Here is a 72089-nt window from a genome sequence, read left to right on the forward strand (position 1 = left end):
TTTGAATCCCTTGGCCTAGCATACCTGTGCAGACCACCTGGATTCAGTTCTCCATAAATGAAGTGGGAATGGGAATAAAGGAAAAATTTTATTTCCTTCTCTTTCTCCCCTCCTTCCTATTTGATTTTCATTATTTTTATGCTCCCAATACTTCTCAGAACAAAGAAAGGTTTGAGGAGGGGAATTGAGTGAAAGGTTCTGTGACCTCTCAGAATCACCACTCCACTCAGGTACCTGAAGGATGCTTCTAGAAGCAGCCCATGGCTGGTTGGTTCTTGCTGAATCGGTGGGAGGTGGCCCCATTTTCAGGGATCCACAAAGATTTCCTACAACACATTTGCAGTGATAATCCCAGTTAAAGTGCATCAAAGAGTACAAGTACACGTAACTATCTGGCCAAGACGCCATGGACTGTTGAAGTAAGCTGGGCCAAGGTGCCACAAGCCCTGGTGTGTGACCTCATGATCCAAAGGCTGCAAGCCCTCTCCGACTTACAGCCGTGCAGATGTCAGCTCTTAGAAATGACATGGATGATCACCCTACCTGGAAGTTAAGTCTTTGCTATAATTTTCTCCATTTAAGTCACTTGGTGACATTTTTCCAAGTACTGCTTTGTTTACCATCATGCTTTAATGGTCCAAGCTGCAACAGTGACCCACGTGGACCCTCTCCAGTTGTGTCACAGCACAGTGGGAAAGGGTCCCTGCTATTGGAGACAGCGAATAAGGTCTTGAGTCACAGCCCCACATCTGAGTAAAGCTGTGTGAAGCTGAGCCTGCCAATAGGATGTGTGTGTGTGTGTGTGTGTGTGTGTGTGTGTGTGTGTTTGGCAATGTCCCTATGCTGGACACTAGTAGGAACAAGAGAGTAATGGCTCGGCTGACCCTCCACCATGGCATCTGAGATTGATTGTGCTCCCTGATTGTAACAGCAAGGCCTGTAGGTTGCATGTTATTTCAATGTGCATAGGACTGTGGGAGCCTTCATTGCCTTTCTAGTGTTTCTCCTAAAGGTGTACCACCGTTTCCTTTTGAGAAGGTAGTCACTATTTCATAAGTGGGACTATTACAAGGAGAACCAGGACAAGCTGTTGGGTGATCAGGGTCTCTCTGATGAGACCTTGCTGGAGTAAGAAGCACACTGCTCCCTGGGTATTTGGAGTCTCAGATGGTAGACATGATCCCTGCATTTCTCAAATAATACCATTGGACACCTGTTTAATTATTATCAGATGTGGAAGAAGGGTCATTTTTGATGGAAGGGATTAGAAGTGTTTTAGGTGTCACTATGGCCTATGTATCCAGCACTGTTCTCCCATGAGATTCAGTCCGAGTCTCAGCAGCACAGGGCAATGACCTTTCATGTGTCACAGAACCTCCATCTCAGGTGCCTCTTTCTTTATCATGTACCATTTCCAGATGTTTTATCTTCCTTCCTAAGTGGCACTCTGAAAGGAAATTATTGTATTTCTTTGACCTGAAAGTATGGGTTTGGGAATATGTATTAGTGTGTTTTAGTGTATTTGTTTAGGTCTATTGGTTATTAACTATTGTTGCAAGTGGTCCTTTGGCCTACTCTGGTGGCAGTCTTGCTTAGCATGTCTATGTCACGTGTTATCATGTGGGCACACGGGTAGAGGATTTTGTTAAATGAGAGTGGTTACTCTTGCAGCACTGGCTCTGCGTCCCTGTTGTCCTGACAGAACAAGGCGCAATGACCGAGGACAAAGTGGAACTCCATGAAGGTCAGGGGTCTGCTTCCTGCAGGAAGGATGAGGATAACTGGAATGTGCCCAGAGCTTCCCACGCTTTTCCTAGGAGATGAGGGGTCAGTCTACCTGGTCCAGAGGTCCAGCTGGAGGATTTCTGAAGAGGTCAGGGATTAGTACCATCTCACTGTTATCTCACACCAAAGACATTACTGTGGAAGCTGACTGAATGGAGGACATACATGTGTAGGCACCCACACTGAAACCGTGGTATCACACAGAAACTTGTCACTGCCTAACACATCCCATTTATCCCACTCCACTCCATCACAGATGTCAGTCCTCCCTTGGCCAGGGTGTCACCACCCTTTGCTCTTCAGAATGCCTGAGCTGTGGTATGAACAATGGTACACTTTGTGCCACAGCTTTGTGGGAGCAGTTTGACCATAGAACTTCCAGTCATCACCTGAGGACAGTGCCATGTCAATCTGGCAAGGACCACTCAGTTATGACTTGTCTGTTCTCCAAATCCAACTCTTTCCAGAAGAATACGCCAAGCCAAACATCTCTGTGCATGAGGCAGATTTTGCCCCCAGAAGTCACATGGCTCAGAGGTAAGGATTCTCAGTGGATCATGTAGGGGGCACAGCGAAGAACATTGTGTGTCCCAACTGACATCCTGCCACACTCTTAGGAGAAGACCTGCGGGAGGGCTCCTTGCCAAGTCACCTCCCAGAATCTCAAACTCAGGATCCCACTTCCTGTTTTCATCTCAGGGGCAGTCAATCCTACTGAGCTTTCTCTCCATCATGGGGTTGTGACCTTCAAAATTGTGGGAATTCATTCTGTCTTCCTTTGATCCCGTTTTTGTCAGCCATTTCTCCTCCTGCAATTGATTTTACTCAATGTCTAATGTCTCCCCAAGCAAGGCAATGAACTACCTCAGGAGCATTAACCCTCTGCCAAAACTACTTAGAAACAAGCAAAATGGTCCTAAGGGGAGGGTATGGTCCACCACCTGTGGCAGGTGACAGCCCATGCGAAAGGAGGCCGGATACACAGGTAACCGGGCTCAGATGCATGTAGGAGTTATTGAGGGGCCTGGTACTGAGCTCAATCGAACTTGAAAGAGGAAGAGAAGCAGACAGAGCAGAGTCTGCCACCTCCCTCTCAGCTGCCTTCTCTGATGCTCAGGTTGAATCATCTGAGGTTGCCAGGGTGCACCGCTGTCCAAATATGGGGAGGAAGCTTGATGTGGTTTACCTCTGACCTGTATGAAGTCCTCATTGGTGTTTACCACTATATTCTCTTGAGTCTGTGTCTGCCAGAGAGGGGTATGCCCTGTGTGTGCTGCGTCCCACCATTTCAACTTCCCAAAATTTCTACTTCTGGAAGTGGCAAAAAAGGGCCCTGAGCCTCAGACACTGTGCAGATTGGGACAAGGGGGACATGTGGACTCTTTGCAACTGAGAGTGTCAAGGAAAAGGCTGAGAAAGAATGAAAGAGTCCAGATTTGCCCTTGGTTCTTGTGTAACTGAGCGATTGGATATTTTGCCAGACAACCTCCATCACTGTCCTCACCTTCCTCCCAATGTCACATGAGGGAAGTCCTCAATTCCTCAGTCAAGAACCACGTTGATGCCCACAGGAGGTAGGACAGGGGCATCCAATGTTGGCTCCAGGTGCCAGGTCTCAGGGTGTCCTGAGTGAGAAGAAACATGTCAAACTATTCCTATTCCCATGTTGGCTCGCCAGATTGTGTTCTTGGTCTTTTCAGGGTCCCTCAGTGTCTGGCACACCTGGAAAGTAGGTCACCATCTGCGTGCTGGAAGCAGTGATGGCACTGGGTGTTACATTTATGTCTCCTTGTACTGTTTATGTCTCTGACATGGACACTAACCTCGTGATTTATGGGGTCAGCACTTGGCCCTCAGGAATCCCTGAGCACTTCTCTGGCCCCAAGTCTGGCAACACGGCCACGCTGACCATGCCTGGGCTGCAGTCGGAGAACAAGGCTGATCATTACTGTTGCTCACATACAAGGAGTGACACTCTTTATACCGTGGTGCCAGCTCCTGGGACAGTGGGAACTAAACTGACCCTGTGCTCACAGGCTCCCTTCCTGCTCTGAATATACTTCCACAGCCTTCATTCACAATGGGCTGGAGAAATATTGCAGGTGCCTCTCTCACCATAGCATGCAAACCGTCTCTCTAGCTTATTCTTTTGGGACAGTGACAGTTTCCTCTTTATTTGTGTGTCAGAGTCCCAGAATATGCAACTCTTTCCAACTCTTTAACTGCAGTCATGGGGAGAAGAGGGCCTGCATGCCTGGGGCCATTTTACAGTTCTCAGGAGAATCTGCACTTTAAGTGCTTTCATCTCTACACCAGAGCAGAGCGCCAGAGATGGATTGTCTTCTACTGTTGCCCTTTTCAGGTCTGTGTGCCCAGACTCTCTTGGCAGGATGGCCCCCCTCCGTGGGCGGTCCCTCTCTGGGCCTGTTGCTGAAATAAGAGCACTGAGAAATGGTGACTGTGGTCCTGAGGGACTGAGGAGAGTTAGGTGCTCTCAGTCTTTTGGGATACCTCATTTTGACAACATATCCAAGGAAGCTGAGCAGTCAAGTTTTGGAGTTGCAACTCTGTTTTACGGAGCATGTCCTCTCCCTTAGAGCAATGAACTCCTAATCTGGAGGTAGTTCTCACAATGCCTGTCTCCCATCACCTGGCCCAGGGGTCCGCCAACTAAGGCCCGCGGGCCTCATGCGGCCTGCCAAAAACATTTCTCGGGCCCTCCGGGTGTTTTTGGAGCTGCTGTGTGCATAGGAATTTGTTCATAATTTTTTTTTAAAGTATAGTCCGGCTCTCCAATGAACTAGGGACAGTGAACCGGCCCCCTGTTTAAAAAGATTGAGGACCCTGGATCCTGGCCTCTTTCCAAAATGGCTCCTTTTTCAGCAAAAGGAAATAGGTATCGGGTGGGTGTGTCCTCCTTGTTTTGAAGGACCCTCAAGGTGTTTGTGCTATGTCGATGAGCCAATCTCATTTCCACCTGGCACATATGTATTTCTGCTATGCATATGCAATGCCAAGAACTGTTTGGACATCTCAATCAGTAGGCGTAAGCACCAGAAAAACTGCACTGTGACCAACTCTTCCCATTTTTCCAGAATTTTCCTGGTTTTGGCACTAAAAGTGCCATATTGTTGCAAGGTCCTCCTTCTCTGAAGATTAATATTTTGATTAACTTGAGTGGGCTACCGAGTTCCCAGATTACACATTATTTCTGGATGTGTCTGTGAGGGTGTTTCTGGATGTGACCTGCATTTCACTGGCTGACTCAGTATAGCAGAAACATGGCCCTTCCAGAGAGATTGAGCTCAAACAATCCACTGAGGGCCTGAGAAGAACAAAAGGCCAGATAAGAAGGATCTGACCCCACTGTGTCTCATGGATTGAATGGGGACATCTCATCTCACCTTCGCCTGCCCTCAGACTGAAATTTACATCATCATCTCCCCTGGTTCTCAGGCTTTGTAATGAAATTGAATGGCAACACCAGCTTTACTCTCTCTCTAGCTTAGTGGGCAGCTCATGGGACTTTCCTGCCTCAGTAATCAATAACCATATGAGAGTCTATGATATATATCCAGGGAGGGGGAAAAGTAGCTTTCCAGTTGTTCATATGGAAAAGAATACAGTGATTAATAAATAATAATACAGGCATAAACTCTGTGTTTCACATACTCACAGCTGTAAACCTACCTGTTTCCCATCCCTGTGTTTCTGAGTCAGGACAGACAAAGCCCAATGACAGTGCAGAGGGAATCAAGCCCACCTTGGGGTGTTCTTACTTTCTGATTGCAGGAGTTACAGTGCTGATGGCAGAGGAATCCTCGGACATCCCCCCATTGCTGTGTGGGACAAAGGTAACAAGAATAACCCAGGATGGCTGGGGTTAGGGCGATACAATTACTGCCCTTCCCGGGGACCACAGGCAGATTGGTAATTCTCCCTCAGCCCCTTCTTGATCCTCCTCTGTTGGGAGATGCTTACTGGCACTTCCAGAAAAGGAATTATCCTGACCCAAGAAACATTGACATAGACAGTATACAGTCTTTGTGTCCCACCTAGGAAGGGCTCAGGATGCAGCTAATGAGACTTTAAACAGCAAAGGATAACAACATCAGTACCTCTCCCCACTCCAGGGCCTTGCTGACCCCTTGTGGCCTTAGATAGTGACTACTGAGCACCATGCTCTGCTCCTACTCCTGTCCTCCCTCCCCAGCTCAATACCGGATCCCCTGGCCCTTTTAATCCCATTCATGATGCTTTAACTTCCTCCAGAACGCCTTATGTTGGGCAAAGATGTGTGACCCATGCTAAAGCCTTTCCTCTTTGAAAGCAAGGATACAACTTCGGACAGACCCCGGTCCATTTTGAGAGGTGTGGACAGCACCCTCTCCTTAATGGTTTCCCCACCTTGGTAGGAACGTAATGGGACTTAGAGGGGAAGGAAGCCACCTGCGATGCCCAGAGAAGACCTCTGACAGAGCATGGAACCCTCGACTCCCCACAGGTCTCTGGGTAACGAGAATCCCGTGGAGCTTGGCCTAGAGGTTAGTTCATGCCGGCTGTCCACAAGCCAGTGAACCATGACGATCAGGGTTGCTAACTTCTGGGTCCATTTATGTGGGTTCTGGTTTAGGGTGATGGCAACTTGAAAACTTCACCTGTCTTCTGTGCTGACAAGGGTAGGTGTCTGAGAAAATTGCAATGTCAGTGACTACCCAAGTCAAAGGTATTGAGAACCTACGAATTGGGAGCTAACATCAGGCCCCTGTCCTCCTGAAGTGTACACAGCCCCTGTCCCCTGACAAAGTATAACATGTCCTTTTTCTTTCCATTATTTTCATGGCAGTTATTTTTTTTAAATCTTTACTGTTGAAAGTATTACATACGTCTGTTTCCTTCCCCCCATCGACCCTTCAGCAGGCCACCCCAGCTCCCTTCCCCAGGCCATGACCACCCCCATTGTCTGCTTCTGTGTGTAATGCATACATTCACACAAGGTCTTTGGTTGGTTATCTCTCAGCCATCATCCTTTCACCCTCCCCTACCTTCCCTGTGAGTTTCCACAGTCTGTCCATGCTTCCATGTCTCTGCCTCCATTTTTTAAAATCAATTTATTTTGTTCATGAGTTTCCAAATAAGAGTGAGATCATGTGATACTTGTGTAGCTCTGGCTGGCTTATTCCCTTAGCATAATGCTCTATAGGTTCACCCATGCTTATCAAATGAAAGAGCTCTTCCTTTTTTTCTGCTGAGTAGTATTCCATTGTGTAAATGTACAGCAGTTTGTTTTTCTTATGCACTCACCTGCTGATAGGCACTTAGGTGCTTTCCAAATCTTAGCAATTGTAAATCGTGCTGCTATGAATATAGGGGGACATAAATTCTTTCTGATGTGTGTTTTGGGTTTCCTCAAATAAATGGCTAGAAGTGAGATGGCAGGGTCATATGGGAGTTCCGTTTCCAATTTTTTTATGGACACCCCATTTTGTTTTTCATTATGGCTGCACCAGTCTGCTTTCCCATCATCAGTGTGCTAGGGTGCCCTTTCCTCCACAAGCTTGCCAGCACTTGTCATTAGTTGATGGTACCCATTCTGACAGGAGTGAGGTGATTCCTCATTGTCCTTTTAATTTCCTCAATGTCCTTTTGGTTTCTGGTATGTTGAAGGTGCTGTGTACATGTTGACCCTCATACTCTACCTTCATATTTAGGGTTTTGTAGTAGCTAATGATTAGATTTGGCTCATAATTTTTGTTGAGTTCAAAGGTCCATTTATTTGACTTATGAAGAATAATTGATGGCCATTCTCTTTTTTGCTACTTTCTAAGCACAACAAACTGTAGTTTGTGTAGACATTATTCCTCAATATCTTCTTTCAACAGATATTTACACATGTGCCTTCTCAGTGCTGATTAATGGTTCTGAATAAGACAATACCCCTATTTTATTGAGCAATGAGTGTGTGGTCAAGATAACACATACTCTAGGAAAAGAATGCAAGTACTATTATGCACAGGAATATTGAGAAGGAAAATAAGCGTGGTAATTTAGGCGGAATTAGTTGGGCACTAGAAAACACTTTTATTCATAAAAAGTCAAGGGAACCAAGGGGTATTAGCTAAATCTTAAATGTTGGGAATGAGGCAGAGGTGCATAGATCTCTAGGAAATATTTTAGACCCAGAAGATGTGAATGGCTCTTATGGCTGTCGCTCTGTGTCAGGGCCCCTGTGTGGCTGAAATCTTATTGGGATTTGTTTACAAAAGTAATACCAAATTTCCTTACTAAAGTTGTTTACGTGGATCAGTTACTATCCCATGAGTTACGTTTACACAGCCAATTTGACTTTGGGACATCAGGGAATTTAAGCACTTAATGACACTGAAAATACTATATTTTAAAATGTTATATTCATGGACCCATTTAAGTAAAAATAGCTGAGTGATGTAAACATATTATAGATTAGGTAAGGATTCTATTTCATAATAGAAAAGATGAAATCATTTAAAACTGTAAGCAAAGACATGCAATTCAAACTGCGAATTTTTACTTTTAACATTTTAACCGGAGATATAATAAAAATAATACAGACTATATGTAAAATAACCAATCACTCTGAACAGATGATTCAATATTTTATTTCCAAGCTAGAACACACTTGTAGACCACCTGGGCACACTTTAAAATAAATAAAAGCTGACAACACAAAAAATGAAGTAAGAAAAAGCAATGCATGTAATCTCTCATCATATGGGAGACATGTAAAACTTTGCTTATTTCAAAAGGGCATTTGAATAACTTTAATAATCAACATATTTGGCCCACACTTTTTCCTCCACCTTAGAGGTTTCCTGAGACCCCACCCCATCTAACTGGCAGCTCCAGAAAAGCTGTTTGTAGCAGCTTTTCCATATGCATGGCCTGGCCTGGCCTGGCTCAGGCTTCAGACTTCTCTAACACCTATCAAACAAGCAGCAGCTGGCATCAGAAAAAAACTGTTAAAAACAACCCAAGATCTAGCACTAGCAGCAATCTGCATTGCTACATGCTGGGTCTCTCCTGGGCATTTCCAAGCCCAATACAAATAGCAGCCATCTCCAGACAGCCCCCTAGCTCCTGCCGGGTGTCCCTAGGCAGTGGCTGACTTTGCCCCTCCTGGGAGGCCCCAGCGACAGTGCACCTTCTGGACAGCTTCAAAACCTACCAGGTTACAGCTCTACACACCCACAAGCGACACACTCCAGGGCCAGACTCAGTGAGCTTGAAAGCCCCACTGAAGCAAGCCCTGCTCTATAGGAGGGTCTCATGCACAGCACCTCTCCCGCTGTGGTTCAGCTGGTCCTCACAGCAAATTGGCTTGCAGGTCAGTTCCACCCAGGGATGCCAACAGCAATCAAGGCTCAACTACAGCAAGACTGAACACACAGGCCACACAGGTACACCTGGAAGTCCTAGCTCAGGTGACTGGGCAGGCTGAGCCACTAGGCCCTATAGAACAGCAATGACACAAGGACACTCTACCTAGTCAGGAGACACAGAAAATCGACCTAGTACATAGAAACAAACCAGGGAAGCACCCAAGATGCAGAGACAAAGGAATGATATGCCAGCAAGCCAACTACTGCATACAGAGTTCAAGACAATGGTTATAAGTTTGCTCATAGATCTTAATGAGCGCTTCAAGGACGTATTGAAACAATAGTCTTAGTGAGAACACCAAAGACTTTAAAGAACCAGAAAGAAGCTGGAAAGGTGTTGCTGCATTTGTGTTGTAGGTAGCAGGGAACTGTAATAGTATTGGGCAAAGACCTCACAAGAGGCTGTGGAAGCAGCATCTCCTGCATTTGAGCCTGCTTGGAAAGAGGCAGGGCTACAGAAGAAGAAACACCAGGCCTTAGAAGGCCTTGGGATGTTGTTCCCTTCTTTCAGGGTGTTTTTGGGAGGAGGAGGGAAGAATGACAGATTTCTGATGAGAAGTCTTATAATTTGGCCAGAAAATAGGGAACTTGTATACTACAGGAGTGCAGGGGCCTGACATGAGCTCTCAATTCCCTTGGCTTGGGTGCTCACTCACATAGACATGCCATGGTCAGTCAGAAGACAGCTGACCTCTTCAAGATGGAGGCACTGCTCAACAGAAGCCATGGCCCGGTCCTGTGAGTGTGAATGTTTACATATGTGTGTGGGGAGGAGGGCGGGGGTTCCCTCAGACCACCTACACCCTCTCCAATCCGGGACCACTTTCTCCTAATTGCTCACCTGCCTGCCTGTCTGGTCACCCCTAACTCCCCCCCACACCCTGTCAGCCTGTTCGACACTCACTGCCTCTGCGTGCTGGCCTAATCACTCCTAAATGCCCCACCTGCTGGCCTGGTCACCACTAACTGCCCCTCTGCTAAACTAGTCGCCCTTCACTGCAATCGCTGGCCTAATCACCCCCAAAACCTCCTGCCAGCCTGGTTGTCCCAACTGCACCCGTCCTTGCCACACTGGTCACTTCTAACTGTCCTGCTGCTGGACTGGTCGCCTCTTATTGCCCCAACCCCGGCTGGCCTGGTCGCCCCCAACTGCTCCTCTGCTGTGCTGGTTGGCCCCTACTGTCCCCCTTGTCTGCCTGGCCGTCCCACACCCTGCCTCCCACCAGCGTATTCTCCCACACAACTTGCTGTTCACTTGTTTGGTGGTCCCTCGCTAACCCCCTACCAGTCTGGTCATAGGCAGCCATCTGGAGATGATGTGAAGATTAATTTGCATATTAGCTCTTCATTATATAGGAGCATGACATTGTGATCTGAGAAGGTGCTTGATATGACTTCCACCTTGTTACATTTGAAGAGAGTTTGCTTGTGTCCCAAGTGGTCTATGTCTGAAAAGGTCCTGTGTACATTTAAGTAGAATGTATATACTGTAGCTTTGGGGTGACATGTTCTGAAGATGTCGATTAAGTCTGTCTGAACTAGTGAGGTGCTTAGGATTGTTGTCTCTTTCCTGATTTGTTTTTTTTTTGACGAGAGGATTTATCCAGTGTTGTCAATGAGGTATTAAGGTCCCCTACTATGATTTTATTGTTGTGGGTCTCTCCCTTGATATATTCCAGTTGTTTTTTGTTTTTTAAAAAAATATATTTTATTGATTTTTTACAGAGAGGACGGGAGAGAGACAGAGAGTAGAAACATCGATGAGAGAGAAACATCGATTAGCTGCCTCCTGCACACCCCCCACTGGGTTTGTGCCCGCAACCACTGCACATGCCCTTGACAGGAATCGAACCTGGGACTCTTCAGTCCACAGGCCGACGCTCTATCCACTGAGCCAAACCAGTTTCGGCTGTTTTTTGTTTTTAGTATTCAGTGCTTCTGCAATGGATGCATATGTTTACCAGAGTTTTATTCCCTTGTAATCTTGACCCCTTTAGTAATATGATGTGGCCTTCTTTTCTCTTTTGATGGCTTCCACTTTGAGGTTTATTTTTTCTGATATAAGTTTTGTTCGCCCAGGTTTTTTTTTTTCATTTTCCTGTTCCTAAAGACATTTTTTCCAGCTGTCCACTTTCAGTCTGTATGAGTCCCTTGTACTGAGGTGGGTCTCTTCTAGACAGCATATATATGGGTCATGTTTTCTTCTCATTTCAGGCACTGTATGTCTTTTGAATGGAGCATTCAGTCCATTTATGTTTAAGATAATTTTTGATAAGTACTTGTTTTAGCCATTTTTGTTCTTTCTCCTTATGGTCTTTCTTACCCTTCTATTTCTTCATTTTATGACAGACCCTTTAACATTTCTTGCGTTAAGCTCTTCTTATTAATAAACTCCCTCAGCCTTTTTGTTTGTTTGTTTGCTTTGTCTGTGAAGCTCCTGAAATCCCCTCCAATGTTAAATCATAGCCTGGCTGGATAGAGAAATCTTGGAGTCAGTTCCCTCTTTTGCACTAATTTGTATACTTCCTCCCGTTCACTTGTAGCTCCATGTGTTTCTGTTGAGAAATCATTTGATAATCTAATGGTGATCCTTTTCAGGTAACTCTCTGACTCTATCTTGCAGCCTTAAGATTCTTTTTGTGCTGTTACCATTTGCCATTGTAATTACAATGTGTATTCATCGTGTTTGAGAATCTCTGTGCTTATGTGAGTTTTGCTACCCCAGGTCAGGGAAGTTTTCTGTCATTGATTCTTCTAATAGGTTTCCTAATCCTTGTTCCTCTTCTTGTTCTCCTGACAAACCTATTCTACAAAAATTACTTTCATTCATGATGTAGCAAAGCTCCCTTAGGCTCTCCTCCTGGTTTCTAATTTTTCCCCAATTGCTATTCAGATTGTGTTGTTCCCTGGGTGTCTCTGCCCTATCTTCTAAAGCACCAATTTGGGAGACAGAGGGACTCCTGAGGGCAGCATGCTTCCTCTCAGTTCCACAAGGGGGCCTTCAACTGAAGGGCGCCTGAGGATTCACAATACTCCCCAGGGCCTTTGCACCAGGAAGGACAGGGCAGGAGGAATGGGCCAGGAGTCTTTAAGCTTCATCTCAGTGCAGGAAAGTGGTGATACCCAGGACACAAGGGCACAGGCGGTTCAGAGGGCAGCTTTGGGGCTGGAGCAGGAGGACTTCATGCAGGTCGGGGAGGCTGAGACCCTGGAGGTGAGGTTGGACACAGGCCAGGAAGTTTGGCTAGATCTTGAGTTGGGGGCAGGGGAGGACTGGGTGGCTGCAAGAGCAGTGTGTGCAGGGAGAGGAGACTGAGGTGAAGCAGGGAACCCAGAGTGAAGAGCAAGGGGAAGACAAGGAGGGCCTGGGTGAGGAATTGCAGGCATAGGCTCACTTTGTCCTGTGGACAGAGGGCCTTCTGGAGGTGGTGCCATAGCAGGCCACGTGGGCGGGGGAGGGGGTTTTCCCTGATCTGCAGGTGGGGAGGCAGGAGGAGGTGGTGAGTGAAGAGCTGAGGCTGGAGGCACAAGTGACTGGGGATCTGCAAGGAGTGACCACCAGCAGGAGGGGTGGATGGAGGAGCAATTAATTGCAGGGGAACAGTTTGTCCTGCAGTTGGAGGGGGTAGGCACCATGGAGGCAGTGGAACAGGTGAGAGAGTTGGAGCCTCAGTCAGAGGCCAAATCAAAGCCAAAAGAAGAGAAACCAGTGCAGCAGGAGCAGGCCCAGTCAGGGCCCAGGGCCAAGTTAACCAGCTCCCCTCTGGAGGTGCTCCAGGCCGTTCAATTGGAGATGGAGCTCATGAACGAGGAAGCCAGCAGGGCCTTCTCTCGGCTCAGGTGCAGGACTCGGCGGAGGCTCAAGCCCTATTTCGAACTGAGAAGCCTCAATATCCAGTGCATCCTTGGATTCTGGCTCACAGCTGTATCCTTGAGGATAGAAGAGCAGGATCACAAGGAGCATGGGACAGTGCAGGAGAACAGTGTAAGCGGGGTTGGTTCCCATAGAAAAGAACATAGAGGACAAGCTCAGGGCACTGTGCCCCAGTCTGGCCCAGGGTCCTGGAGACACCCTCTGTCTTATACAGGCCCCATAGAGCGGTAACTGGGGTCCAGGGGCAGAGCTCCAACGCAGAGGCACACATACATCAGGGGCTGATGCCAACAAACAGGGCTGTGTTGCCCGGGCCCTTCTGGGACTAACTAACACTGCCCTACAGGCCGTCTGTATGTCCAAGTCCTCAGTCAGAAGCAGGAATGTGTGATGTGTAGTCTGTCAAGCCCTCAGCACAAAACAATCTGGTGGGCATCAGGGTCTGTCAGGAAACAGAGTGGTGCTGTGCCCCTTTCTGCCTTTCATGGAGAATGAGTGGCCTTAAGGGAAGGAGAGGCCAGGTCAGGCTGTACTTTCTAGCTGGTCCATGCCTAGGTCCCAGCGTGCAGGCTCCTTGACCCAAAGAACTTTTTAAACCACCCAGAGTTGTCGGCCATGATCAGTGTCCAAGATGAAAACATGCTCGGCCACATGATCGATTTGAAGGTCAGGCCTCCTGCTCCACAGAGTGGTTGAGGGCAGGTGGAGAAATGGCCTGTCACTGAAAACAGCTACAGGCGGGAGCCCTGGGCTGCTGCAATTTCATCTCCCTGGGTTCACTTTCCTTCTGCAGGTGAGGGAAGTCAGGCATCCCTGGGGTTGCAACACCATGAGCCTGTACTTCCGCAGCAACACCTACTTCCACAACCATGTGATTGTGAAGGAGTATCTCATCACCCTCTCAGGTAAGAGGAGGCTCCCTGCATGGGCTGCAGCTGGTGGTGGGCAGGGTGGGAAGGCGCTGTGCCCAGCTTCACATACCCCTCTTCTGAAGGATACAGGCTGTCCCGTGCCACTCCCATTAAGTGGTACCAGCATTGTGAAGGAGAAGCCTACAGCCACGGGCACCAGGACAGCAGCCCCAGCTTCTTCTACTGGTCCTCTGACCACATGGTGGCAGAATCTGGAAGGATTGCTGAGGTGGGATGTCCCTGGCCATGCCAGAATACAGCCACCTATGTCCGCCTGCTGCTTGGGTTTCTATTCGGGTCCCTGTGCTCTCCTGACCCAGGTCTGTTTGCCCTACCAGATCATCAGCAAGGATCTGTGGCTCCATCCCCTGAAGTACTATGAGAGGACCATGGCCCCCAGTGAGCGGACAGGACAGGTGAGGAGGTGGTGCCTGGGCTCTCCCCCACGGTGCTGCCAGGTTCCTGGGCCATTCCTTTTCTCTCACAGGGACACCTGGATGCTGGGAGGGATAGAGCCTGTGACACCAGGTCCTCATGGTGTGGGCGTGAGACAGGAACCACCAGCACAACAAGGGCAGTGCAATTCCAGTTCAGGCAGAAGGGGTTTAGGTAGGGGGAGGGAGTGTGAATGTCCACTGTCACTCAGAATCAAAATAGATTCCTTGAGCCACTCCTCTGAACTCTCCCTCTAGGCCACCCAAGCACCTTCAGGCCTTGCCAACTGCCCCTCAACAGGGGCTGGCATGACATGTTCTTCCTATACTCCTTTCCACAGGTGTCTGCCAATCTTCCTCATGCTGAGGCATAGGCTGCTGTGCTGCCATGCCAAGTTGTTCTATAGCTGCCCACCTCATCTCCTATTTCCCTAAGGTCTCCTCTTTATCCTGGGGCCATTGGTATAGGCCTGCTCCTTATCAGTATCTTAGGGTGCAAAGTGTGGGCCACAGTGCTGGAGGAATCCTTTTTTTTCAGCCTTGTCAGAGGTTCTTCAATCCTTTTATCCATTTAGGTTTTCAAGGAGAATACCTAATTTGTTTCCCCTCCCTAACTGGAAAACAGGGCAGCATGCCATGACGAAGTAACACACTGCCTCATTTTGTATGCAGTTCACTTCATAGACTTTATGCACTTATGGTCATAGACACCCTGGCACTGCAGGATCCCGGGTTTCATTCCAGGTCAAGGGCATGTTCCTGGCTTGTAGTTAACCAATGGATGTTCCTTTTCTCTCTCTCTCTCTCTCTCTCTCTCTCTCTCTCTCTCTCTCTCTCTCTCTCTCCATCTCTCTCTCTCTCCCCGTCCCTCCCACCTCCTTCCTTCCCTCCCTTCATCCCTCCCTCCCACCTCCCCTTCCATGCTTTCTGTTGAAAATGGTCAACAGTGGGAAAAGGTCCTCTAAAGTGGATTAGCAACAACAAAACACACAGATACATCATGCCCCTTAAATATAATAAAACCAACATTGAGAATATTCTCCAGGTGCCTAAAAGTGACTGAAAATCCCAATGCACCAATGTCTAAGGGTAGAAGAGATTGAGAGGCTGCAGGGCCACAACACAGGTAAAGATTTTGTAGGGGGCTTGAAAGAGGCTGGTGACCCAGCTTCCTGCCTGAGGAGGTCCTGATGGTACAGAGCCCCAGTTTTAGTTTTCAGAGTGGTGGTGTTGACATTAGTAAGGGAGATCTGCTCACTGCTTGTGCTATAACACAGAGGCCCCCAGCTTTCCCCTACCCGTCTCCTATTCCTTTGCTCCTTGCCCATCCCTCCTGCAGGCATGATGGTCATGTTTCATATTCAACCTGCAAGGCCCTTCCCTGCCCCAGACTGAGGCCTTAGTTGGATAGCATTACCACTGCCATGGAGGCCGGAGAGGCTCCTTCCCCCACTGCTGTGCTCGCCAGGTGAGAGCTTGGTTTTTCACTGAGTGGTGCTCCCTCTGTGGGAGCACACTGACTACCAGGGGGAAGCTCCTGCATTGAGTGTCTGCCCTCTTGTGGTCATCGTGTTTCATAGTGACTGGTCATTCCACTGTCCTGTCAATTTGCATATTACCCTTTTATTATATAGGATTAAGAGTCTCTGTGAGAATTTTTCAAAACTTAGAGAAATTGAAATATCTCTAAGAGGTTAAATTTTATGTGACATGTGGCATGTAAAATTCTAAATTCCAGTACTCTTTATAAAGGAGGGCGCCAGAAACTAGTCCAGAGAGAATTCTGAAGATGTGACAGATGCTGCCAAAGAAATGAATGAAAAAGTAAGTCTTTTGCCCTAACCAGTTTGGTTCAGTGGGTAGAGCATCAGCCTGCAGACTGAAAGGTCCCTGGTTCAATTCTGGTCAAGGACTTGTACCTTGGTTGCAGGCACACCCGCAGTTGGGTGGTGGGCAGGAGGCAGCCGATCGATGTTTCTAACTAGCTATCACTCTCCCATCCTCTCTTTAAAAAAAAGAAAATCAATAAAATATATATTTTTAAAAAAGTAAGTCTTTTAATATAATTCTAGCACTGTGGTTCAAGTAATAGTATTTGCAGGTTTGCTTCTTCTTGTTTTTAAACTTTGATAATGCCATATGAGCCTTGTTTATTTAGCCATCATTATTATTATTATTTTTTTTTTTTTACAAAACTGCTGGACTATGGGGTTGCAAGGATGTTGAAATGTCCGTTTTTGTGTCGCAAAATAGTACATTAACCTAAGTTACTTTAGTATATGAATACAAATGGAATCGGGCTTAAAGCCTTCAAAGCACTTCCTAACTTAGAACAGCCTGCCCACCCCTGACATATAGTGAGAGCAGAAATCAGGTCACTGTTGGTAAGAAGCTAATGCAATTGATGCAAACATTTCCATAGCATAAAAAAAGGTCTTGAAAATATGGTATGCATAGTCCCTTTAGCCTCAAGTTGGTATACCTTTTCAAAAAAGTATTTGTATTGATTTCATAGAGCAAGGGAGAGGGAGAGAGAAACAAAAACATGAATGATGAGAGAGAATCATTGATCGGCTGCATCTCCCTGTCCCCCACTGGTGATTGAGCAAGTACTTGGGCTTGTTCTTTGACCAGGAATGGGACCGGGACCTCCAGGCTCACAACCGGATGGTCAACCACACAGAGTCACAGCAGGTGGGCTGTGTATTTAGTTCTTGAAGACAGGAACTGATGTGAGTTAGGAGATTGGGTGTGCCATAATTAATTGACCTTTCCTTCCCTAACTTTTCTCTGGTTAATTATTTTTGAATCGTGCAACAAGACTGATTTTTGTAAAATGTATATATCCTGATTTATATTAAAGTAGTGGATAAGAGTTCCTTTTATTGGGTCTTGAATGTACTAGTGAAGGAAATAGTCTTATTTCTCTGTAATCTTAAAGTCTAGCCAATGTAAGTGTGTCCCATATCCTTCAAAGGTGTCTGTGCTCGTTGCACAAGTATTCCTTAATATTACCGTGAAAGTCACACCATTCGGGCCTCTTTTGGGGTACATATTTTCTTTGGTTCTGTTATATTTTCATATATTTCCAATATCTCATACCATTATTTTAAGCCACGTTCTTTTGGATTTATTTAGAATCACTCTCCTGGGACAAGGTAACATATGCAGATTTCTACATCAATAACTAAGTTTGTGCTTTGTCTACACTTTTGATTTATGTTTAAGTTAATTTGTGTGTATACTCATGATGTCATATATTAAGTTGTTGATCTTCAATGACTTTTAGTACATAACTCACTTATGTCCCTGTCCTTTATTTGGAGAGCCTGTTTTATGGTACATTGATGGGGGTCAGTACATATTGACCCTTTTCCTTTACCCTTATCTTTTAGGGTTTGTGGACAGCCAAGAGTTGGATTAGTCTCATGATTTTTCTTGAGTTCAGAAGTCCATTTATTTGATTTATGAAGACTAGTTGATGTTGTTTCCCTAGTTTCTAACCAGAAGAAAATGTAGTTTCTGTAGATATTATTGCTAGGTGTCTTCTTTCAAGTAATGTTTTGTAGCCTACACCATGATTCTTATTGGGCACTTATTTTCTATGGTCAAAATAACAAGCATGCAAGGAAATGTAAATAAGTACAATCATGCACAAAAAAGATAAGAGGAAAAATATAGGAGGTAATTATTTTTAGAAGTTGTATTGGCAGGAGATAGTGTTTTTATTCATAAAATTAAGGGGATCAAGGGATGTTTGCTGAATCTCAGATGTGCGGAAGGAGGCCAGGGTGTGGAAAGTACATTAAAGACTCAATCTGTGGAAAACATTTTGGACTAGAAAGCTCAAGTGATTCCTTAAGGTGGCAACTGTGTCTAGTGGCTGTTTGGTTTGTGTCGCTGCCCATCAGTGCCAAACATCTTGGTGGAATGTGTGACTGCAGATTTGTTAAGAGAAATAGGTCCAGACATCCAAAGAGTTTTGTGTGGAGGAATTACAATGACCTGAGCTATGTTTACACATGCCATGTTGATTTAGCTAAAAGATCAACCATCATGAAGTTATTGGGAGATTGGGGAATTTAGGTATGTATGTTAATCAAATTACTATATTTAGAAGGTATAATTCTAGGAACACATTTTTTAAAAATACTTTATTGTTTAGAGGATTACATATAGTATTACATATGTCTCCTTTTCCCCATTGTGCACCTGCACCCCAGCACATGCCCTCCCCCTCCCCCCCAGTGTCTATGTCCATGGCTATGCTGATATGCCTGCATATAAATCCTTTGGTTGATCTCTTACCCCCTAGTCCTTCCTTCCCTCTGAGGTTTGACAGTCAATCCCATGCTTTTCTGTCTCTGGATCTATTTTTGTTGAATAGTTTATGTTGTTCAATGTGTTCCACAATTGAGTGAGATCATGTGGTATTTATCTTTCTCCAGCTGGTTTTGCTTAGCAAAATGCTCTACATGTCCTTCCATGCTTTTGGGAATGGTAAAAGTTCTTTATTTTTTACAGCCGTTTATTTTTCCTATGTGGGTATGTGCCACAGATTTTAATCCATTTATCTGCTGATGGTCACTTAGGTTTTTTCCAAATATTAGCTATTGTATATTGTGCTGCTGTAAATATGTGGGTGCACATGCCCTTTCCGATGGGTGTTTGTCATTTCTTGAGATATGTTCCTAGTAGTGGGATTACAGTTAAAATGGGAGCTACGTTTTTTAAAGTTTTTGAGGAAACTCCATAGTGTTCTGCATAGTTGCTATACCATAATGCATTCCCACCAGTCATGCAAGAGGCTTCCTTTGACACCCCATCCTCTCCAGCTCTTGTTGTTTGTTGAATTGTTGATAATAGCCATTCTGACCAGTGTGAGATGGTATCTCATTGTCCTTTTGATTTGCATGTCTGGGATGATTACTGGTTTTGAGCATGTTTTCATGTGTCTCTTGGCTTTCTGTATGTCCACTTTCAAAAAGTGTCTTAGTCCTATGCCCATTTTTTTTTATTGGAATGTTGATCTTCCTTTTGTTTAATTGGATGAGTTCAGTATAAATTTTGGAGAATAGGTCCTTAGCGGATATAACATAGGCACATATCTTCTCCCTGGCAGGGGACTTCCTTGTTTTGTTGTTGTTGTTATATCTGTTGGCTTCTTCTTCTCTGCAGAAGCTTTTTGATTTGACGTAGTACCATTTGTTTATTTTCTCCTCAGTTTTCATTGCCCTAGGAGCTGTTTCAGTAAAGATATTGCAGGGACATATGCCTGATATTTTGCTGCCTATGTATTCTCCTAAGATTTTCATGGTTACCCACTCACCGTTAAGTCCTTTATTCATTTCCAGTTTATATTTGTGTATGGTGTAAGTTGGTGGTCTAGATTAATTTTTTTGCATGTATCTGTGCTATTTATCCAACACCAATTATTATTATATGTTTATTTTGGCTTTGTAATATCTCTCATTAAGCAAACTAAAATTTCCTCCATGTTAAATCATTCATACTTTCTCTAAATCTGGCCTTTAAAAAATCCCGTGGGGTACAGTCCCATCCGTTCTTTGATTTTCCTTCCGCTGATCCCAAAGCTCCGCTGCAGTCTGCGTCCTTTCAAAGCACAAAAGCAGACCAGGACACCTCAGAGCCGCCCGCAGCAAGGTCCTGCCCGCAGGAGGTGCAGCTCCCATCGCCCTCTGGACCATGGCTGCCGGGTCAGTCAAAGCCTGAGAATCAACGTGGCAGCATGTCATCGCCTTCAGAGGCCCATCTCCAGCAGCACAAAACCAGTCCTCGCAGCCAGCGCTCTGGGGACCTGCCCTCACGGCGATGTGGTGGCGCCTTCTGCTGGCAGCCGAGCGTCCCAGGCATCTCTTTGGACAGGCCTGGGCCAGGGCCTTAGGGCATCTCTGTATCCATGGTATAAATCCCACTGATATCAGACACAATGTCATCAATGATTGGCTTGGACAGGTCGTCACTAAACACCTGCCACCAAGGCTTCTCGGCCTCGGCCTCGGCGGTCACCTCGACCCCATAGACCTGCAGGGGCAGGTGGAGCACCGCCAGCGCTATGTGCTGAGCCTGGAACCAGAGGCACAGCCCCCCGCGGTAGCTGTCCCGCAGCAGGGCCCAGGCAGTGACGGAGATGGGGGTCCGTTGCCAGCTGTAAGGAGTCAGCCAGTTCTTGAGAGAAATCAGGTAGTGGAGCAGGTACCTGTGTGGGTGCTCAAAGGAGACTTGGAAGCACAGTACCCGCAGCACAAGGAGCTCGCACTGCGCAATGCTGTCCCGGATCACCCAGAACCCGGAGTCCAGCTCCAAGGGCTCGCTGCCCGGGTGGAAGTACCTGTTGGACACGTTGATGATGTCACGGGTTCGCAGGGGCTGTTCTTCCACTTTGCCAGCCAAGTAAAGGGCAGACATGGCGACCAAGTAGGGGTCATAGGCGTCCACGTTGATCTCGCAGAAGAACTTGTGGTAAATGGCACAGGCGGTGGCGACGGGAATGGACTGCATCCCTAGCTTGACACCTGCCTCCATGATGAAGCTTGTCACACGGAAGTGCACCCTCGCCTGGGGTGCGGGCCACCCCTTGGCGCCGGGCGCCGTGTCCTCCTCTTTGCAGCTGTCCAGGGGAAGGTCCTCCATGGGGATCAGCCTGGAGGCCCCAGACCACAGTGGCCAGAAGGGCAGGAGTCCTCAGGGCGTGGCCGGCGCCAGCTGGGTCCTAGTGCGCTGTGCAGCAGCCCTGCCCTGCCCTGTCCCGCCCCACCCAGCCCAGCACCAACCCGCCCCACCTGCCTCGCCCAGCCTGGGCTTGACCACCGCCCTGGTTCCAACACCAATTATTGAAGAGACTGTATGACTCCATTCTATGCTTTTGCCTCCTTTGTCAAATATTAATTGGGCGTTATGGTTAGGGTCGACTTCTATGTTCTCTGTTCTGTCCCATTGGGCTATATGTCTGTTTTAGTGTCAGTAACAGGCAGTTTTGAGAATGGTCGCTTGGTAATATAGCTTGATATCTGATATTGTGATCCCTCCAACTTTGCTCTTCTTTGTCCAGATTGCTGGAACTATTTGGGGCTATTTTTTTTTTTTTTTCATTCCATAGGCATTTTTTGAATCTTTGTTCTAGGTTTTTGGCTATGCCATTGATATTTTAATGGGGAATACATTAACACTGTAGATTGCTTTGGGTGGTATGAACATTTTAATGATGTTGCTTATACCAATCCATGAATATGCTATGTTCTTCTATTTGCTTTAGTCTTCCTCTATCACTTTTTCAATTTCCTGTAGTTTCCCATGAACAGGTCTTTTACCTCCTTAGTTAAGTTTATTCCCAGGTATCTTAATTCTTTGTTGCACTGGTAAATGGGATTTTTTTTTTTTTTTACTTTTAGTTTCTCTTTCTGTGAGTTCATTATTGGTGTATCAAAAAGCCATAGAATTCTGGGTGTTAATTTTGTACCCTGCTACATTGCCAAATTCATTCATTAAATCTCCTAGTTTTTTTGATGGAGTCTTTAGGAGTTTTTGTGGACAGTACCATGCCATCTGCGAATAATGACAGTTTAACTTCTTCTTTTCCACTTAGCATGCCTTGTTTGACTTCTTCTTGTCTGATTGCATTGGCTAGCACTACCAGTACTCTGTCGAACAGAAGTGGTGAGAGTGGGCATCCCTGTCTTGTCCCTGTTCTTAGAGTAATAGTTTTTGCCCATTGAGTATGATGTTGTCTGTAGGTTTGTCATATAAGGCCTATATTATGTTGAGGTATGATCCCTCTATGCCCAGTTTGCTTAGAGTTTTTCTCAAAATTGGGTGTTGGATTTTGTCAAATGCTTTTCCTGCACCAATTGATATGAATATCTCTCAATTTGTTTATGTGATGCATCGCATTTATTGATTTCTGGATGTTGTCCCATCCTACTTCCCGAGAATATATCCGCTTTGTCATGGTGTATGCTCATGCCAATGTCATGTTGCATCCGATTTGTAAGAGTTTTGTTGAGGATTGTAACATCTATGTTCATCAGAGATATATTGGCCTACATTTTTCTTTCTTTGTCTTTTCTTTATCTGGTTTTGTGATTAGAGTAATGCTGGCTTCATAGAAAGCGTTTGGAAATGGTACTTCCTTTGAATTTTATGGAATAGTCTGAGAAGAAGGTTTTACTCCCTGTGAAACTATCTAGCCCAGGCTTTTGTTTGCTACAAGTTTTTTTGTGTGACTGCTTGAATTTCCTGAGTAGTTATTGGGCTAGTCCTATGTTTTATTCTTCCTAATTGACGTTAGGAAGATTGTATTTTTCTAGGAATATGTCCATTTCTTCATGGTTGATCAGTTTGTTGGAGTAGAGTTGTCCATAGTAATTATTTACAATCCCTTTTTATCTGTTGGGTCTTTTGCTATTTTGCCTAGTTCATTTATGATTTTGTTTATTTGGGTTCTGTTGGTGAGCCTAGCTAGAGTTTAATCAATCTGGTTTATCCTTTCAAAGAAATAGCTCATGTCTTTATTAATCTTTTGTGGGGTTGTTGGTCTCTATGTCATTTATTTCTGCTGTGATCTTCATTATTTCCTTCCTGCTGCTCAGTTTTGGCTTTGCTTGTTGCTCTCTCTAACTTTTTCAGTTGTGGGGCTTAGATAATTTGTTAACTGTTTTTCTTGTTCTTTGAGTTAGGCCTGTAATGCTATGAAGTTCCCTCTAAGGACTACTTTCAGTGTGTCCCATAGATTTTGGAGTTTTATTTTTAATTGTCATTTATTTCCACGATGAATTTAATTTCTTCTTTAATCTCTTTGGTAATCCAGTCATCTATCTTTGTACATAAAAGCCCTGTGACCAGAAAGGCAGAATGACCAGAATGGCTGGTGGCTATGACTTGCATTGCGGCAGCCAACCAGCCTTATCTGGGCCCCAATAGGCCATATCCCTGACCAGCCTGGCCTCCCATCTGCCCCCAACTCCCTATGGGGGGCGAGGCTGATAAGCAAACCACCCACGGCCTTCCCCCTTGTCAGCCACACCTCCGATATGCGCTAACACCCAGATTGGAGGCATGGCCTTCTGGTTAAGTGTTAATGGTCACTAATCCCTGCCAGCCTGGCCCCATGTGCCCCCATCTGGGGACGTCGACCGGACTGCTTCCCTGCAAAAATTCATACCCTGGGCCTGCATTTATTTAATAAAGGACTACTTACCCTCCAAGTATTTGGATTTTGTTATATTTTATTGTAGTTTATTTGTAATACTAGAGGCCCAGTGAATGAACTTTGTACACCTGGCAGAGTCCCTCATCCTCTGGCAGTCTGGGAGCCCTCAGGAGATGTCCGAATGATGGCTTAGGCTTAATCACGTTGCCAAACCTTCTGAGCGCTGCTGTGGAGGTTGGAGAGGTTCCTGCCACTGCTGCTCCACTTGCCAGTCGTCAGCCCAGTCCGGCTGAGTGGCGCTCCCCTTGTGGGAACTCACTGACCACCAAGGGCAGCTCTTGCATTGCGAGTCTACCCCCTGGGTGTCAGAGCACTTCATAGCAATTGGTCTTATCTCTTTTTTATGACATTTACTTTGAGATTTATTTTTTCTTTTATTTTTAAGTTGTTTTATTGTTTAAAGTATTACAAAGAGTATTACACATGTCTCCTTTTTTTCCCGCCCTAGACAATCCCCTGGCCTCCCCTACCCCCCAGTGTCTTATGTGCATTGGTCATGCTTATATGCATGCATACAAGTCTTTGGTTCATTTCTTAACCCTCCCCTCCTAACCCCCAACCCTTACTGGCCTTCCCCCTATAGTTTGACAGTCTGTTCCAGGCTGCTCTGCCTCTGTATCTATTTGTGTTCATAAATTGATAATGGTCCTTGTTATCCATAAATGAGTGAGATCATGTGGCATTTTTCCTTCATTGACTGGCTTATTTCATTAGCATAATGCTCTCCAGTCCCATCCATGCTGTTGCAAATGGCAAGAATTCCTTATTTTTTACAGCAGCATAGTATTCCATCATGTAGATGTACCACAGTTTTCTAATCCACTCATCTACTGATGGGCACTTAGGCTGTTTCCAGATCTTAGCTATGGTGAATTGTGCTGCTATGAACATAGGGGTGCATATATCCTTTATAATTGGTGTTTCTGTTTTCTTGGGATATATTAGAAGTTGGATCACGGGGTCAAATGGGAGTTCCATTTTTATTTTTTGAGGAAACTCCATACTGTCTTCCTTAGTGTCTGCACCAGTCTGCTGTCCCACCATCAGTGCAGAAGGGTTCCTTTTTCTCCATATCCTATCCAACACTTGTCATTTGTGTATTTGTTGATGATAGCCATTCTGACAGGTGTGAGATGGTACCTCATTGATGTTTTGATTTGCATCTCTCGGATGATTACTGACTCTGAGCATGTTTTCATATGTCTCTTGGCTTTCTGAATGTCCTCTTTTGAAAAGTATCTATTTAGGTCCGTTGCCCATTTCTTTATTGGATTGTTCATCTTCCTTTTGTTAAGTTGTATGAGTTCCCTATGAATTTTGGACATTAAACCCTTACCGATGATACCATTGGCAAATATGTTTTCCCATGCAGTGGGCTTTCTTGTTGTTGTGTTGATGGTTTCTTTTGCTGTGCAGTAGCTTTTAATTTTGATGGTGTCCCATTTGTTTATTTTCTCTTTAGTTTCAAATGCCCTAGGAGGTGTATTGGTGAAGAAATTGCTTTGGCATATGTCTGAGATTTTGTTGCCTTTGGATTCGTCTAGTATTTTTATGGTTTCCTGTCATGCATTTAAGCCCTTTCTCCATTTTGAGTTTATTTTTGTGTATGGTGTAAGTTGGTGGTCTAGTTTTATTTTTTGCATGTATCTGTCCAATTTTCCCAACACCGTTTTTTGAAGAGACTATCTTGACTCCATTGTATGTTCTTGCCTCCTTTGTCAAATATTAATTGAGCAAATTGGTTTGGGCCGATTTCTGGGCTCTCTATTCTATTCCATTGATGTACATGTCTGTTCTTGTGCCAGTACCAGGCAGTTTTGAGTACAGTGGCTTTGTAATACAGCATGATATCTGGTATTGAGATCCCGCCTACTTTGTTCTTTCTCAGGACCGCTGCAGGTATCCGGGGTCTTTTTTTATTCCAGATGAATTTTTGGAGAGTTCATTCTAGGTCTGTGAAATATGCCGTTGGTATTTTAATGGGAAGTGCATCGAATTTATAGATTGCTTTGAGTAGTATGGACATTTTTATGATGTTGATTCTACCAATCCAGGAACACGGTATGTTCTTCCACCTGTTTATGTCTTCCTCTATCTCATTTTTCAACGTCCTGTAGTTTTCTGAGTAGGTCTTTTACCTCCTTAGTTAAGTTTATTCCTAGGTATTAATTTTTTTGTGTGATGGTAAATGGGATTGTTTTTTTAGTCTCCCTTTCTGTAAGTTCACTATTGGTGCTTAGAGATGCCATAGATTTCTTGGCATTAATTTAGTATCCTGCTACATTGCCAAATTCATTTATTAAGTCTTATAGTTTTTTGATGGAAACTTTAGGGTTTTTTATGTATAATATCATGTCTTCTGCGAATAAGGACAGTTTTACTTCTTCTTTTCCAATTTTGATGCCTTTTATTTCATCTTCTTCTCTAATTGCAATGACTAATACTTCCAGTCCTATGTGGAACAGGAGTGGTGAGAGTGGGCATCCCTGTCTTGTTCCTGTTCTTAGGGGAAATGCTGTTAGTTTTTGTTGATTGAGTATGATATTGTCTGTGGGTTCGTCATATATGGTTTTTATTATGTTGAGGTATGATCCTTCTATTCCCACCTTGCTGAGAGTTTTTATCAAGAATGCGTGTTGGCTTTTGTCAAATGCTTTTTCTGCATCAATTGATATGACTATGTGTTTTTTTTCTTTCAATTTGTTTATGGGATGTATCACATTTATTGATTTGCGAATATTGTACCATCCTTGCATCCCTGAGATAAATCCTACTTGGTCATGCTGTATAATCTTTCTGATGTACTGCTGGATCTGATATTTTGCTAACATTTTGTTGAGGATTTTGGCATCTATATTCATGAGGGATATTGGCCTGTAATTCTCTTTCATTGTGTTGTCTTTACCTGGTTTTATATTAGGGTGATGCTGGCTTCATAGAATGAGTTTGGAAGTGTTCCTAAATCTTGAATTTTTTTGAATAGTCTGAGCAGGGTAGGTTTTAGTTCTTCCTTGAATGTTTGGTAAAACTCCCCTGTGAAGCTGTCTGGTCCTGGGCTTTTGTGTTCTGGAAGCTTTTTGATGACTGCTTCAATTTCTTCCATAGTTATTGGCCTTTTGAGATGTTTAGATTCTTCCTGATTGAGTTTTGTAATGCTGTATTTTTCTAGGAACGTGTCCATTCCCTCCAGGTTGTCTAGTTTGTTGGAGTAGAGTTCTCTATATATTTTTTAACATTCATTTGCATTTCTGTGGTGTCTGTTGTCATTTTGCCCCTATCATTTCTGATTTTCTTTATTTGGGTCCTCTCACTTTGGTTCTTGGTGAGCCTGGCAAGAGGTTCATCAATCTTGTTTATCCTTTCAAAGAACCAGCTCTTGGTTTCATTGATTTTATGTATTGTTTTTTGGTCTCTATGTCATTTATTTCTGCTCTACTCTTTATTATCTCCTTCCTTCTGCTCACTCTGGCCTTTTCTTGTTGCTCTCTTTCTAGTCCTTTGAGATGTAGAGTTACATGATTTACTACCATTTTTTCTTGTTTTTTGAGATAGGACTGTAGAACTATAAACTTCCCTCTTGGAACTGCTTCCATTGTGTCCCATAGGTTTTTGATTGTTGTGTTTTCATTGTCCTTAATTCCCAGGATATTTTTAATTTCTTCTTTGATCTCATTGGTAAACCAATCAATATTTAATAATGTGCTATTCAGCTTCCAGGTGTTTGAGAATTTTGGGTTGTTTTTATTGTAGTTTATTTCTAACATTATGCCATCGTGGTCTGAGAAGATGCTTGGTATGATTTCAATCTTCTTGAATTTGGGGAGACTTTGTTTGTGACCCAATATGTGCTCTATATTTGAAAATGTCAAATGAACACTTGAGAAGAACGTATATTCCTTGGCTTTGGGGTGAAATGTTCTGAAGATGTCACCTAAGTCCACCTGATCTAGTGAGTCATTTAGGATTGCTGTTTCTTTGCCAATTTTTTGTCTAGAGGATTTATCCAGTGATGTCAGTGGCATATTAAAGTCCCCTACTATGATTTTATTGTTGTCGATCTTTCCCTTGATATCTTGCAGGAGATTTTTTTTTTAAGTATTTGGGTGCTCCTGCATTGGGTGCATTTATGTTTATCAGGGTTATATCCTCTTGTATTGATCCCTTTAGTATTATGAATTGGACTTCCTTATCTCTTGTTATGGCCTTCATTTTGAGATCTATTTTGTCTGATATAAGTATTGTTACCCCAGATTGTTTTTTTTTTTTTTTTTTTTTTTTTTTTTTTTCATTTCCATTTGCCTGAAAGATCTTTTTCCATCCCTTTACTTTCAGTCTGTGTGAGTCCCTTTTCTGAGGTGGGTCTTTTGTAGACAGCAAACATGTGGGTCATGGTTTTTTATCCATTCAGCCTCTTGATGTCTTTTGATTGGAGCATTTATTCAATTTACATTTAAAGTTATTATTGAAAGGTACTTGTTTGTAGCCATTTCTATTTTTTCTGCCTGTTTTCTGTCTTAGCTTTTTCTTTCTTTCTTTTATACCAGTCTTTTTAGCATTTCTTACATTGCTGGCTTGGTAGTTATAAACGCACTTAGCCTTTTATCTGTCTGTGAAGCTCCTTATTTCACCGTCAATTTTGAATGATAGCCTTGTTGGATAGAGTATTCTTGGCTTCAGTCCTTTGCTTTGCATCACTTTGTAAATTTCCATCCATTCATTTCTGGCCTGATGTGTTTCTGTTGACAAATCATTTGATAATCTAATGGGAGATCCCTTGTATGTAACTTTCCGTCTCTCCTTTGCAGCCTTTAAGGTTCTCTCTTTGTCCCGAACATTTGAAATGGTGATTATGATGAGTCTTGGTGTGGGTGTTTTGGGTTCACATTGATTGGGACTCTCTGTGCTTGTGTGACTTTATACTTCCCCATCTCGGGGAAGTTTTCTGACATTATATCTTCCAATAGGTTTTCTAACCCTTGTTCCTCTTTCTGTTGTCCTGGCATCCCTATTATTCGTACGTTGTTTCATTTCACGGTGAGCCAAAGCTCCCTTAGGCTCTCTTCCTGTCTTTTAATTTTTTTTCACCAATTGTAGTTCAATTTGGGTGTGTTTTGATTCCCTGTCTTCTAATTCGCTATTTCGGTCCTCCGCTTCTCCTAGTCTACTGTTGAAACTTTCAATGGTGTTTTTAATTGTAGCTATATCACTCTTCATTTCTTCTTGGTTCTTACATAATTTATTGATTTTTTTCATCCGTTTCTTTTTGATTCTTGAATAAGTTGTTGATTTTTTCCTCCATCTGGTTTGTGCATTCTAGGACCCTTAATCTGAATTCTTTTTTTGTCATGCTGCATGCCTCAGTTTCAATTAGCTACTATTTTGGCAACTCCTCCTGTTGTTTCCTATGGGGGTTTCTTTGTCTACCCATGTTTGATCTCACCAACATATCTAGATGTTGAGTCATTCAGGGGCTGCTCCATGGGTAGCAGTGGCTCCTCGGGCTGTGGTTCCTCCTTGGGCGGTTGTGGTAGCAGCTGCTCCTCTGTTCTCAGCTGTTCCACTGGTGGGTGCTGTTCACAGCTGTGGTGGCTCCTCTGGCTGGTGGGGGGAGGCTTCACACACAGCTGCTCTTCCTCAGACAGAGGGTGTGGTGATCAGGAGGCTGCTGATCCTTGGATGGGGGCTGGCTGCATGCTGCTGTTGTTCCTCTGATGTGGTGGACTCTTTGTGGGGCTACTGCTCCTAGGACTTGGACAGGTTGATTGCAAGTCTGCTGCTCCTAAGGAGGGGGTCGGCTGCTTGCGAGGCTGCTGCTCTTTGGACAGCAGTGAGCTGCACGCGTGGCTGCTCCTCCTCAGACATGGACGTGCCACCCTCCCATCTGCAGCTCACTGGACAGGTGCAGGCTGTTCTGGCTCTGCTCCTCAGACTGGTGCATGCTGCACAGGGCTGCCGATCCTCGGACGTGGGCGGTCTGCTCGTTCAGCTGCTCCTTCTCAGTCTGGGATGGGCTGCTGCAGCTCCTGGAATGAGGCTAGGCTGCTCACAGAACTGCTGCTCCTCAGATGGGTGTGGGCTGCTCACACAAATTCTGTTCCTCAGATTGGGCAGGGTCCTTTTGCGGCTGCTGCTGCTTGGACAAGTGCAAGATGCTTGTGCAGCTGCTGCTCCTTGGACTAGTGCAGGGTGTTCACAGCTGCTGCTCCTCAGATGGGGGCAGGCTGCGCAGAGCTGCCGCTCCTCAGTCGTAGGACGACTGCTCATGAGGCTGCTCCTCCTTGGACAGGTCAGATTGCTTGCGTGATTGTGGCTCCTTGGACAGGGAAGCAGGCCACTCACACAGCTGCTGCACCTTGGACAGGGGTAGGCCACATGAGGCTGTTGCTCTTAGGCTCGAGGCAGGCTGTACATGGGGCTGATGTTCCCGGGACAAGTGTGCGCCGCTCACCTGTCTGCTGCTCACTTGGTTGAAAAAATGCTGTGAAAAAAAGTAGGAAATAAAGGAACAAACAAAAGGAAAGTGGGGGGGCGGGGGGGGGGAACTAAGCAAAAAGAAAAAAGCTAACAAAATAATAATACATAAAAATGAATAATTGAAATGTCATTCCTTTGGCTGGTTTAAGATCCCAGTTTTCAGCAATGTCTGTGCTTTTTGTTGTTGTTGCTGTTGTTGTCATTGCTGGGACAGAAAGCCATTCTATAGGCCAAACCCTGTTAACTCCCAGGGACTAATCAGATTATTTTAATCCTTCACCTCATTCAGGGTGGAATCTGGGTGTGGATGTATTCCTTGCCTGGGGCCTGGAGGGAGGAATTATAACCTCAGACGAAAATGGCTGACCAAGTCCTGAGCTCATGAGTGACTCAGCACTCAATTTACTGCTACTTCTCCTGGCCCCCCTTCTCTCCCCAGCCTCTCCCCAGATTCCACTCCTCCGCACCTGCTCCCCCTCTTCAGCACAGGTGAGTGTCTGTATCCGAAATGTCCTCTGAACAGGGTTCAGCGAAAACAATCAACAAATGCCAGCCACAGAAACGGGGAAGGCTGAGTCTCTGTAAGCTCCTCTCTTACCAGCACTGCATGGCCTAGTCAGCGCTTCAGGCTGCCCCTTTTAGGCTCAGTTCTCTGTAATTACGGAAACCAGATCTCTAACCCCCTGCACCAACAGTCCCCTGGATGTCCTTTCCACAGTCAGGGGCTGTGCCTGTCCCAAGAGTCGTGGCTGTGTGCCCCGTGGTCTCCCTCTGCACCTGTGGGCTCAGAGGTCTGTCAAACTTTCCTGCCCAGATCCCTGGTTTTTACCTTACAGAGGAACTCGGCCCTTCCTGGCTGCAAACTGTCTCACCAGCTGAGTGTACTTCGCCAGTTCAGGGTGGGTGTTATTAGTTTCAGCTGCTCACTCCATTTGCTCCAGGACAAGCCCTGGGACGCCCACCACCATCTTGGCTTCTTGAGATTTATTTTTTCAAATATAATTATTGCTCCCCTAGTTTCTCCCCGCCCCCCGCTTTGCCTGAAAAATGTTTTCTCTCCTTCCACTTTCAGTCCCTGTGATTCCCTTATTCTGAGGTGGGTCTCTCGTAGACAGCATACATATGGGTTTGTTTTATTATAATTTTAGCCATCCTATATCTTTTGAATGGAGTGTTTCGTCCATTTAGGTTTAAGGTTATTTTGATAGGTCCTGATGTGTTGCCACTTTTTTTCCTTATGCCTGTGTTTCTTCTGTCTCTTCTATTCCTTCTTTTTAAAACAGTCCCTTTAGTATTTCTTGCATTGATGGCTTAGTAGTGAAACACTCCCTTAAATTTTTTTTTTCCTGTGAAGATACTGAATTCCCCTATAGTTTTGAATGATAGCCTTGCTGGATAAGTATTCTTGGATTTGTTCCCTTGTTTCGCATCACTTTGTATATTTCCTTTCATTCCCTTCTGGCCTGATTTGTTTCTGTTAACAATCATTTGAAAATCATTTGATAATCTAACAGGAGAGCCTTTGTAGGTAATTCTGTCTCTCTCTCTTGCAGCCTTTAAAATTGTTTGTGTGGTTATTGTTTGCCATTATAATTACAATGTGACTTGGTATAGGTCTTATTGGGTGCATCTTGTTCGGTACTGTCTGTGCTTGTGTGACTTTTTCTTCCCAAGATCAGGAAGTTTTTGTCATTATTTCTTCTAATATGTTTCCTAATCCTTGTTCCTCATCTTGACCTTCTGACACCATTATTATACATATATTACTTTGTTTCATGTTGTCCCCAATCTCCCTTAGGATATCCACTGGCTTTCTATTTATCCTCTCCAATTGCTGTTCAAATGGTGTTGTTCAGGGTGTGTTAATCTGCCCTGTCTCCTAAGTCACTGATTCAATCCTTTGCTCCTGCTAGTCTACTATTGAAACCTTCCATCGTATTTTTCATTGTAGTTATTATCAATTTTTTTCATTTTTCCTTGATTCTTACATAAGTTGTGGATTTCCCATGCATCTGGTGCATGAACTGTATGACCCTTATTCTGAATTCCTTTTTGAACATATTGTATGCCTCCATTTAATTAGTTCCTCTTCTGGCAGGTCCTCCTTTTTTCTCCTTTGGGGGTTGTTTTTCTCCCCATTTTAGCTATCACTGCAGAACCCAGGTGCCAGGGCACGAGGGGTCAATGGCCGCAGAGTGGACCGGCAATACAATTGTGCACTCCAAGACTCACAGGAGGCCGTTGCGGTGGAGTCGTGGAGTCGTGGTGTCTGTGGGTCTGCTGCTGCCATAAGAAGGTCTTTGGCCAGAGTGCCCCTAGGATCTCAGGTGATGTCTGAGGCTGATCTGGGTGGAGATGAGGCTGGGTTCCTAGTCATAGCAGCTCTCCCCTGCAAGATGGCTTGTTTTCTTAGAACCATATTTAACATAAAACAGTGTAGTTACATAATACTAAAGATTGTGTAAGGGGCTTATTAAAAATAGAATGGATAAACAAATCATAACTATGTAAATACAGAGTTTCAGTCATACTGGACTTTTTTTCTGTCATTTTAACTGAAGAAATAATTTAAGTAAGAATTCTGAGATGTGGTAGAGAAGGAATAAATTACCTAATCATTTTGAATGAATAATTGTTTTAAAAATAAATAGTTTATGTAAGCCTGGTGCACTGAAAAATAATGAAATTGATGTTGTCAAAACATAAGTGAAGTAACAGACACATTCTAAAAAGTAATCCACATTGCCCAGTCAGTATTTCTCAATGGCTGAGGATAGAATTGTGAACCAAGATGTCTCGTCACCTATTCCTGGTCAGGACACATGCCTAGGGTGCTGGCTGGTTCGCCAGTATGAGACATTAAAGGAAGCAGCTGATCAAAATATTTCTCTTCCATCTATGTTTCCATCTCTCTATCCCTCTCCCTTTCTCTCTCTCCAGAAAACCAAGAATAAGCCCATTAAAAAACAACAATGGAAGGTATGTGTTTTCTCCTGGAATGTGAGACATTTTAGTCCTTATGACTAGAGGTCTTTGTAGGACTTTTATTAACCAACATATATGGTTCTGTGTTGAATAGCTCAATGGAATATTGTTAATAATGAAGTGTTTCATAAAATTACAAAGAAAAAGGACTCTATCATTTATGAAGGAAATGCTTGGTTTGGGGGAAGAATTTGAGGTGGATCTTGATTTTGATTGCAGTAATTGGTAGGTTTCAAACAGTTATTTGTTCAGGTTAAATGTTATGTAGTGTTGATATGATGTGTACCCATTTTAGTCTGTGAATGGAATAACAATTAAAGTAGACTACACCAAGAAACCATCTTTTCAAAGTGGGTGTGGACAGAGGGCACCACTTCCATCAAGAAATAGAGGTGATGTAAGAAATCTGAGAAGTGGAAGAGGAGGAAGTAAGAGAAGCAAAAGCACATCCCTCAGATGGAAAACACTTAGGTAATGTTTTAGAATCTGTGGATGGTAAGAGATCTGACTTAGGTAAACACATAATACAATATACAAATGAGGTATCTGTATCTGTACCTGAAGCCTATGTGATCATATTAACTCCTATAAATTCAATAAAAAGTGCAGAAACTGTCAGTAACTCAAATGTTTTTAAATAATTAAAAATAAAGATATGAGCATGAAATCATTATTGATGTGAAAATGGTAACATTGAATGAAGAGATACACCTCAATTTCATCCATATCTTTCAAAGCAAAAGGAATGGTACCATTCATTTGATTGAGAATGTATACTGATGATCAATATGATTTGTAATTGCTAAAGAGGTATAGCACTTATAATAATGAATGCAATATGTAATGTGTGAAACATTCCTAATGACCTTACAGGGATAGGATTTAAACCTCAAGCTAAATTCAGTCTATTTTTGCATTACTGTTTGCCTCTAGTCACTTCAACAGTTCTCTGAAGAATTCAATTGTATTGATCTTATGTTAGAATGTTACACTTTGGGAACAAGAAGTTATGTAGGTTTAAAGTGAAGATTCATACTTATTGAAGTACTAAGAATTTGTTCTGAAAGTGCAGTTCTTTCGTCTGAAAAAAGGACATCAGTTCACCTTGGAAAATACCCACTGAAATAAAAGTTAGTCTAACTATATAAACTTCAAGGACACACACTTCATTATTTAGAATTGGATTTGAAATAATCGTTTTTACTATAGGAATGTGCAACACTGTACTGTGTAAAATAATAATCTCTATTATTATTTTGATAAGGTGATCTTGTACCTACGTTTGGTGTAGAGAACTTTCCATTTGGAAACTACATAAGAGAAATATCTATGGTATTAAATAGATTCACCAAGTGGTCTCTGACTCAGGCAAAGGCTAAAAACCAATGATTCTCCAATTTCATCCTCCTTTCTTTCTCTCTCTCTTTCTTTCTTCCTTCCTTTCTTTCTTTCTTTCTTTCTTTCTTTCTTTCTTTCTTTCTTTCTTTCTTGTATATGAGGAATATGAAACATGAATAAATATGTTGATGAGCTATTTTCAGGGAAGTTGTCTTTTAATTATCTATTTACTTATTTTACTGACTATGAAAGGAAGGTACATTCATTTCAATATATCTGTAGCAGGAAAAGTTGGTTTCATATTAACCCGTTTTCCCAGTTTCAAAGATTTAGTGTCCATTTGTGATAATTAGGTGTGTGACATTTCACGGAAAATTTCCTAAAGTGTTCTTGCAGAGTTTGTGCAAGATGAAGGTGAATGTTCCTGTTTTTCCCACCTAGGTGATTTGGAGAAGAGTTTGCCAGTTCATATTTTGCCACATATGAGGATGCTCATAGTTCTTCTTTCCAGGAAAAATTACAGAATTAGAAGATAAGCCTATTTTCTATTTAAAAATGAAAACAGTGATTTTTAATTATGTATTATTCAACATGTTTCCTTTAAATACTATTAACATAGAGTATAGTATTCTGATCAAAGAATTATTTTATAAATGAACTGTAGGAATCCTATGTAATAACAGAGAAAGATGCAAATTGACCGTGGCCCCGAACGCTTCCCTTTGGCTAATCAGGGAGATATGCAAATTAACTGCCAACCAAGATGGTGGCCGGCAGCCAGGCACTGAAGTGAACAGGATTCTTGCTTGCTCCAGTGACAGAGGAAGCCAAGGTTCCCCGCCTGCTGCTGCCGGCCTCTGAGCTGCAACTCTTAGAAACATTGTTGCAAATATAGAAGGTAAACATTCACAAGAAACCTGCTTTCAGTCAGCCGGGCTTCAACCAGCAAGATGGCAACAGTGTTACAAGTATAGAACCCAAACAAACCGAGATCCCTGCTTTCAGCAGCGGAGGTCTCATAGCTGGAGTCGAGCCTCAGAGCTAAAACCGGCTCTCAGCTCCAGTGACAGCCATAGATGGTAAATAAATCCCAGAATAAGAAAAAAAGGAGAGGTTGGGAGTCTCAGTTGCCCACCAGCCTGAAAACAGCCATCATCCCCTCAGCCACACTTGCCCGTCACCCCTGAAGGGGTTGTGACCAGCTGCAAACAGCCATCATCCCCTCACCCAGACTGGCCAGGCACCTTAGTGGGGACCCCCACTCTGAAGCAACAAGATGGCGGCTAATTTGCATGCTGAAGGCGAGTGGCAGTGGGCAAGGCTGTCTGCGGTCCGGGACCCGGATCTTTGACCCTGCTGGGTGGGGGGCAGTGCTTGAGGCTGTCCGCAGTCCAGGACCCAGATCCGTGACCTGGCGGGCGGGGGGCAGTGCTTGAGGCTTTCTGTGGTCCGGACCCGAATTCATAACCTGTCGGGCAGCGGGGAGCACTTGATGCTCTCCACGGTCTGGAACCCGGATCCATGTCCTGGCGGGCTGGGGGCAGTACTTGAGGCTGTCTGCGGTCCCGGGACCCGGATCCGTGACCCTGCTGGGTGGGGGGCAGTGCTTGAGGCTGTCCACAGGACCAAGACACGGATCTGTGACCCTGATGGGCAGGGGGCAGTGCTTGAGGCTGCCCATGGGACCAAGACATGGATCTGTGACCTTGCCGGGCGAGGGGCAGTGCTTGAGGCTGTCCATGGGACCAAGACAGGGATCTGTGACCCTGCTGGGAGGGGAGGCAGCTTGGACAGGGGCGGATCGACAGGGGTTAGGCAGGGCAGGACGCTTGGCTTCCGCCCAGGCCCAGTCACTCTGGACAGGTGAGCAGTGCAGAGAGCCTCTGGATAGGGGAGGCAGGCCGGAGGAGGGCAGCCTGTACTCCCACATGGTGGTGGTGACAGCTGTGAGCGCACCAAGTGGAGCATGCAGGCTGAGCTGAAGTAGCGCCTGCAGGCCATCAGCGCCCAGGAGTGGCTGCGCAAGATCCACCTCCTGGCCCAGAAGGTGCAGGATCGCAGGGACAGCCACCGTGGCAGGCCAGACTGACGTCCTCCTGGCCGCACCACGGGGGTTTGTGGATCTGCAAAGCCAGAGGCCTCCAGTGTGCACATACCCCCTGGCATGCGAACATCCCCCAGCACACTGTCACCCTTCCGCGCCTGCAACAGTTGCAAACCAAGGTGTGAACAAGTTCCCCCCACCTCTCCCCACCGCACTTCTATCAACCCCACATGCCGAACACCCCACAGGATGTGCACACATCCCCTCTGATGCGCTCACGTCCTTTGAAGAGTGTCTGGATGTTCTGGCTGCTTAGAGTGGGCGCCTGTGAGATCACAGTGAGAGGGCGGAGTGTTGATGCCCTGTTCCCATGGAGGCCAGTGCAGCTAAGGGATCACCTCTGGGGGGTTAATGCAGGTGCTGAGGCAGGAGCAGGTGCAGACAGACACACCTGGTGGGCACAGGCAGCCCTCGCTGAGGTGCCTTAGATCAGTGTTCAAGATCAAGAACCCAGAGGCGGAGAGGAATTCCGTCCTCAAAGTGGAACAGTGGGATAGTTGGGGCGACTGTAGAGAAGGAATGTGCACTTTTGGTGCCAGCACCCATGAGCAAAGGCTGTCCTGACTGAGCCTCACTTGCTTGGGGCTTAGCGCACTCCTGCCAGGCAGCAGGTGACAGGATGTGCTTTTCTGAATTAATGAGAGAAAACATTGATTCTCCTGCTGGCCATGAAGGTGGAAAGTGAAGTGGGAGACATGTGGGGAGTGAGCAAGGTTCCCTGCCTGGGGGTTCCAAATCTGCTGTTGGTTTCTTTCACCGCTAACTAGAGATATACAGTGTGTCCCCCAAAGATGTAGACACACTTTGAATACCTACTAATTCCAATGGTTTTAAGCATGAGAAAGAAACAACAATGGAGCTGTTATCTGTTAAAAGTTTGGGCACAAACAGGTAGTTGGACATTCCCTGAGGGGTCTCAGATTGGAGAGGGTGAAGGCCAGACTGAGGCACCTTTCCCCCATACCCCAGTTCACAAATTTCATGCACCGGGCTACTAGTTATATGCTAACATTCGTTAAATAACACTTTTTTGTGATGCATCATGTTTTGACTTTTTATATCTTAATTTTTAACTATGACATCACACATTTAAAGAGCTTTTATTGAGATGAAACTAATTTGAAGACTAGTTGAGACGGTTTTCTTGTATCTTTAAAATAACTTCTTTCACTTACTATATCTGGCTTCTCTGCATTCAAATTCCGGTGTGTGTGTGTGTGTGGTTGTGTGTGTGTGTGTGTGTGTGTGTGTGTGTTTTGTTTTGTGTTTTTTTGGCACATTTTTGGCACGTATATATGCTTCAGTTCTTTCTCGGTTATCCAAACTGATTTTCAATAACTCTGAGCACTGTACTGAAGACATGTAAAGATAGAATTTTATCATTTTGGGCTAACCAGCATGCTTATGACCATGATCCTGTTTGGTAAAGATTTATACACAATAACCAGACTTGACCATTTAACAAATGGTGACCCTACTCAAGTAGAATGATGTTATTTATGACACAGAGGATGGCAGACATACAATTAATCTTGACAGAAGTGGCTCCACAGGTGGGTTCCCTTCCACTGAAAAGGGCTCCATCTTCAAGAAGTTGGGATCCTCCACCTACAAGACCTGCCCATTCTGTTCCAAGGCAAAGCCCTACTGGGATGGGAAGTCAAGGTAAAGGCTACAGCCTCTCGTGGATTACAGTAATGAGCTGTTTTAAAAGGAATGCTGCACTTTAATTTCAGGAAGCCAAGTGGAAAGTGAGTAGTGGATGGGCATCTGTACTGAACACTATCTTATTGTTTCATAGTTAGGAAATAATTCTTCAGCTTCTAATTAGTGAGGTAAGAAGTAACACCAGAGTGAGGAATGCATTCCTTTTAATCCATGTTGATACGATGTCCCTCCTTTTTATATTTATTTTTTTAATATTTTAAGAAAAATGATTTCAGCATCATAATGTTACATTGAATAACTGTTAATATTTCCAGAAAAACTATTTTAAATGTAATAATTTTACATGTGATAAGCAATAATATTCCAAGAAAAACAATTTTAAAATAATAATACTGGAGACCCAGTGTACAAATTTGTGCATGGTTGGTGTCCGGCCTGCACATCCCAATCTCCGGGTTGGCCAGGGGGAGGGGATGCAGTTGTTTGGCTGTCTGGCTCCACCTGGAAGGAGTGGGGGATCAGATGGGGGAAGATGAAGGCCAGGGGAAGGGGCTGTGGGCAGCTTACTGGCTGGCGGGTCCTCGATCATTGCGGGGCGTGGGGCGGGCGGGCGGAGAAAACAGTGAGGGGCTGGCTGGAGGGTGCATCCGGGACGCTAGCCAGACAGTCCCACCCCATGGTTGATCCCCTGGTCAAACTCCTGTTTGAGGGGGCAATTTGCATATTAGCCTTTTATAATATAGTGTTGCAGGCAATAAAAATATGTTTTAAAAATTTTAAATATAATATTACCGAAACAGTGCAAACATATTTTATCACAAAATTTGTAGGAATTATTAAATATCTAAAAATAGTAGGATTCCTTCTATTATATTCTAAAACATAATTTTTTACCCTGGCTCTATTTTATTCATCTGTTTATATTTTATTTTTTGAAATACTTTTTATTGATTTCAGTGAGAAAGGGAGATGGAGAGAGAGATAGAAACATCAATGATGAGTGAGAATCATTGATCCGCTGCCACCTGCACGCCTCAAACTGGGGAACCAGCCCACAACCCAAGCATGTGTCTTTGGCTGGAATTGAACCTGGGACCCTTCAGTCTGGCAGCCAATAATCTATTCACTGAGCCAAACCAGCTAGGGCTATTTTTTTAAAATATACTTTATTAATTTTTTACAGAGAGGAAGGGAGAGAGATAGAGTGTTTGAAACATCGATGAGAGAGAAACATCAATCAGCTGCCTCCTGCACACTCCCCACTGGGATGTGGCTGCAACCCAGGTACATGCCCTTGACCAGAATCGAACCTGGGACCTTTCAGTCCGCAGGCAGACGCTCTATCCACTGAGCCAAACCGGTTTCGGCAAGGGCTATTTTTTTTTTCTTTATTGATTAAGGTATTACATATGTGTCCTTATCCCCCTTTATTCCCCCTACACCCTCCTCATGCCATGACCCCCACTGGTGTCTGTGTGCATTTTCAGGCTTATATGCATGCCTACAAGTCCTTTGGTTGATCTCTCTCCCTAACCCCCACCTTCCCTTACCTTCCCTGCCGCAACCTTTTGCAGCAAAGATTCAGGATCTGGAAAAGTGAATGAACTCAAATGAATACACTAGACAACAATTACAAATTTAGAAGGCATGGGGGAGCCAGGTGAAGACATTTCTGTCTAGTGGAGAGGGTCTCAGAAACCCAGGACCCATCAGCGTTTATTTACTTGAATACACATTTGCCCCTTAGCAAAACAAACAGGCATATCAATGGTAAAGTTTGGTAAACAATAAAAGTATTATCATGTTAGGAGCTTGCTTTCAGCCATTTTTCCCACAGCAGGGTAAGAAATGCTGATTTTCTGCCATGCTGAATATCAAAGTCCATTCGCCTTCTGTGGGACTTCTTGCATTGATATTTTTCCTACTGTTGGTCTTTGCCCCAACATTTCCCCCTTTTTGTTTTCTTAATTAATTTAGAAAGGTGTATGCCATTTGCTGGGTTCAGATCCTTTTAAGACTTTTCATTCTGCATCTTCAGACTGGAAGCAAACATAGAAGAACCAGAAATAAAGACAATAATGGTTATTCTAAAAAGGAAATGTAAGGAGATTCGGTGACAAGGATTGAGTTCTTTCATGTCCCTTTAAATATTATTGTCAGGTATTTAAGGAATTCGTTCATAGTAGGCTTCTTTTGGGGCCATTAGTTTTTTATGGATCCCTTTCCCAGGCACTGTTAGCTTGTGACATGACAGCAATGATATTCGAGTTTTGGATGGTGGACAAATGGTGAGAAATGACACTGCAGGTCTGATCTCTTTTGGCTTTGTCATGGGCAACCTGCCCCAATGCACAGCTGATGAGTGCTAGCATGGCAAGGTATCTTCACCATCCCCCATCTCTGGATGTTTCTCCTCTGTCTCCTCAGTGTGCTGCTTGGGCCCACTGCTATCTGTGATTGGAGTAGTCTGGTCAGTTCCCCTCTCACATGCATGTTGCAGGAACCACACAGGCTTGGAGGAGTTTTCTGGAAATACACAAGTATATCCTCGGCCAAAGGTTGATAAATGAACCCTTCTATAAACAAGACTCTGGATCTTTCCATTTAACCAGACCATTTTCCTTTAGCTTACTCTTTCACCAGTGTCTTTCCATGGGTGTCTTGCCATCAGCATTACAAGGGAAAAATTTAAAGTAATTAAGGCTTGGTGTAGTCTACTTACAGGAGATTTCTTCACTATTCCCCCACTTTTGTTTCTCAAGTTGGGATTTAGAGGCCCTTGTAGCAGATATAACATGCAAGGAGGACATTCCTTGATAATCTGTTTTGCCTGCTGTACAATATTTTGGCAGGCTGATGTAAATAAAAGCTGATGAGATTCTGTGGCCTGTTTAATAAAATAACTAATTGATGGGCGTATGCATTTCCTTTTGTTAATGGACCAGAACTCGTTCAAATAGTATAGATTGACTTTGGTCACCGAGTCATTTAAATTGAGGAGTTGCAGTTCTGTTTACCAGGCTGGCAGCATAGGCAGATCAGAGATAACATTAAGAGGCTTTGGAAATCCTGCAAGTCAGCCTTGATAGTTCCTAATTTGATTCTTTGCACAGAAGTATGACTGGTCTGAATGACTTGGTCTGAATTCATTGCATTGTAATCACCTTTACCATGAGATGAACTATCAGTAAACACAGTGAATGCTCCAGGAATAGGTTTTTGCCTAATAGAACTAAGTTCCCATGAATATCCATTTATTTTGATTTCCTAATTTCAATCAGTCTAAAATAAGGCTTATTTCCTAACTTCCTTTGTCTTTGGGTGGGGACAGTAAATGACACTAATAGGGTTTCTGCTATCAGTGTTTGACTATATTGACATAAGCTTTGTTTAAGGAGGCAAAATGCAAATTGTTCACTTTTCTTTTTGAGGCTTAATCGATTTCTTTTTAATTACAGTTTTCTGGATATTTGAAGGGAATCTCCTTCTGTTTTTTCTTCCAGAGTAATTTGTAGGCCACAATTAGGGAGTTTCTTGTAAAAGCCTTTTTCTTTCTTTTAAATAGAGCTACAAAATTGGTTCCTTTTCAGAGATACCATAAAGAGAGAGGTATGCTGGCCAATACTGCAATGCATACAGATTAAGTAAAAGTAACTCTCTTTTTTTTTATGGTGTCTTATTAATGGTGAGATTTAATGCTTGAATAGTAACTTTTTGTTTACCTTGTAAATAGTAGCAGACGAGATTTAAAAATTTCTCCTTTTTATTAAGCATAAAATCTACTTTTAAACAGCATTCTTTTGGCCAGTGCTCATTTGCATAGGTAGAGAAATTTTACTCTGGACTGCGTTAGATCCAATTGCTAATAAAATATCTGCTTCTCATATAAACTGAGTTTACATGAGACCTTGATTATATTGTAAGAAGCTAATTTATTAAGTGAATAAGTATGCATCTTTATTGAGAAAGCAAAGTAAGTAAACTTATACATTTGACCTCTGAAGTACAGATGTTGCACTACCCCCTGGCCTATCTAAAGATCAGGCTATCAGGGCTCCCATCTTAAAATTCTGCTGCTGAATAATCCGATGTTGCTTAAGAAGTATTCAGCAACCTTGTCCTGCCCTCCCTTAGAGGTTGAAACTTTTATAACATTTAAAATCCTATCTAATAAAAGAGAAACATGGTAATTAGCTGTACATCCGCTACCCTCCCCATTGGCTAATCAGTGAGATATGCAAATTAACTTCCAGCCAAGATGGCGGCCAGCAGCCAGGCAGCTTCAAGCGAACATGGGGCTTGCTTGCTTCAGTGACGGAGGACTCCAATGTTCCCTGCCTGCAGCTGCCGCCCTCTGAGCTTGCAGTTTGAAACATTGTAACAAATATAGAAGCTAAACAAAACCCCAGTAACCTGCTTTCAGCCAGCCAGGATCTGGGAGCTGGAGTTGAAACAGTGTATGGATTATAGAACCCAAACAAACCAGATACTTGCTTTCAGCAGCCGAGTCCTAAGAGTTGGAGCCAGCCTCAGAGCTGAAGCGAGCACAGAATTAAAAAAAAAAAAAAAAGAAAAAAAAAAAAGGAAAAAAGATGCGGTTGGGAACTTCAGTCACCCGCCAGACTGAAAACAGCCCACAGCTCCTCACCCAGACTGGCCAGGCACCCCAGTGGGGACCCCCACATGAAGGGGGTGTGACCAGCTGCAAAAGCCATCAGCCCCTCACCCAGACTGGCCAGGCACCCCTGTGGGGACCCCCACCGTGATCCAGGACACCCTTCAGGGCAAACGAGCTGGCCCCAACCCATGCAACAGGCCTCTATCCTATATAGTAAAATGGTAATATCCCTCCCCGCACCAGGATCAGCATGACAGGGGCCAGCGCCCAAACCCCCTGATCGCCCTGTGGCTCTGTGTGTGACAGGAGGCAGGGCCACAGCCTCCCTATCTGCCTGCTCTGTTCATGACAGAGGAAGATGCCCCAACCACCCTATCAGCCCTGCTATGTGCCTGATAGGGGGGAGCTCCCCAAACCCCTGATCACCCTGCGACTCTGTGTGTGACAGGGTGTGGCACCCCAACCCCCCTCATCAGCCCTGCCCTGAGTGTGACAGTGGCAGTGCCCCAACCTCATGATCCACCCTGCTCTGTGTGTGACAGGGGGCGGTGCACCAACTCTCCTATCGGCCCTGCTCTGTGTGTGACAGGGTATGGAACCCCAACCCCATAATGGGCCCTGCTCTGTGCATGATGGGGGACAGCACCCCAACCCCCTGATCGGCCCTGCTTTGTGCGTGACGGGGGTGGCACCACAACCTCCCTATAAACCCTGCCTTGATTGTGACAGGGGGCGGTGCCCCAACCCCCTAATCAGCCCTACCCTGTGCGTGACTAGGGGTGGCATCCCAACCTCCTGATCTGCCCTGCTGTGTGCAAGACAGGGGGCGGCGCCCCAACTCCCCAATTGGCCCTGCTCTGAGCCCGACCAGAGGCTGCACCTAGGGATTATGCATGCCCTCTGCCACCCGGGAGCAGGCCTAAGCCAGCAGGTCATTATCTCCCAAGAGGTCACAGACTACGAGAGGGCACTGGCAAAGCTGAGAGACCCCCTTCCCCCCCTGAGTGCACAAATTTTTGTGCACCGGGCCTCTAGTATATGTATAGAAAGAGAACACAGTTATTAATTTTTATTTCATGACGCTTCAAGTGATTGCAAGTATATTAGAACGGCATAATTTGGTCTAAAAATATTTTTCTTCCTTAAATATTTCTGTTAAGAAGAGAGTAAACCCATGAATTATTCCAGGGCACTTGAAATGTTTCAAAGCTCTCTCTTGGTTAAAGTCTTGAAATTTAACATGGAAAGACTATCACAAGTATGTGTAACCCAAAGATTACATTATACATTTGTTGTAATTATTCTAAAATAGATCAATTAAATTTAAACTAGATTTTATATTAACAATTTGGTTCAGACCATAGAATGAATCCTCTTTTTTAATCAATCCAATAAAATATTATATCCTAGGTTGAAATGTTACCACACATAGTACACATAAGGACTACAATATATTTTGTACTACTAAATTTTTCCAGATGAATCACAAGAATTATTTTTCTGAATAATGAATTTCTAAACTTTATGCATTTTATCATTACAACCATATAATTTCTCCCAATTTAATTTGAACTTTTAACTCTTGGAAGCCTTAAATTTTAGATGGCAAGTTGAATACTTAGTATTTCTTAGATTAGTAATACCTTCACATTTTATGGATATATTTCAAATAAAATTAACAAGGACTTATATAATTAATAGATTCAAATCTGTCCTTTTGGTTTTTCATTTGAGGCAAAATCAGATTAATATTTCAGTATTTTGTTATTTCAAAACATTTAGAGATTTTATAAGTTTTATTACTTAATGTAACGAACTCCAAATTTTTAAGTTACCAAAGACTTTGGAAAAGTATGTTTAGACATATGAGGTTGCCGAAGAAGTAGGGTGAGAAGGGAAGCAGGCCTGTAGCCATTTGAATTTTAAAACCACCACATTTTTCCTTAAGAGATAACATATAAAGTTGCTCTGCCAGGTTCTCCACTTTTACAGGGAGAAGATCCACTGGCCTTTTCCTCCAACAGAGAGTGCAGTCAGCCCTCTCCTGAGTGACTGGACCCTCACCATCAATACATTTATTTATAATTATTACTGAAAAGCTTCGCCACAAAGCCTTCGTTTTAGTTATATCTTTCTGTTTAACTTTTAACAATTTTGAGATTCCAAAGCCAGTTATCACCATCTAAGGTGTTTTACTTTGGCAAATTTTGCAGCAGAGAAAACTTACTGGCTTTCATTGGCTTTAATGTTAACCTTGGAATATGGTCCATTATTATTTAAGAACTGTCCCTTATTATGGAAATACTAACCTTATTGCCTAATCACAGCCTGTATATTTCCCTTGTGTCATTTTCACCATCTCATAAAGAAAAACAGTCTTGGGTTTGTACTGTAGCATCTGTAAAGAGATCGGAGTCAGTCCAAGAGGCCACCCAAAATTGGGTGGGGTGTGACTTCTCTTAAGCTAGTGTTATTCTCTTCACTGGTACAGAAACCCCAAAGATATCCCTTAAATTGTGAAGAATGTCTCATCTATCCAAATTTCAAATGATGGACAGGGAAATAAATTGAGACTTTTAATAACACTCTTGTGGGTGGGCACACATTTTACAGGATCACCAAAAGACTAGTAATTAATGGGTTGGGAGGTGTTTTAGATATTTAGTAATGGCCTGTCCATCTACTGTTTCCTTTCTAATTAAATTATTTGAAGGCATGCTTAATAGACTAACAATAAACAACAAAGACAGATTGATAATAATCAACAGACAAGCGCCCATCACATAGAGACAAGACTTAATAAATCAGAGAAGTTTTCATGGATCTTATCCTATTCTGCTCTTCATGGCATTGACTGTCCTCTAAAGTTATTTTAGCTAAAATCTGCCCGTCCCAAGGTGTCATATGGTAATTTTCAGAGAAAACATTAAAGAGTCCTTTTGTAAAATGACAGTGAACCCCATTTTCTCTAGCTGCTGAGCCTTTCCAAACTAGAGGTGGAGGACCCAGGGCATTAGGTATTACAGACTTTTGGTCCCCAATACGAATTAGGCATAATGCAGTTCGAGCAAGAGCCCACATAGTTCAAGATGACAAGGTTCCTTTTTTTCCTTGAGCCTGAGTTAAGAGGGTACCTTTTGATATTTTAATGTCTTTATCCTTGAGCATACAAGCTAAACATTTACAATTATATTTTTGCCTTTTACAGAAATGTTTCCCATTATAGCCTGGCTGAAATAAAAGATGTTTCTGCCCACTTTATGTTTCCCAACTCCCGAAGCTGGCATGGGATTTGTGCACAGAGAATTTTCCCCACCTTTTCAATGTACTTCCCAGCTTTCTAGTGAAATTTCTTCATTTTTCACTCTGGTGAAATTTCTTCTCCAGATGTCTCACATTTGGGTGCCAGAATACTGCAATCTTTTGCAGCAAGGATTCAGGATCTGGAAAAGGAGCTGCACACAAATGAATACATTAGACAACAAATATAAATTTAGAAGGCATGGCAGGGCCAGGCAGAGACCTTTCTCACTAGTGGAGAGGCTCTCTGAAACCCAGCACCCATCAGCTTTTATTTACTTGGCTTTAGGTTTCTCATATATGCCCTTCAGCAAAGCAAAAAGGGATATCAGCAGTAAAGTCAGAAACAAAAGTGTTATTGTTAAACAATAAAAGGGTTATCAGGTTAGGAGGTTACCTTCAGTCATTTTGCTAACAGCAGGGTAATATAATGCTGATTTTCAGCCCTGCTGAATATCAAAGTTCATTAGCCCTCTATGGGAAATATATATACAAATACATATACATATACATATACATATACATATACATATACATATACATATACATATACGAGTGTATATATACACATATATACATGTATATGTATATGTATGTATGTGTGTATATACACATATACATGTGTGTGTATATACATATATATACATATACATATGTTTATACATATATATATATATATAAATTACATTACACATAAACTACTGTTGGTCTTTGCCTCCTGCACCTTCCTCTGAGGTTTGACAGTCTGATCGATGTTTCTTTGTGTCTGGATGTCTTTTGCTCATCAGTTAATGTTGTTCATTACATTCCACAAATGAGAGAGATAATGTGATATTTATCTTTCTCTGACTGGCTTATTGTGCTTAGCATAATGCTCTCCAAGTCCATCTGTGCTGTTGCAAATTAAAAGAGTTCATTCTTTGTTACAGCAGTAGAGTTTTCCATTGTATAGATGTTCCACAGTTTTTTAATCCGTGCATCTGCTAATGGGCACTTAGACTGTTTCCAAATCTTACTATTGTAAATTGGGCTGGTATGAACATACGGTTGCATATATCTGTCCTGATTGATGTTTCTCATTTCTTGGGATATATATACCTAGAAGAGAGAGTACTGAATCAAATGGGAGCTCCATTTTTAATTTTTGAGAAAACTCTCTATGGTTTTCCACAATGGTTACAGCAGTCTGCATTCCCACCAGCAGTGCACAAGCGTTTTTTTCTCTGCATCCTCTCCAGCACTTGTGGGTTTTAATTTTTTATTTTTTCATAACAGTGATAAAAGTCTGCTACTATGACTATCCTGTTTTCAGGCTCTCCATTAAAGTCCTCTAGAAGTTTCTTTGTTTGTTTATTGTTTGTTTGTTTGATTGTTTGTTTTAGATATATATTGAGGTGCTCCTATGTTGGTTGGGTGAATATATGTTTACTAGGGTTACATTGTCTTGTTGGTTGGTCCCTTTAGTATAATGCAGTGACGTTTCTGTCTCTTGTGATGGTCTTTATTTTAAAGTCTATTTTGTCTGATATGCGTATTGCTACTTCAGCCTTTTTTTTGTTTTCCATTTGCATGGAAAGTTTTCCCATTCCTTCACTCCCATTGTGTGTGTGTCCTTTGTTTTCAGGTGGCACTCCTGTAGACAGCATATACCTGCATCATGTTCTTGTATGCATTTTGCTACGGAAGGCTTTTGATTGGAGCATTTACCTGTTTATATTTAGAGTTATCATTGATAGGTGTTTATTTCTGTCCATTTCCTTTCTGTATGGCTAAGTTTCTGTCTCCGTTTCTCCTCCTCATTACAGCAATCCCTTTGGCATTTGTCGTAATGCTGGCTTAGTGAGGATTTACTCCGTTAGCCTTTTCTGTGTATGAAGCTCTGTATTTTGAATGAAAGAATTGCCAGAATATTAATCTTGTTCTCAATCCCTTCTAGCCTGTAGAGTTTCTGATGGGAGATCAGGAGTCAGCCTTATGGGAACTCCTTCGTAGCTAAGAGTTTTCTTTTCTCTTGCTGCCTTGAAGATTCTCTCTTTGTCTTTAATTATTGGCATTTTAATTATGATGTGTCTGGGCATGGGTTTGTTTGGGTCCTTCTAATTTGGGGTTCTTTTTGGCTCTTGATCTTGTGTGGGATTTACCTTTACCAGGTTACGAATGTGTTCTCTGATTTTTTCTTCAAAAATTTCTCTATGCCTTTCTCCCCTCTTGCCTCGTTTGGCACACTCGCTATTCTAATACTGTTATGTAAGTGGTCCTCCTGTTTGTTTGGGTTATTTTTTTAAATCTTATTTTTTTATCTCTTTTTTTATTGGGTGATATTTTTAACTCTGTTTTAAATCAGTGATTAGATCCTCGGCTTTGCCTAATATCTGCCTATTCCTTCCAATGTGTTCGTTATTTGTGTTATGTCATTTTATATCTAGGACTGTTCTTCTTTTCATAGTCACTATATATTTTTTCATGCTGTTGAGCTCTTTTTCCTTCGTAACTCTGGAGTCAGATTAAGATAAATGTCTTCTCTGTGCTTCATCTATCTCTATATCTGGAGAATTCTCTAGTTCTCTCATTTGGGGGTTGTTTCTTTGTTTCCTCTTTCTGGCTTTCTGTTTGGATTTGTGATGACGAGTTAGGTAGATCCTCTATTCCTCTCAGTCTCTAGTGCAGGACACTGTTACAGGATGTTTCTGACTAATTAGGTCAGGCAAAGACTGAAAGCCTCCAGAGACCTCCTCTGTCCATAGACTGAGAGCATTCCAACTTGACTTGCCTCCAAGGCAATGGTCCTCAGGTGTGGTAAGAGTTTGTTTCAACAGGGTGGGGCAGTTGCCTCTGCCTGGAGGTTAATTGTTATTTATAATCTCTTAAGTGTCCTTAGGGCAAGGTGTTTCCCAGTAGTGTGTGTTAATTGTCTCCCCTCCAGGAAAGGCAAATGTCTGTGTGGGAAAGATTTTCTCTGCTGCATGAGGCAATGACTCCTCCCAGGAAACTTGAAGTGTCTGACTTCTGAGCTGGAACCCTTGACTCCCCAGTTCTGGCTTTTGCCCTCACAGCTCCAGGCCACTTCACCCTCCCTCTGCCAGGGCACAAGGTGTGTGACTACACACGGAAATTTGTGGGTTGCCCCTTAAAGTGGATGCCTGAATTTCTAGCTGTCTCACCCTGGCAGACAGTGCCCTGCTGCTATTCACATCCACAGGTTATATGGGTACCCTCCTCAGTTCTGGTGCTCTCTGCTAGGAGGCCCAGCTTGGGGATTAGACCCAGAGTTCTCATTGGTAGTCCTCCACAGCTGAGATATCCCTCCAGGACTTTAGTTGCTGTCTGTGGGTGTCAGGCCAGCACCTTCAAGCCTCCTCTCCTCCTACCAGTGTCTAAGTGGTCTCCATCTTTGGTCCTCCGGTATCAGGGTTCTCTCCTATGAGTGTTCTATTGATTATTCAGGAAGTTTTTCTGTATTTTAGTTGGAATATCAGTTTGTTCCTGGGAGCATGTCCCTGCAGCATCCACTTATTCTGCCACCATTCTTTTAAATATATTTTTATTTACCTCAGAGAGGAAAGGAGAGTGAGTGAGAGAAACATGTGATGAGAGAGAATCATTGGTCAGGCCCCTCCTGCATGCCCCAGACTGGAGATTGAGCCCACACCCAGGCAAATGCCCTTGACTTGAATCAAAACTGGGACCCTTCAGTCTGAAGGCCGGTGATCTGTCCACTGTTCCAAACTGGCTATGGCTCTGCCACCATTTTTAATTCTCTTCAGAATTCCTCTTCATTGTAAAGTCCCTGCTAACATTCTTGTCCAATAAGCTTCTCTGTCATGTGGTTTCAGGATGGAGTTGTGCATGAAGGCCCTAATGTCCTGTGTGCACACATTCTGAACAATAGCACTGTCAGGAATGTGCATTGAGGCATGCTCAATAGGCATATAGTAACTGAAACTTGTCATGTCTCTTACTGTTTCTCTCTCTGTTTGGATCATGATGGAGCCTAACTAAGGCTCTTGTTTCAAATAGGGTGTTGAAGGATACACTCTTGATTTCAACCCATGTTCTTCTGAGGAAACTTTGGAAATGGTCCCCTACTCTAACATGTATTAGGCCATTCAATGATAAGGCCAGATCTTTTTATACGGATAAGGCTTTTATTGATTGATTTTTTTGATTTATTTATTGCTTAAAATATTACAAAGAGTATTACAGATGTCTCCTTTTTTTCCCTTGACCTCCCCAACTCCCCCTACACCCCAGATTTTATTTCTTATTGAATGAAAATTCTAAGAACCACATAAATATATAAAGATATACTTTGTGCTTCCAACAATCATATACTTAATGAGGAAATACAAAGACCAAATAACTACATCTTAATCAATAGAATATATGTACAGTGGGTCCTCATGTTACATTTGCGATCTATTCCTACAGTACTTCAAAATGATTTTTGCCGTAAGTCAGAACCCCCCTATGTACACATGTACATCATTCACATGGAGCATACATAAATAGCAGTAATGAGGTGAAACAGTAAAAAAAAAAAAAAAATTAAAAGAAACATAACAATTCCTGACCTTTACTTGTGCTAAATCCTATCCAAAATAGACAGGCTAATTGACATTACCTTCCATTACCTTCCATGCTACACCTCCCATTGACTAATCAGCATGATATGCAATTTAGCGCCAAGGAAAATGGCGGTTAATTTGCATAAGTAGGTGCCTGATGGATATAGGCTATGGGGGCCTGCAATCAGAGCTTAGAGGTCCCCTGCCCAGGCCTGATGCCTTGGTCAGAAGCATTAGGCCTGGACAAGGGCGGAGCTGGGATGGTGGGTAACAGGGGGGTGAGCCAGCAATGGTGGGGAGCTGGGTTTCCTCTGCCCAGGCATAAGGTCTTGGTCAGAGGCATTAGGCCTAGTCAGGGGCGGAGCCAGTAATCGCAGGGGACTGTTGGTCCCCTGCTTGGTTCTAATGCCTTTGCCAGAGGCTTTAGGCTGTGCAGGGGAAGAGCCTGAGATTGTGGGGAGCTGGGGCTGAGCAGATGATTGAGGGAGCTGATGGTCCCTTGCCCAGTGCTAATGACTCGGCCAGAGGTGTTAGGCCTGGGCAGGGACCAATCCGGCAACTGGTGTCAACTATAGTGGAAACACCTTTTCTGACTGCTCATTGGCTAACCTCCCTCTATGCCACTGGTAATATTCTTAGTAAATTGGGTAATAAGAATCTATATAGTTGATCTAGGGTTTTTTACCACACTCCTGAAGAAAAAAAGGAAGGTCTTCAGCTGGAGGGTTAAGAAATGTCATGTTCTGTCCTAGCTGGTTTTGCTGAGTGGATAATGCCTAGGCCTGCCCACTGCTGGGTCTTGGTTCAATTCTGGCTAAGGGCATGTACCTAGGTTGCAGGCTCCTCTGTGGCCTGGGCCCAGGTCAGGGCTCATGCAGGCGGCAACCAATCAAAGTGTTCCTCTCACTTTGATGTTTCTCTCTGACTTTCCCGTTCTCTTCCACATTCTCAAAAAATCAATGGAAACATATATTCAGGTGAGGAGGAAGGAAGGAAGGAAGGAAGGAAGGAAGGAAGGAAGGAAGGAAGGAAGGAAGGGTGGGAGGGAGGGAGGAATGGAGGGAGGGACGGAGGGAAGGAGGAAGGAAAAAGGAAGGAAGGAAGGAAGCAAGGAAGAAAGGAAGGAAGGAAGGAATAAGGAAGGGAGGGAGGAAGGAAGGAAGGAAGGAAGGAAGGAAGGAAGGAAGGAAGGAAGGAAGGAAAGAAGGAAGGAAGGGAGGAAGGGAGTGAGGGAGGGAGGAAGGGAGGAAGGAAAAACGAAGGAAGGAAGGAAGGCAAGATGGAAGGAATGGAAATGAAATGTCATATCCTATGAAAGACACATCTTGAAAATGCCTAAAGAAAGTTGTCATTTTTTTTATAGTATAGGACTGACGTTCCTGTTGATGAAAACACCTTGGTGGCTGTGGTGACTGGCAGTGGCTGCAACAGTGGGGTGATAGGGCTGGTGCCTTCCCCTGATCAGCCCCGTCTCCTCCCACAAAGGGAGACCAGACTGTGGCTTAGGCCCGCTCCCCAAGAGAAGCAGGGAGCAGGGAGTGGGACATCCCCTGAGGGCTCCCAGTATGTAATAGGGGCAAGCTGGGCTGAGGGACCCCCTCCACTGCAGAAATTTTTGTGTACCGTTCCTCTAGTAAACAATAAAAAAAAACCCATGATGCACATATGTAAATACGTCAAAATGACAGAATTTTTTAAAAATAAATCATTGGAGGATGGCAATGTAACCACAAAACGATGTACTTCCATCCAATGTAACCCGAGGACTGTCTGCATTTTCTCAACAGGCTGAAAAGTGATCAATGTGGGTTCAGAGGGTGTTTTTAATGAAAACAAGCGTGGAAAGTCACACTTGAAAGAGTGCGGCATTGAAAAGGGCTAAATCAGAGCGTGCACATAGTTGTGAAGAAATAAGGTAAAGGTGACTTATTCATATTAGTAAGGAGATGTGGTAAAGACTAACATTGAGACCTTCACTATAAATTATGTTGGAAAATGGAAAGTATTGAGAGCATCAGTGTAGTTAAGAAGAATATGCCTCTGCACTTGAATATAGACAAGCAGCCTGCCCATTTCAATTTTGGATGAGCTCGTGAGCAAATACAATTAGTGAAAGACTCATTTAGGGGCATTCGTGGAAAGAATTAGCACTGAAACATAGTACTGTTTGTGGGAGATGTAATATTTCTCATATTTGAAGGTGATTCAGTGCTCTTCATATGAGCTGCCAACACCACCACTGTGCTGGCCCCCATCAGCCTGGCTTATGACTGAACAGAGCTCCCCCTGTGGGAGTGCACTGACAACCAGTGGGCAGCTCTTGCATTGAGCATCTTCTCTCTGGTGGTCAGTGTGTGTCATAGTGACCAGTCATTTCCAGTCGTTCTGCTGTTAGGGTCAATTTGCCTACTACCCTTTTATTATATAGGACAGAGGCGTGCTGCACCAGTAGGGGCTGGCTGGTTGGCCCTGAAGTGTGACCCGTATCAGGGTGGGGATCCTGCTGGTATGCCTGGCCAGCCTGGGCAATGGGCTGAGAGTCTTTTTTAGGCTTCCCAAAGCCCCTTGGTGATGAAGCTCCCAGTCTCTCCTTTTTTTTTTATTTTTTGTGGGATTTATTTATTTTTTGGAGGGGTGGTTTATAATTGAAATTTTGTAGCATTCGTCGGAGCCCAGGGCCAGTCAGACAGGTGGGAAGATTTGCATTCCCATTGCTGGGGGGAACCCAAGCCTCCTATTCACTGCAGGTCTTTGGCCACCGCCATCTTAGATGGGTTAATTTGTATACTTGCTCCAGATTGGCAAGTGGGTGTTCCTTGTGGGTGTAGCGGAGTGATGGAATGATGGTTGATTTGCATCTTTCTCTTTTATTGGTGTAGACTAGAGGCCTGGTGCACAAAAATGTATGCACTCTGAGGGGGTCCCTCAGCCAGGCCTGTGCTGTCTCACGGTCTGGGACACCTCGGAGGATATCCACCTACTGGCTTAGTCTCGCTTCCCAGGGGACCAGGCCTAAGCTAGCAGTCAGATATTCTTAGCGCAGCTGAGGAGGCATGAGAGGCTCCAACCACCACCGCTGTGCTGGCAGCCATCAGCCAGGCTTGTGGCTGAGAAACAATCCCTCTGTGGGAGCACACTGATCACCGGGGGTAGCTCCTGCATTGAGCGTCTGCCCTCTGGTGGACAGTATGTGCCATAGTGACCAGTCATTCCAGAAATTCTGCTGTTAGGGTCAATTTGCATATTCCCCTTTTAGTATATAGGGTAGAGGCCTGGTGCATGGGTGGGGGCCGCCTGGTATGCCTTGAACGTTGTCCTGGATTAGGGTGGGGGTCCCACTCGTATGCCTGGCCAGTGTGGGTGTGGGCCTGAGAGCCATTTTCAGGCTGGCCATTCCTCCCGGCTTGCCAGGCTCCCAGACTCTCCTTGAGTGGAGGCCAGCGCCAGCTGGAAGCAGAGGTTTGGGATTTATTTACCTTCTGTAAGTGAAAAGTTGTAGCCTTGACCAGAGCCCACAGCCAGTCAGGGCAGATGGGAAGCTTGGCTTCCTCCATCGCCAGGGGCAACCCAAGCCTCCTGCTCATTCCAGCTCTGTGGCCACTGACATCTTTGTGAAAGAGCGATGGCTAATTTGCATTTTTATTGGATAGGATATATAGATATACCCAAGTGCACAACACGAGCACAAGGCTTTTCCTCTCTCCAAAATGTTTTTGCAAGTACACAATGAAATGTTCTTAGGTAAGTGAGAAAGTTGATTTTGAAATTGAATGGGCATAACTGGGCATATTATGGACTTCCGGGAGCTATTGAAAGTGTTTTAACTGAGATGCTAATAATTCAATACTTGCATAATGAAGGAATTATTAGTTCATAGGTGAAAGTGCATGGAGAGTGGGTGTAGCAGGTTGATTAAGAAGATTTTAGTAATGTCGACAAGAGAGTGGGAGAAAGACAGTGCAAAGTAGAGAAAGAGAAAAGTTGACAAATGCTTGTCAAGATATAGGAAGGCACTGATAAATATGTATGGGGACACCATGGAAATTGCTTGCATTTTGTTCAGAAGTGGACAGGTTTTTCCCACCGATGGTAATTTAAGAAATTAAGGAAGATGTACAGGGAGGACAAGATGGCAAAAGATAATTCATTCCAGAATAACATTCTATAGTGCATTTAACCTTGAGCCTATTGGAGTCTTAGAGGAAACGTAAACATTTTCATTGAGAGAGGAAATAAAGTGGTGCTTTGAATAGTTGCTTTTTCCTTAAAACATTGATCTCCATTGTGATATCCTCATGTGAGTATTTGTCATTTACAGAACCGCTGTCACGTGTGAGAGAGAATTATAGAGGCATTCCTTGCAAAGAGCCAATCCCTTCCAGGAGAAAGTGCCATTTGTCTCCAAGAGATGATGATGGCACTACTACTTATCGGTAACCGGCAACAAAACGTAAGGACACCTAATGTATACTAGGCACTGTTGTTGGTGAGGTGAAACTCTTCTATCATAACACTAAATATTTACCATTGACCAACTAAGTAGCATGCAGTATATTCAGAGTCTTAATTTCCATTATTTTCAACAGCAGCCAGACCTTGTCACTTTTCTGTTCCTTGTGCACAGCATTCCAGTTGTTCTAAATCCCCGACATTCCCTGATATTTTCATCTTCAAACATTGGAACCTACTTAGGAATAAAGTATCTCATTTTAGTTGATTGGCACTTCCCTAATGACCCATCTTTTCATGAGCTTGTTAGCTGTTTGTGTCTTCTTTGGAGAAATGTCTCTTGAAGCCTTCTGCCCATTTGCATTTTGCTATCTGTGTAGTCAGAGTGTGTCCCTATTCTGTATCTTAGAAGGTGATTTCAAAATACTTCTGCTTCATTTCCTTCAGTTATTCCGGCAGAGATGATACAGGTTCCCGGGTCAGGAAGCAGTATGGCCCACCATCTAGGGAGATGCACACCGTGACCATGGCCTTTCAGGTCCTGGAGATGAGCACTCCTGTAGGAGACACAGGTGTTTAAAAGCCTTCTCTCTTTTTATCCAGTAGCACACTGCAGTTGTTAACTTGGACATAGTTAATACCGTGTTTTTTAACGTAGTGATCGTGATGGCTGTGGTAGCAGTCCCTGTAGATGTTATTCTGAATATCGAACTGGAGGCTCTTACAGAGGTTCATATGAGAGCTATGGTAAGTGTCCAGATAGACTGTGTGTAAGTGACAGGATTGGATTTAAAGGCCACCTTGTAATTTACTCTACTTTTATTTCCATTTGCCACAGGGAGGACTATATGCACTATGGGTTTTGTATTATCTTGGAGGTCTTGTTTTCTTTCCTTAGTAGCTCATGTGGAACAGTACAATTCTTTCAGGGGTGAAGGTCACACTCATTTATTGTCTCTATTAAAGAAACAAAGTACAACTTTTTCTTTTTCTTTTGTTTTCTTACCTGAGGATATATATCATTGATCTCGGGAGAGTGGTATGGAGGGAGTTGGGCTGAGAGAGCTCTACATCAATGTGAGAAAGATACTTTGTTTGGTTTCTTCATGTACAATCCCCATCCAGGGACAGGAAGGGACCCTGAAAACCAGGGTCATGCCCTTGACCTGGAATCAAACCCGGTATCCTTCAGTGCAAAGTCTGGTGCTCAACACAATTAGGCACACCAGCCAGGGGGTTATTTTAACTTTTTTCTTTTTTACAGAAGGAGAATTTGACAGTGTGAAGCATAAAAATAATATGAGGGTCAGAATTTCAGCCTGTTTCCAGAAAATGTGCCTTCACAAATGTTCATAATCCATTATTTCTGTCACAACATTATTCTTCAGCTGTATTTTAGATAAATGTAAGCTCCCTTGCCAGCCTCAGAATTACTGACATATTTTTAGCACAGGGCTATAAAAGCATAGGTTTTCCAAATATTTAAGACTTTACTAGGGTCATATCATACTGACTTCAAATTATTTGTTAAAATGTTAAAGTTTCTTATTTGGTCACTGACTTTACAGGAGGCTCATGTGGAGCATCACCAACATGAGGGCCCCTCGGACTTATGGTGGAAGGAGTCGCTGTGATGATTATTACAGCCTCAGACGAGATGGATATGATGGAGGGGGCATAGCAATTACTGCAACAGCTGATGGGACTCCTCTGTAAGTGGTCCTTAGCATGATGTTGGTGGCGAACATAGGATTCACCATCTACGGCAGAGACAGTGAATCCTGCAGTACAGTAGCTAAACTATTGGGCTCCTCTGGAGGAGTCATAGGGGAAGCCCCTGTGACAAAGCAAGTATACACAGAAATAAAAAAACATAATGCTAAGTTATGGTTTACATTTAATTTGTAAATAAATTGTCTTCTGTTATTGAAGCATGACTAAAAGCAAATGGTGGGATTGGGGAAGAAGGAAGAATTATCGTTCCCTTTATGAAATTTCTAGATAGAATGCAAAATTTGAATTATTCAAGGTTTTTTCATAAGTGTTCATTTAATTACAATATACTTAAATGTTTAATTTGAACATTTGTAGTGTTAAAATTTTCAGGATAAAGTTTCCCACAAAATCAAATTTGTCTGATTTTACTGCAAACATACAAATCAAGGTGTTTGGATGGTGAGTTATATTCATGGCCCTGCATCATCCAATGTGTCCATGACCACATGTACATAAAGTCTTTGAAGTGAACTGCATACAAAATGAGGCAGTGTGTTTTTTCGTCATGGCATGCTGCCCTGTTTTCCAGTTAGAGAGGGTAAACAAATTAGGTATCTCCTTGGAAAACCTAAATGGATAAAAAGATTGAAAAACCCCAGACAAGGCTGAAAAACAAGGGTTCCTCCAACTCTGTGGCCCACACTTTGCACCCTAAGATACTGATAAGGAGCAGGCCTATCCTACTGGCCCCAGGAGGAAGAGGAGACCTTAGGGAAATAGCTGATGAGGTGGGCAGCAGTAGAGCAACATGGCTTGGCAGCACAGCAGCCTAGGCCTTGGCATGAGGAAGATTCGCAGACACCTGTGGAAAGGAGTATAGGAAGAACATGTCATGCCAGCCCCTGTTGAGGGGCAGGTGGCAAGGCCTGAAGGTGCTTGGGCGGCCTAGAGGGAGAGTTCAGAGGAGTGGCTCAATGAATCTGCTTTGACTCTGAGTGACAGTGGACATGCACACTCCCTCCTCCTGCCTAACCCCCCTCTGCCTGAACTGGAATTGCACTGCCCTTGTTGTGCAGGTGGTTCCTGTCTCACGCCCACACCATGAGGACCTGGTGTCACAGGCTCTATCCCTCCCAGCATCCAGGTCTCCCTGTAAAAGAAAAGGAATGGCCCAGGAACCTGGCAGCACAGTGGGGGAGAGCCCAGGCAGCCCCTCCTCACCCATCATGTCCGCTCACTGGGGGCCATGGCCCTCTCATAGTACTTCAGCGGATGGAGCCACAGGTCCTTGCCGATGATCTGGTAGGGCAAACAGACCTGGGTCAGGAGAGCACAGGGACCCGAATAGAAACCCAAGCAGCAGGCGGACATAGGTGGCTGTATGCTGGCATGGCCAGGGACATCCCACCTCAGCAATCCTGCCATATCCTGCCACCATGTGGTCAGAGAACCAGTAGAAGAAGCTGGGGCTGCTGTCCTGGTGCCCATGGCTGTAGGCTTCTCATTCACAATGCTGGTACCATTGAATGGGGGTAGCACGGGACAGCCTGTATCCTGCAGGAGAGGGGTATGTGAAGCTGGGCACAGCGCCTTCCCACCCTGCCCACCACCAGGTGCAGCCCATGCAGGGAGCATCCTCTTACCTGAGAGGGTGATGAGATACTCCTTCACAATCACATGGTTGCGGAAGTAGGGGTTGCTGCGGAAGTACAGGCTAATGGTGCAGCAACCTGAGGGATGCCTGACTTCCCTCACCTGCAGAAAAGTGGACCCAGGGAGTCAAGTCGCAGCCCAGGGCACCGCCTGTAGCTGTTTTCAGGAACAGGCCATTTCCCTACCTCCCCTCCAGCACTCTGTGGAGCAGGTGGCCTGACCTTCAAATCGATCATGTGGCCGAGCATGTTTTCATCTTGGACTCTGATCATGGTCGACAACTCTGGGTGGTTGACAAACTGCTTTGGGTCAAGGAGCCTGCACCCTGGGAGCTGGGCATGGACCAGCTAGAATGTACAGCCTGGCCTGGCCTCTCCTTCCCTTAAGGCCGCTCCTTCTCCATGAAAGGCAGAAAGGGGCACATCACCACTCTGTTTCCTGACAGACCCTGATGCCCACCAGATTGTTTTGTGCTGAGGACTTGGCAGGCTACACATCACACATTCCTTGCTTCTGAGTGAGGAATTGGACTACAGACGGCCTGTAGGGCAGCATTAGTTAGTCCTAGAAGAGCCAGTGCCACACAGCCCTGTCATTGGGCATCAGCCCCTGCTGTATGTGTGCCTCTGTGTTGGAGCTCTGCCCCTGGACCCCAGTTACCACTTCTATGGGGCCTGTATAAGACGGAGTGTGTCTCCAGGACCCTGGGCCAGACTGGGGAAAACTGCATCGACCTTGTCCTCAATGATCTTTTCTATGGGAACCATCCCCGCTTACACTGTTCTCCTGCACTGTCCCATGCTCCTTGTGATCCTGCACCGCTACCCTCAAGGATACAGCTGTGAGCCAGAATCCAGGCATGCGGTGGATATTGAGGCTTCTCAGTTCAAAATAGGGCTTGAGCCTCTGCGGAGTCCTTTGCCTGAGCTGAGAGAAGGCCCTGCTGGCTTGCTCATTCATGAGCTCCATCTCCAATTGAAGGGCCTGGAGCACCTCCAGAGGGGACCAGGTTAACTTGGCCCCAGGCCCTGACTGGGTCTGCTCCTGCTGCACTGGTTCCTCTTCTTCTGGCTCTGCTTTGACCTCTGACTGAGGTTCCCAACTCTCTCACCTGTTCCACTGCCTCCACGGTGCCCTCCACCTCCACCTGCAGGACAAACTGTTCTCCTACAATTAATTGCTCCTCCATCCACCCCTCCTCCTGGTGGTCACTCCCTTGCAGATCCCTAGTCACTTGTGCCTCCAGCCTCAGCTCTTCACTCACCACCTCCTCCTGCCTCCCCACCTGCAGATCGGGGAAAACCCCCTCTCCCGCCCAAGTGGCCTGCCATGGTACCACCTGCAGAAGGCCCTCTGTCCACAGGACAAAGTGAGCCTGTGCCTGCAACTCCTCCCCCAGGCCCTCCTTGTCTTCCCCTTGCTCCTCACTCTGGGTTCCCTGCTGCACCTCACTCTCTTCTCCCTGCACACACTGCTCTGCAGCCACCCAGTCCTCCCCTGCCCCCCACTCAAGATCTAGCCAAACTTCCTGGCCTGCCTCCAACCTCAGCTCCAGGGTCTCAGCCTCCCTCACTTGCATGAAATCCTCCCTCTCCAGCCCTAAAACTTTCCTCCAAACCTTCTGTGCCCTTATGTCCTGGGCATCACCACCTTCATGCACCAACGTGAAGCTAAAATCCTCCTGGGCCATCCTTCTTGCCTGGTCCTGCCTGGTCCAAAGGCCCTGGGATCCACTCTGTGGCCCCAGCCGCCCTGCAGCTGAAGGCCCCCCAGCTGAACTGAGAGGAAGAGCAGGGCCCCAGGAGCCCTCAGTCTCCCAACACAGCCTGACTCTGGATGCCCCCTGGCTCTGAGACCTGTGCTGTGAAGGAGCAGGCGGTGCAGAGCCTGCTGAGTCCAGGCAAGGCGATTGCTCACTGGTGCATGCATCCAGGCCCTGGAGTGCCGAGTGTGTGCACACTGGGCTCACGCAAGGCGCTGGTCATGTGAACATGTGGTACAGAAGGCACCTGGCCAGGGCTATCCTGCTGTTTCTGAGTGGGCTCCTGAAAAGCCTCTTCCAATCATGGACAGGGCAGTGGGCAACTCCCTGTGCAGCCCCGCCCTTCGGTCACAACCCTGGTGTATGAACCTGGCCCCTGCAGCCCAAGGTTCCTGAGGAAGCCCACCCACTTTCACACGCCAAAATCCTCCCCAAAAGCTGAGTGTGAAAACTGGAATGGAGAAAGGCATGCCAGTCCCCCACCTTTAAAAAAGGCAAGTTTTGTTCATGTGATTGCCTTCTTTGGGAACTGGTTTCACCTTTCATTCTTGCTTAACAGGAAAATAAACATTGTTGTGTTGAGGTTCCCCCCCCCCCCCCCAGAATGTTCTGAGTGGCTTATGTGGTTGCCTGTGTACAAGGAAGGCTTTGGTCTACTGACATAGTTTTGACCTTTTCCCTTTCCCAAGTGCAACCCATGCAGGGTGCTGCCGTGCGCACCTGCCTCCATACACCCAGGCCTTAGCACCCTCCCTGGCGTGTAACTCCTCTCCTCTGACCCACAGCCATGCTCACTTCCTTGCAAGCCTGCCCCACACAGGGAGGGTGGCTCTACCTGTAAACATTCACACTCACAGGACAGGGCCATGGCTTCTGTTGAGCAGTGCCTCCATCTTGAAAAGGTCAGCTGTCTTCTGACTGACCACGGCATGTCTATGTGAGTGACTGCCCAAGCCAAGGGAGGTGAGAGCCTAAGGGTCAGGATCTAAAGTCCGCCCCCTGCACTCCTGTAGTGTACAAGGTCCCTGTCCCCTGGGCAAACTATAATACGTGTCATCAGAAGTCAGCCATTCTTCCTTCCTCCTCCCAGACAACACCCTGAAAGAAGGGAACAGCCTCAGAAGGCCTTCCGAGGCCTGGTGTCTCCTCTTGTGTAGCCCTGCCTCTTTCCAGGCAGGCTGAAATGCAGCAGATGCTGCTTCCACAGCCCCTTGTGAGGTCTTTGCCCAATACTATTACAGTTCCCTCTACCAACAACACAAAGACAGCAACACCTTGCAAGCTTCTTTATGTTTCTTTCAGTGACACTCACGTTAGGTGGCATATGCTCTCTGACTCTTCCGCAGGCGATCCTTTTCTCCTCTTTTCCTCCTGTGTAAAGGGAATGGACAGAATCCCTCAGCCAACCTTGGTGTGTGGGCACACTCTGCATAGTTTCTGTCCTTCGGGGCCATATTTGATGTTCTGCTCCATCTCCTCTGAATCTGGAGTGTCCCCTTCTATACACTCACACCCACACTCACAGGCACTGGCATGCGCCCGAAGGTGTGTTGGGCCCCTCTGCAGCACATGTCCACAGTCAGTACACCTTGCCTTTTCCTGGCTTGTTTAATTTTCCTACCCCAGGACTTCAATATTCTCGTCCAGATCCTGCTGCCATTGCCAACATGGTGGGCTCAGCTGAGGGGAACTGAGCAGTGGGTATAACAACTGAAAGAAACGTGAATTAGAGGCACTGAAAACGGGTAAGGCCTGGGAAGGTAGGACTCCGCTGGAGTGGCAAGAGGCCCAGTGGGTGGCAGAAGCACCGACAACAGGATTGCAGAAATATGATGAAGAACCATGTTTGGTGCCCAGGGCCCTAGGCCAGTCATCCGGAAAGCCATGGTGCTTACAGCGCCCCCATCTGCTTACATTCTGTGGGCACCAGTTTCCCTTAGCTGCTCTCACACACATTCCGGGTGCACTAGGGTACCTCCAATTTACCCAGGCCTGGTTTTCCGCATTTACTTTTCTAAGGAGACTCACAGGGGCAACTACTCACCTTTTAATGCCCAGCAGGAGGGCTCCTTCTCTCCAACAGGTCCCCTCTGCCGCTCCCTCCTCTGGGTCCTGCATCTGCGGGGTAGTACTGCAGAGGATCGGGCCACAGGTCCTCGCTGATGATCTAGGAAGGAACACAGGGCAGAGGGGGACCAGACCAGTCTGCTAGTCTGCTTTTCACGCACGTGGGGCTTCCACCACCACATTTTCTGACAGTGGCCAGAGCAGTATCACCTCAGCAATGTTGCCTGACCCGGGCAGGGTATGTTTAGACAACCAGTTGAAGAAGCTGACGCTGCTTGTATCTTTCCAGCGGCTGGGGGCTCCACGTTCATAATCCCAGAACCAGAGGATTGGAGTGGAACGAGAGGCCCTGTACCCTGCAGGAAGGAAGTTGGAAGGCTGGATTCCCATCGGCCTGATATCCTCACCCACCCACCATTTGCCTGCTCTTCCAAAGGCCCATCCTGGGAACTGTCACTCACCTGCAAGGCTGACATCATATTGCTTAATGATCAGTTCGTTCAGGAAGTAGGGGTTGCTCCGGAAGAAAAACATCAACCTGCAGCGGTATTTGGGAAGGCTCACTTCCTTCACCTGCCAAGAGATGCAACTAGTAAAGTGTCTCGTCTGCCAGCTTCTGGAGTGAGCCTGCTTGCAGGAATCACCCACCTCCCCTCCCCTTCTTTCTGCTCAGACACGTCCCACCGGGTGCCCAAGCCCCCATCCCAGGCTCCACTCTGCCTCCCAGTCTGACCTCCACACTGATCAAGTAGTTCAGCAGGTCTTCATCTTCGTCACCGATGATGGCTGATATCTGAGGGTGGTTCCGGATCTGCTTTTGGTCAAGGAGCTCTCAGAGGCTGTGAAACCAAATGGGCAGCTAAAAGCCACGGAGCCATCCTGGGGGCATATGAGAGTCGGCCGTGGATGGCAGACATTGCCCCCTGTTCCAACCTCCTCACCGCCTACCTTTCTCCACACATGCTCACAACAATGGTACCTGTGGGTCCATGTTCACCTGAGCTCCAGCCTTAACAATGGGAGGGTCCATTTCCAGACATGTTCTGAGCCCTCGCTGTCCTCTGTGTGCCTGTGCAAATGACGCAGTGCTTAGGACAGCGGTTCTCAACCTGTGGGTCGCGAAAAATGAAAATACATCCTGCCTATCAGATATTTACATTACGATTCATAACAGTAGCAACATTACAGTGATGAAGTAGCAACGAAAATAATTTTATGGTTGGGGGTCACCACAACATGAGGCACTGTATTAAAGGGTCGTGGCATTAGGAAGGTTGAGAACCACTGGCTCAGGGTGTCTGCATGTACTCTGGCCTTGTCCCTGGTTTCGCTGACACGGAATGTATGGTCTCCAGAGACAGTGGCAGCACACATCTTCTAGAGATCCCTGTGGGTCACAAAGGCTGCATTCCGGGTTGGAAATAAGCCTTTTATTGCACAAGAGTTGCAATAAAAGGGTGTGTGTGTGTGTGTGTGTGTGTGTGTGTGTGTACCTCTGCTCCTTTGTGTATACCTGTGTGTGGGACTGTGGAAGGAGGGAGGAAGCCTGCCCGGAATTCCTATGGGCATCTGATGTGTTGAGAGAGGACACTGGAAGCATTCGGCTTAAACCTGGCTAACACGAGCTGAGTGTTTCCACTGAGCTTTTTGGTCAAAAAGGAAGAAACAAAAAACACTACCTCCAAGGACCTTTCCACTGCCCAGAAAAGGTGTCCTTCCACTGTCTGATTGTGGCGTGGTACGTTGTGCCCATACTTCCTGGCCTGACACCTAGAAGCCGGCCCTCGCTTCGCCCAGTGCTGTGCCACCGGGGAGGGGAGGCCCTTTCCTCTGTCCTCCTCCCCTTCACCTTCTCCTGGCTCCTCCTCCACTTACTCCCTGTGGTCTTTGTCAGCAGTGAAGCCAGAAGGGCTCAGGCAAGGATACAGCTTGGGCCCAGAAGTTGGGGATGCACTGGATGATAGCCCTTCTGCACTCAAGAATGGGCTTTCTACGCCGAGAGGTCTTGCGCTTCACCTGCACGTAGGCCCTGCTGGCTCGGGCACTCTCGGTGCTCAGCTGGACCTGAAGGGCCGCCAGCGCCTCCAGTATGGGCCGGCTGCTTGTCCCACTGGGCCCTGGCTCTGCTCGCTGCTCCTCAGGCTTCGCCTCTGCTTCTACCTGGGACTCCGCCTCCTCTGCCGCACTCATTTTGTCCCCAGCCTCAGCTTCCACCACCTGGAGAGAAGGTCCATGTCCAGTAGCTGCTCCGCCCCAGCAGCACCTGGGCCCTCGCCTCCTAGGGCCTCGGTTTCTGCACAGCGTCACGCTTAACGTGGATGTCACCTCGCCACCCCCTCCTGCCCAGGCCTGCGTGGTCCCTCCCACGCCCCGCCCTGCACCCGTACACACAAGCTCCTGTGTTCAACGGAAGGGCCCTTGCGGGTACACTTCTGACACAAAGTGCTGGCGAGATCCGCAGTCTACTGACCCAGCAGGACCCGCCCCCTCCCCCGCAAACCACTTCATCAGGTGGCGCTGGTCCTGAACTGGGCAGCTGCCAACAAGCAGGTGGCAGTGCTTGGAGCTCACTCACTGCATGTCCCAAGGTCCCTTATCTGGATCCTTCAGGCATAGTCTTGGTTTCAAGGGGTGCGTCTCCTCCACAGGGGGTTTGGGCCACCTCGTGGAAAGGAGGATGCACCAGCTATGCTGGGTGCACTGGCCATGCACAAGCTGCTCTTTGCACATGAACTTCTATCAGTGAGCGAGATTGCACGTGACCCCACTCTGCTCCGCCCCTCCCTTCGCCAGCACCACTGCCGGCCACCACCCTCCATACAAACTCCTCCCTGACCCCCTTCTGAAGTACATATAATTCTCTGGCCTTTTCCTGGCTGTCACCACCTGCTCTTCCCATTGCTGCAAGTGCCAGAGTTTGCACATGGCGAATTTGCTTTCTGTGTCACTTACAGACTGGTACACATTTGCCCCTGGCAGAATGGACAGTGACAGTACTGGCTGGTGTCTCCATGAGCTGGAGCTTGGTCCCAAACACCAGAGGTTGCTAGTCGGGCAGGTCAGGGAATTCACCTCGGTTTTGTGTTGGATTCCTGGTCAGGGTGATTCAGGGAAGAAAGGGTTCTCTCCTCTCTCTCTCTCCCCCTCCTTCTTCTCCTCCTCCTCCTCCTCCTCCTCCTCCTCCTCCTCCTCCTCCTCCTCTTCCTCTTCTTCCTTTCCTCTCCTCTTTCCTCTCTCTTCTCTCCTCTCTCCCCTCCCCCCCCTCTCTCAGCATTAAACATATCCTGGGATGAGAAATAAAAATGTAATAATAAACAGGTTCATAGGATCTGGGCAAGAGGGGGCACCCCAACCTGGAAGGTCTCTGAGGTCCAAGCTGGAGCCAAGGGGAAGGCCTATGGCTGTAGGGGACTGTACCCTCCATTCTTGCAGATCCAAGGCGTAGGAGAACAAAGCCAAGAAAAGGGCTCATTCTCTGGGCCTGCAGGTCATGGCTTTGCTATCTGCATCTCATTTCTTTCATTCTCACTGGCTTTCCTTCTGAATATGTGGGTGCATATGCCCTTTCTGATTGGTGTTTGTCATTTCTTGAGACATGTTCCTAGTAGTGGGATTACTGTTCAAATGGGAGCTCCATTTTTTCAATTTTTTGAGGAAACTCCATAATATTCTGCATACTTGCTACACCAGTTTGCATTCCCACCAGTAATGCAAGAGGATTCCTTTGACACCCCATCCTCGCCAGCACTTGTTGTTTGTTGAATTGTTGATGATAGCCATTCTGACCAGTGTGAGATGGTATCTCATTTGTCATTTTGATTTGCATCTATTGAATGATTAGTGATTTTGAGCAAGTTTTCATATGTCTCTTGGCCTTCTGTATGTGCACTTTCGAAAAGTGTCTAAGTCCTATGCCCATTTTTTTATTGGAATGTTCATCTTCCTTTTGTCTAAACGAATGAGTTCAGTATACATTTTGGAGATCAGGCCCTTATCGGATATAACATTAGCAAATATCTTCTCCCAGGCAGTGGACTTTCTTGTTTTGTTGTTGTTGTTGTATCTGTTGGCTTCTTCTTCTCTGCAGAAGCTTTTTAATTTGATCCAGTCCCATTTGTTTATTTTCTCCTCAGTTTCCATTGCCCTAGGAGCTGTATCAGTAAAGATATTGCTGAGACATATGTCTGATATTTTGCTGCCTATGGATTCTTCTAAGATTTTCATGGTTAGCCACTTATCTTTAAGACCTTTATCCATTTTCAGTTTATTTTTGTGTATGGTGTAAGTTGGTGGTCTAGATTCATTTTTTTGGCATGTATCTGTGCTATCTGTCCAACACCAATTATTGAAGAGACACTATGACTCCACTCTATGATTGTGCCTCCTTTGTCAAATATTAATTGAGCATAATGGCTTGGGAAGACTTCTGGGTTCTCTGTTCTGTTCCATTGGTCTATATGTCTGTTTTCGTGCCAGTAACAGGCAGTTTTGAGAACGGTGGCTTTGTAATATAGCTTGATATCTGGTATTGTGATCCCTCCAACTTTGTTATTCTTTGTCCAGATTGCTGTGACTATTTGTGGTCTTTTTTAATTCCATAGGAACTTTGGAGTCTTTGTTCTAGTTCTGTGAGATATGCCATTGGTATTTTAATGGGGAATACATTAAAACTGTAGATTGCTTTGGGTAGTATGAACATTTTAATGATGTTGATTCTACCAATCCATGAATACGGTGTGTGCTTCTATTTGCTTTGGTCTTCCTCTATCTCTTTTTAAATTTCCTGTAGTTTTCCAAGAACAGGTCTTTTACCTCCTTAGTTAAGCCTATTCCTAAATATGTTAATTTTTTGTTGCAAATGTAAATGGGATTTTTTGTTTTTTTGTTTTTTTAGTTTCTCTTTCTGTAAATTCATTATTGGTGTATTAATAAGCCATAGAATTCTGGGTGTTAATTTTGTATCCCGCTGCATTGCCAAATTCATTTATTAAATCTCCTAGTTTTTTGATGGATTCTTTAGGTATTTCTATGGACAGTACCATGCCATCTGCGAAGAATCACAGTTTTACTTCTTCTTTTCCAGTGCCTTGTTTGACTTCTTGTTGTCTGATTGCATTGGCTAGCACTACCAGTACTCTGTCGAACAGAAGTGGCAAGAGGGGGCATCCCCTTCTTGTTCCTCTTCTTAGAGTAATTGTTTTTGCCCCTTGAGTATGATGTTGTCTGTAGGTTTGTCATATAGAGGATATGATCCCTCTATTCCCAATTTGCTGAGAGTTTTTATCAAAAGTTGAGGCCCAGTGCAGAAAAATATGTGCACTCGGTGTGGGTGGGGGCGGGGGGTCGCTCAACCCGTCCTGTGCCCTCCTGCAGTCTGGGAGCCTTGGAGGATGTCCACCTCCTGGCTTAGGCCCAATGCCTGAGGGATCAGGACTAAGCTGGCAGTCAGATCTCCCTCTGGGAGACCGGGAGCCCTCGGGAGATATCCACTTGCCAGAGGGTGCAGGCCTAATCTGCAGTCGGATATCCTTAGTGGTGCTGAGGAGTGGGGAGAGGCTCCCACCACCACCGCTGTGCCGGCAGTCGTCAGCCTGGCTTGTGGCTGAGCAGAGCTCTGCTTGTGGGAGACTACTGACCACCAGGGGCAGCTCCTGCATTAAGTGTCTGTCCACTGGTGGACAGTGTGCGTCATATTGACCAGTCATTCCCAGTCGTTTTGCTGTTAGGGTCAATTTGCATATTACCCTTTTATTATATAGGCGGATAGAGGCCTGGTGCACAGGTGGGGGCCAGCTGGTTTGCCCTGAACTGTGTACTGATCAGGGTGGGGGTCCTGCTGGGGTGCCTGGCCAGCCTGGGTGAGGGGCTGAGGGCTTTTTGCAGTCTGTCCAAGCTCTCCAGTGGGGACCCTCAACCCATGGGGGTGCCTGGCCCGCCTGGGTGAAGGGCTGAGGGCTATTTTCGGGCTGGCCACACCGTCTTCAGGGTGGGGGGTCCCTACTGAGGTGCCTGGCCACCGTGAGTGAGGGGCTGATGGCTGTTTGCAGGCTGGCCAAGCCCCACAGCGGGGACTCTCACCACATGGGTGTGTGGCCAGCCTGGGTGAGGGGCTCAGGGCCATTTTCAGGCTGCTCACAGCCCCTTCAGGGTAGGACAGTTCTTCTGGGGTGCCTGGCCAGCCTGGGTGAGGGGCTGATGGCCATTTTCAGTCCTGCCAGGTCCCCGGGCAACCTATGCTCCCAGCCTCTCCTTTTTCTCTTTTTCTGTTTTTCTGGGATTTATTTATCTTCTATAATTGAAACTTTATAGCCTTGAGCAGAGCCCAGGTGTGGCTGGAAGCAGGTATCAGGATTTATTTATCTTCTATAATTGAAAATTTCTAGCCTTGAGTGGAGCCAAGCGCTTGCCAGGGCAGGTGGGAAGCTTGGCTTCCTCCATCGCCGGGAGCAACCCAAGCCTTCTGCTTGCTCCAGCTCCGTGGCCACCATCACCTTAGTTGGGTTAATTTTTATACTCACTCCTGATTGGCTTGTGGGCGTGGCTTGTAGGTGTGGCTTGAGCATAGCGAAGGGATGGTTAATTTGCATGTTTCTCTCTTATTATATAGGATTGGGTGTTGGATTCTATCAAATGCTTTTTCTGCATCAATTCATATGAATATCTCTCAATTTGCTTATGTGATGCATCACGTTTATTGATTTCTGGATGTATCATCCTACTTCCCCAGAATATATCCACTTTGTCATGCTGTATGCTCATTCCAATGTCATGTTGTATCTGATTTGCTAGAGTTTTGTTGAGGATTTTAACATCTATGTTCATCAGAGATCTATTGGCCTGCATTTTTCTTTCTTTGTATTGTCTTTATCTGGTTTTGAGATTTAGAGTAATGCTGGCTTCATAGAAAGTATTTGGAAATGCTCATTCCTTTGAATTTTATAGAATTGTCTGAGGAAGAAGGTCTTAGTTTTATTTTATTTTTTAAAAACTTGGTAAAAATCCCCTGTGAATCCATCTGGCCCAGGCTCCTGTCTGCTGCAAGGTCGTTGTTTTTTTTGTCGTTGTTTCTTGTTTTTTGACACTTCAATTTCCTTAGTAGGTATTGGCATAGTCAGATGTTTAATTCTTCCTGATTGAGTTTAGGAAGGTTGTATTTTTGTAGAAATATGTCCATTTTTTCAAAGTTGATCAGTTTGTTGGAGTAGAGTTGTTCATAGTATTTATTTACAATCCCTTTTATATCTGTGGGGTCTTTTGCTATTCTTCCTCTTTCATTTCTGATTGTTTTAATTTTGGTCCTCTTTCTTTGATTCTTGGTGCACCGACCTAGAGGTTCATCAATCTGGTTTATCCTTTCAAAGAACCAGTTCATGGTCTTATTGATCTTTTGCAGTTTTTTTGGTCTCTATGTCATTTATTTGTGCTATGGTCTTCATTTTCTTTCCTGCTGCTCAGTTTGGGCTTTTCTTGTTGCTCTCTAACACTTTAAGTTGTAGAGTTAGATAATTGGTTAACTGTTTTTCTTGTTCTTTGAGTTAGGCTTGTAATGCTATGAAGTTCCTTCTAAGTCTGTTTTCAGCGTGCCCCATACATTCTGGATTTTTATGTTTTCATTGTCGTTTGTTTCCAGGATGATTTTGATTTCTTCTTTGACCTCTTTGGCGACCCAGTCATCTATCTTTATACACAACATCCCTGCTACTGTAATGGCAGAATGACCAGAATGAATGGTGGCTAAGACTTGCATTGCAGCAGCCAACCAGGCTTATCCAGGCCCTGATAGGCCATAGCCTTGGCCAGCCTGACCCCCCATCTGTCCCCAATAACCATTTCATGGCGGGACGGAAAAGAAAACCACCTATAGCTCCTCCCCCTGGTAAACACCACCCCTATGTTCCCCTAACACACAGATTGGAGGCGTGGCCTTCTGGCTAAATGCCAGTGGCCACTGAACCCTGCTAGCCTGGCCCTGATGGGCCCCCATCTGGGGAGGCCGAACGGACTGCTTCCATGCAGGAATCCATACACCGGGCCTCTAGTTATTTAATAACAGACTATTTAGCCTCCAAGTATTTGAATTTTGTTACATTTTATTGTAGTTTATTTCTAATACTAGAGGCCCAGTGCATGAACTTTGTACACTCGGAAGAGTCCCTCACCCAGTCCTGTACCCTCTTGCAGTCCCGGAGCCTTCAGGGGATGTCCGACTGATGGCTTCGGCCTAATCCTGGTTTCCGAACATTACTAGCGCTGCTGTGGAGGTGGGAGTGATTCCTGCCACTGCTGCTCCACTTCCCAATACCTGCCGAGCTTAAGCACAAGCAGAGGGCCCACAGAACAAAAATCACAGCCACCTGCATGTGGTGCTGAGAGGAGGCCACTGGGCCCAAGCCTCCAAGACATCCCAGGGCATGGTGTGTTCTCAGTCCCAGCGGGGCTGTAGCTCTGAATCTCTCGGCAGGGTGTGCTTCTAGTTGGTTAAGGTCTGTTCCTGTTGCTACATACGTTGACCCTCAGTCTGGGGCAGGGAAGGACCTGGCACAGTGAATATGAAAGATGACCATCATTCCTTTGGGAGGGATGAGCAAGGAGCAGAGGAACAGGAGAAGAGTAGGGGAAAGCTGGGGGCCTCTATGTTATTGCAGAAGCAGATCTTCCTTTGATAAGGGCAACAACACCACTCTGAAAACTAACACTGGGGCTTGGTACCATAAGGACCCACTCAGGCTAGAAGCAGGGTCAGCGGCCTCTTTCGAGCCCCCTACCAGCTCTAAACCTGTGCTATGGCCCTGCAGCCTCTCAATCTCTTTTCCCCTCAGACATTGGTGCACTGGGATTTTCAGTCACTTTTAGGTGGCTGGAGAAGTTTTTCAATGTTGGTTTTATTATATGTACGTGGCATGATGTATCTGTGTGTTTTGTTGTTGTTAATCCACAGTAGAGGACTTTTTTCTATTGTTGTCCTATTTCAACAGAAAGCATGGAAGTGGAGGTGGGAGTGAGAAAGATAGAGAGATAGAGAGATAGGGATAGAGATAGAGAGAAACATCTATTGGTTAACTAGAACCCAGGGACAAGCCCTTGACCTGGAATCAAATCCGGGATCCTGCCATGCCAAGGCTGATGCTCCACCCACTTAGGCACAGTGGCCAGGGCAGGTATATTAACATTTTTTAATCAGAAGGAGCATTTGACAGCGAGAAACATAGAAATAATACTAAGGTCTGAATTTCAGCCCATTTCCAGAGAATGTGCCTTCATATTCATTCATCATTAATTACTTAAGTTAAAATATTATTCTTCAGTTGTATTTTAAATAAATACTTCAGCATCACTGACACCTTTTCAGCACAGGCTGAAAAGTGCAAGACAGTGCAAGACACTGGGGCGGGGGTTGCAGAGGCCTGGGGGAGGTCGCTAGGGAAAAAGAATAAAAAGAGAGACATATGTACTACTATTTCTAATACCATAAACAATAAAATTAAAAACAAACAAACTTCAGAATAAAGTTTTCCACAAAATGGGAATTCTTGTCTTATTTTACTACAAACACATAAAAGCAATGTGTTTGGATTGTGAGTTGAAGTCTTGCCCCTAAATTTCCCAATGTGCCTTTGACCATAAGTGCATAAATTCTTTGAAGTGAACTGCATACAAAATGAAGCAGTGTGGGATGAAAAGGAACAATTCGAAGGAGTAGCAGCTGCTTGTGTAGCCCGCCCTCATCCAAGGAACAGCA

General features: G+C 45.1%; 1 protein-coding gene across 1 annotated transcript; it reads right to left on the bottom strand.

Moving 5' to 3' along the window:
• Positions 1 to 20323: 20323 nt before the first annotated feature.
• On the bottom strand, positions 20324 to 21076 carry LOC139000654 (cyclin-Q-like). The gene has a single exon (XM_070402791.1). The coding sequence runs from the start codon at positions 21074 to 21076 to the stop codon at positions 20324 to 20326; it is 753 nt and encodes a 250-aa protein (XP_070258892.1).
• Between the last annotated feature and the right edge of the window lie 51013 nt (positions 21077 to 72089).

The sequence above is a fragment of the Myotis yumanensis genome, unplaced genomic scaffold (genome assembly GCF_028538775.1).
Source record: "Myotis yumanensis isolate MYYU_CA2020_CCGP unplaced genomic scaffold, mMyoYum1.0.hap1 SCAF_24, whole genome shotgun sequence".
Classification (NCBI taxonomy): Eukaryota; Metazoa; Chordata; class Mammalia; order Chiroptera; family Vespertilionidae; genus Myotis; species Myotis yumanensis.

Excerpts from the sequence above, each read along its gene's own strand:
- LOC139000654 (XM_070402791.1), bottom strand. The coding sequence starts at position 21,076 with ATGGAGGACCTTCCCCTGGACAGCTGCAAAGAGGAGGACACGGCGCCC.